Genomic DNA, 72,089 nt, shown 5'->3' with positions numbered 1-72,089 from the left:
AATAAAACTACAAGTAATTTTTAATTTATTTAGGATGATTATGTAAATACTAATCTAACATCATTTTTACATACTGAGGTAAGTCATCACTCATGTAAAACAAAAAAATGTACCTACAGGTAATGTATTTTTATCAATTGCAAATGTATGTTTGACCATAGAACTCTCTCATTATAAATCGGTTGAAAAATTACCTCTCACTGTAGACATTGTACCTACATCTAATGTATTTATTGTGGTTATTATAATCGCACGACATTGAAAAAACCTTAATAAATAATAACAATTTATTATTTCCTAACTTAAAAAAAAAGAAATGTTAATTTATATAATAGAAAGTCATTTACGCGCTCGATAGAAAAAAAAAGATTAATAAGAGAGAGATATTTCTTATTACTGTCTCAATGTCTCTCCTAAATATTTAACCAAGTATCACACTAAATAAAGTGGACTCAGTGTTTGGACCTATCCTTTCTATATATTCATATATATTTCTATAATACTAAACGAATTAAAAATGTAGTACAAAATTTCTTATAAATTGTTCTTACATAAATTAAAAAATATCAAAAATAAAATATAGTCATAATATATATTATAAGCATTTAAAGTTAAAATTTAGAATTTATAAATTAGAAATTTGTAAAACCTTAAAATTATATAAATAGTTATAGTTAAAAATTCATAACTTTTTTTATATGCAAGGTTTGAAGATTTCGTACAAAATTGATCGTAAGTAACTCATTTCAAAACATTTCAAACCAATAAATCTAAAAAAAAAATATAAGTATAATATTTTATTTTTTTAGACATTTTAAGTTCAAATTTTTAAGAAATTATAAATTTACTCAATATAAGAATACAGAAATATTTAAATACATTATGTTTTAATATTTTGATCGTATATTCACTATATTTTAATATAAATGATTATACGTTTCAATATTAAGAAATTTTTATTTTTATAAGTTATTACTTGAATATGATCAATTAATATATATACACGTTCAATTCCATAAGAAGGAAATTAAAATTTATGCTCTCTTTTATTCATATTCTCAATATTTTTTTTTTGTCTGTTTTTAATATGCATTTCTCTTCTTAAAGCTGTAGCATTCATTCGAACTCCTTCTCTGTGGGTTTTCTTTACAGATGGCCGTTGAGATGCTTTAATCTCCACTTTATCTTCGTTTACCAAATCGAGGATAATATTGTCTAAGGAGCTATAATTAAGAATAATAATATTAGATAAAATAGAAAGCAATTATTATTATTTTTTTTAATTATTTATATTTATTTGATTGTTGACTGCTAAGATTTTAGATAATGTAAATTTTAGGTGGGTGTAAAAAATATGTTTATTTATTAGACTTATATCCGTAAAGCAATGTTACTCATTGTATCTCTATTTCATATCTAATTTTAGTTGAAAATAGGTAAGGACATGTACAATTTATTATAAATGGAAATAAAAATAATAATTTTGTCAAACCTTATAACTATATCCTTTGTCGGTTTTACATCATTTAATATGTTTTTTTCTTTGTTATTTACATCTAAAGGTTGCATTAGGTTCAAAACTGATTCGAAATTGTCGGACACCAAATCCATTTCTTCACGTTGATTCTCAAGATCATGTGATTTTATAGATATTAAATCTTTGTTTTTAATATGCATTTCTCTTTTTAAAGCCGTAGTGTTCATTCGAACGCCTTCCCTAAGGGGTTTCTGTACCTCTGGCCGTTGAGAAGTTTTCAACTCTATTTTATCATCATTTTTTAAATCGAGTATAAGATTGTCAATAGAGCTATTTGTGTCAATAATAAAAATATATCAGATAAAATAGAAAAAATTTATTATAATTTTTAATTTTTTTATTTTAATAGATGATTTTGTAGTTGTTTGTTGAGAACCAATTTTAGTCTATTTAAAAGAAAATAAACCCTAACCAATACATCTCTATTTTAAAATAAAATTTTAATTGAATACGTTTTTAATAATTGAATATAAGTTTAGAGATAAGTAAATGTTACTATAAATATAATAATGATAAATCGTAATTGCTTACCAACCTCATAACTATATTCTTTGTTAGTTCCGGATCATTTAGTATATTTTTCTCTTTGTTATTTGAATAGAAAGGTTTCGTAAAGTTCAAAATGTGCTCAACATCTTTACTTTGATCCTCTAAATCAAGTGATTTTGTAGATTTTGTATCTTTTTTAGATTGAATTGCATTTGTCATTATCGGAGTCACTATTGGAGTGGTAGTAACTACCGAAATAATTACATCTTTTTTGACCGTATCACTATCAATGTTGCTTTTATTAGGTAACTGTTTCAGTTTTTTTGGCATTGCTTCCGCAGATGTACTTGTTTTAACCACAATAACTGGCATATCCATTTTTTCTGGTGTTGTTAATGCAATATTGTTCTTTTCTTCCACCAACTGAATTTTTTTTTGATCCACTGAATGTTGGGTCACGCGTAACACTTTATTTCCCCCGGATAATTTTGCCAATCGACAATTTGACAGTATACGCTTTTTATCAAATCCTTTTAGAGATCGCATACGAGATAACTATCAAAAATCAGTACAAATATAAATAATGTGAACAATACCAGTTGCATATTTTATAATAAATTCTATTTTGGTTATGCACTATTTTTTTTCTTTTGAAAAACAAAAAAGTTGTTTTCACCTTTGATTGTAGGTATTTCATATAATACACACTATAAATTTATTATGTACAATGGTACCAATGATTAATGTAGTTACATCATGAATTAAATTTAAAATAATATATTATTTAAACTAAATTTATTTTTAAATTATATGATAATTTTACTAATTTTTTTTTTTCACCGATCAAAAAATAATATACACATAATAATTTTAAAAAATATATATACATATATAATTTAAAACTGTTCTAAGTTACTCGCTAGGTTAAATTTTCATGTTACATATGATAGTCAGTTAATTACTTTTTATGTGCTTCTCCAGCGCTCAAAATATAGTCTTAAATAGATTTTTAATGCCCCTTTGCCCCCCTTTAATAGTTTAATGCTACTTTTTAATAATTTTAATGATGATATATATATTAATAAGTAATAACTCTTTTCAATATTTTGTTTCTTATTTAAATAATGTTTTTAGTTAATTATTGCTTTATTTATTTAAAATGTTAAACATTAAGTTATATAATTTTATTTATTTTATTGCTATATTATTTATGATACTTTTATTTAATGTTAAAATCATATAGCTAACTGTATAGTGTATACTATAACTACTTATCAAACTTATAATTCGGCATTACCCGTTTAAATATAACAAATATAAAATAATATAATAAAAATAATAATTGTATAATAAAAAAATATTGAGATTCTATGTGTTCATGACAACACTATTGTAGTTGGTTTATTATAAAAATAAAAATAAAATTTTAATATAATTTGTACGAACCTGTGCTTCATTAATTGAAATTTCTTTTGAAGAAATCATCCATAATACTGTATTTTCACGAATTTCTTCACATGCACTCCAATACATATGATAATTTTGTAAATCATTTTCAAACAAACTTGATAATGCAAACGAATCAATTTCAATTATTTCTCCTGGTTTAATAATTTTTTTTAAATTTGACGTCAAATTGTCCAACGTGGCATTTTCATAACGATCCAACTTAAAATGTATTATTATCAATGACACCAAATGTATTATACCATAGTATTTTCATACTTTACACATGTACGTCAATATTAATTTACCATCTTTGGCGTTAAAGGCTTCGGAAGTATTTGAGTAGCTGATATTATAAAACACCAAGTGTATTTCCATAGGAGAACTATGAATATTAATAGTCATAAGCAAAATCAAACGAATAACTGTATAATTGTATTATTTTGTTACCATTTTCCCATTATACGATGTTCACTACCATTGTCATATTTAGTGCCCCAATGAAAATGAAAACTTGAAAACTCGTATGGATACTGTAATATAGAACCATTCAACGAAGGTCTTGGTCCGGAATATTCGGCATCAACATTACCTTTGAATTTAAAATTAACAATATATTTTATGAATTTATGATATACAATACTCTGTTGATACTAAAATTAATATAAAATATAATTATGATTAATTTATTACTAATAAGTATTATTATTAACGTTATTACTTATTAGTTTAGTCGGTAATTCTTTTTTTTAGTACCTACATGTCATTCCTATATTTCGAATAGACATTTTTAAAGGTATCGTCTCTGATTCCAACCAAATTAGTGGTGGAAGAATAATTGGCGTTACATTATTCAAATCTATGTCCAGTGGAGAAGAGTCGTGTACCCAAGAATCCATAAATCTTGAAACCCTCGGTTCATTGATCATAGAAATCGAAGTCAATAACGTAGTACATTTAACTTTATCTATATATAAACAGTTTTAAAATTATAATTAAATCTGAAAAATGGCATATTAGTAATTTATATAGTATTAATAGTAATGTAATAGGCACTTGTATCTTTTTTTTTGACCATTTTAGTTTTTATGTGGAGTACTTACAGAGTTAAATAGTTATACAATTATTAATTTTAATAAATTATCAATAATGTATGTAAATACTTGTTAACTTATTGTTTTAAAAAACAAATTGTTTAAGTTGAATAGAAATTTATAAACAAAAATGTTGTCACAGTGATTTATACGTATTTATTTTCACTTAATAATTACCTACTATGTATAATAATTATGTACCTAATATTATTTTTAATCGTGTAACAAAGTACTTTTTATTACAATATATTTTGTTATAATATACAAAGAAAAGAAAAGTTCGTGTTACGTATTACCGACGAGAATTTAAAGTACCTAGTAACTTAGTAACAAAATTTAGGTACTTCAACTTAAAATGTACTTCATTATGCTTGAAATGTAAATTTAGAAAAAAATTAAATAGATACTGTTATTTCTAAGTATTGTACTTATATGCAGTGGCAATAGTAGCGCCGTATTTAATTTTTCAATTTTTCGCATGAAAATTATGAATAGTTAATTTTTAAACTACTGTCACCATTCACCTCCAATTTTTGTAGCACGGATCCCTCTTCCACTCTTGTTTCTTCCAAATTCCAATAGACAATAGCCTTAAAGAATACTCTCACCTAGTTCCATACAAAACTGTTTAAGGTTTAAGGATAATCAATTGTAATATATATGTTACGGTAAATGATGTTATATCAGAAATTAACGTTATTCGCCGGTTATTAACGTTATTTACCTACGAATGTGGGAATTATCGTTATTTTCTAGTGAATAACGTTAATAACCGTATGATTAGGGAAATTTTGATCTGATTATAAAATAAAAGAGGTTATTGCGAAAGATTTAAAAAAATAACCAAAGAACCAATCATCAAAGAAGACAAAATCGGAAATTAAATCATAGAAATCGTAGAAAAAAATTCGGAACTTGGTACTTAAATATTTTTTAATTATTTAACGATAAATTTCCGAATTTTAAATATAACAAAAATAAAACTAAAATATAAATATTTGAAAATTATTTTAAATATTTTTTTGATGATTGTCAAGAAAATATTTGTATTGCATGTAAAAATTCAAAAAAAAATTTAGAAAAACAAGGAGAGGAAATGATGAAATTTTCTAAAGAAAAGTTTCCTCAGCTTGAAATAGGCTTAACTGTATGTGTATTTATACCAAACGTTGATAGAGCTCGTGGTTCTATGCAAAATATACTATCAGTTGTCACTCAAGTTGAACATGATTTATACAAACTCTGTTAGTTAATTCTTAATGAAAAAATATACTATTAAAATTAAAATTTGTTTTATTATTTTATAAGTACGGAATATAGTTTTCTTAAATACTATTTCACATGCCAAAAATAGCTGTTTGCAAATAAAATCTATTAGACATAGACAATGTGATAAAATTAGCAGATGGTAGGCAGTTGACACTGAGCTAGTAATAATTCGGTTGCAAACCCTTAAAGGTACCAGCGTTGTCACTAGTTGTAATAATAATAAGCATTGTGCATACCTTGGGGCTGAAAAATTATGTTATATTAAATGTCATGGGAGTAAAACTTGTAAAAATAAATAAAAAATAATAATGCATTTATTCTATTTTTAAAAATATCTGGGTACTTACATAATTTTTCAAATTGTTGTATTTGAGATTCATGCGCTTATCTGATTTATAACATTAATTACCTGTGTATTTGGTCATTAACGTGATTATCCAGTTTATAACGATAATTACCTGTATATTTGGTAAATAACGTTAATAACCGGTGAATAACGTTAATTTCCATTTAACATCATTTACCGTAACATATATAAATTGATATTTAATCATTATCGATTTAAAATGTTAATGTATTTAGGTTTTAAGTATTGAAACTAATAATTCGATTAATATTATAATGTAGGTTAGTACCTAAACCAAGTATACTATAATGATCTCTAAAATAAACACACATTTTCATATCTATTCTCAAAAAAATTAACATAATATAATCATAAAATTTATTTTTAAGACAATTTTTTTTTTTTTATAACTAAACAACAATAACTTATAGCTATATTATATTCAACTTTATATTAGTATTTTTTTCTATAAAAAAAGATATATTTTTGCATAGTTTATATACAATATTTAAATATCATATTCTCACCAAATGTATACATTATTTATTTAAATTTAAATTTTTGTGTACAATCTACATTCTACCTATCTATTATATTTCCTATTAATAAATTTATGTTACAAACGAAGTGACGGAATAGTATATTGAATTATTGTAGTATGTCTAGTATGTCAATCACCCAACCACTAGCCCAATCATAATTTTGGCCTTGGTAATTTACGATGATAATAGCATATTAACATAAAAACATTAAAAGTTGGCAACCAAATAGGTTTTTGTTTACACTTATATCTATAGGGATACTGGCAACTGATATGTTGTAATAGACCTTGTTAAGTTTTGGTGCACTCAGAATTTTTTTTTGCTCTTGCTACTACTGCAATCAGTTCAATAAATCAGTACTTAAATTATCAGTTAAGCAAATTAGAGCTTATACTCGATTTTAAATTAGGTGTAGATACAAAATTATTTTAAAGTAACAATTAAGGAAGCTACATTAATTTTTACTAAATATCCACTAAAAACTGATTTTATTTATTTGATTAAAGCACAGCAACAATATTTTTTAGCTATCTTACTAAAAAAATAACTATTAACTTTAAGGATTAACTATAGAATTAAATTCAGTTTTCTGGCTAAAATAATTAATACTAAACTTACCTACCAATGATATCTTATTTAGTTATCACATTTAAATAATTTTATGTATATAATAATAAATGTCAACGACCGTACCATGTTGAATACACCAGTTCTCGTCCGATCACTGAAATTCAGCAACGTCCGGGCGTAGTTATTCGCTTGGAAACACCGCGTGCCGTTGTCATTATATTATCACGTATATTTTTTTTTTTAATTCACTATTAGTGCGAACAATTATTAATATCATTTAATTTATCTTTTGGTTAATGGATAATTTATTATTTTTCACTTTTAACTAATTTCAATTAATTTTTTTATATCCACTTATTTTTGCAATTAAGGTTAAATTATAATACGAGTATATGCATTTATATATTATTAAATATCTAACTCGATTTTTATTTTATAATGTATTTTATTTACACAGCCTGGTTAAAGATTATGTTCATATTTTATGTTCAATATTTTAGCGATTTAATAATTCATTAAGTTGTTTTATTATTTTAAAAATATGTAACTTTATAGTTTATATCTTATATTTAATACATTTTGTGAAAGTCTACTGAATTTTAAATAGCAATTATTATAATATGATGGACTTAAAACAAGCTTTTTAATAAATTGTATTAATAAGGAGAACCTATAAAGGTTATAGCGGTAACTAGAATATAATTATTTATAAATTATACCTAACTTCGTGTAAGTAATAATAGTTGTATAAATTTGATAAGTAATAAAACTTTAAATAGTTATTAATGTCAAATTAGTTTAAATAAAAAATATAATTAATTTAGTCAAAATTTTATTTTTATGTTTTTTACTATATATAATATTATATATTTATTATGAATGTATTATAAAGTGATGACTTCAAAAAAAAAAAAAAAAAAATAAAAATTACATATCATTGTAAAATCGATACATTCATTGCTCAGCACAGAATTTATAAATGGCTACTAATATTCGTAAAAATTAGTTGATATTTCATTTGTGGTGTGTAGGAACCTAATAAGGACTCAGATGTTCATAAATTTTAAAGTTCTGTAAGGTCGTTTACAACTCGTCTTGCTGGTCAACGTAAGTACAGAAAAGTGTGTCATGAAGTACTGATATTTAGTTTAAGGCTTTGACCCCATGGTTTTATGTAGTTAAGCAACCATCATTCACACAAGTGATCACGTGAGTTTTATTAAAAAATACGTTGGCTTAATTTTTGAAGTTAATATATTGGTCTAAATTTTGAGTATTCTATATTGTACTTACTTAGCATACCAACAATTGAATACATTTAATTTATAATCCGTGCTTATTTTGTCTGAGATAAATCAAAGTAAAATCGGCACCTGAACTATTTAATGATCGTTTGGATATCATAATAGCTACTTCAACTAAGCTAGTTAGTTTGATAAAGATTATCTAATAAGTAATTAAATATGCTATTCATATGACTGTGTAGGCGTGAATAAAACATAGGTACCAATACAATATTATCGCTATTTCTTACCGTAAAGGTTTGTTTTCTGAAAATTGTTTTTGTTTTGAACAATTTCACAACACCTAATAAAAAATATATCAATTATAAATTGTTTATATTATTTATTATGTAGATATTATCTATAATAAAGTTAAATTAGAAGTTCCTACCCACGTAACAATGGTCGTTACAAATACAAGATTTAAAAAAAAAGTTTTAATGATTTTACTTGCAAATTTTGACTAGTAAATTCTTCTTATATAAAATTAAATAAGAAGTTTGAATAGTTTAAAATTTTCTAATATCAATGATACATAATATTACATATACATACATATATTATGCTAATCAAATGAAAAATCTATAATAAATAAATAAAAGGTAAAACATATACTACAACCAGAATAATTAATTAAATTGTATAAGTTATAATTGACACAAATAATTTAAGAATACTTAAGTAATATTAAATAATTGATTAGGTTAGGTTTATTTATCAATATTTATGAAATTATGATCAATATTTATATTTTTTTAGGCTGAATCACAATCGGTCATTAAATATAATAGAACAGATCTTATTGGCTATAATCAATAATTCTTAGTTATTAACAAAAGTTACTGCCTAATAAATGCCATAAAGTTACTGCCTAAATGTCATATTCTGGATTAATACAGAGGCGTAGGGATCAGCTGAAACATCGAAGAATAGGACTGGACACTAGTGACACTATTCTAAGCAAACTCAATACTACATAAATAACTTCAAAACATTTTCCTGGGTATACTCAAAATATCTAAGTAATATTATAAAGCATTTTCTAATAGGTATGTTATTGGGTACAATAGTAAATGTTTTTAAAATTTTATTTTTTTTAAATAACACCAAAATATTTTCATATAAAATATTTATATTGACTCTACTAATAAATAATAAGTACAATTAATTAAAAAATAATTAATATTCAATTATATTAACTGTATAAGCCAAGTGATTAAACAAATATAAATTAGAAATTATTTTATACAAAGAGCAGTAATAATATATATAAAATTTAAATACATAAATGTTATCTTTTCTATTTGTGTTTCATTATTTTATAATAAGACAATTAGAACAGTTTAAAATTTAAATTATAGTATTTTACTGTCATATTGTTATTGGTATTTGGTACCTATTATTAATTATTTCTTGTTACAGCTACCATATATGTAAATAAATAAAAATAACTATTACAATATTCCTTATTGAATTCACTTAATATAATGTACAAACAAAAATTATGTAAAATTGAAAATATGCTTAGCCTTTTCAATATAAATCTATATTAATTATTATACATTTTTACAATAGTTTAAATTTCAAATGTATTTAAATTAATTAAAAAAAAAAAAACCACTCACCAATTTCAAACCCTTCAAATTACAATTTTATTAATTAATTAATTAATTTTTTTTTATTGATTAAAAGTTTTTCTAAAATGACACCAATTAGCTTTGGTTTACTATTTAAAATAACCAATATTATAAAAAAAAAGTCACTGACTGAACAGCAATAACAAAAAAAAAAAACATTAATAATTGTTAGAAAAGTAACACTAATAAATTTTTATATTTTAACAGATACAATATTGTAGTGTATACCTAGTACCATACATAATGCAGTATAATATATATTTATATTTATATTCAAATAACAATAATTTATGCACACATGATAATATGAATAAAAAAGCAAATTATTAGGTACCTACATACATTACTATAACCCATAATTATTCATAGTGTTTTATGCTTTCTAACCATGGTTAGTATCTAATTTCAATTTTGTTTGTAACTTAATAAAAAGCTATTATTTAAAAATTGTGTATATTGTGATTTAAAAGTAGCTATCTGTTTAAAAATAAATTTTAATTTCATATTATTATTATTTTTTAAGTAAAAAGTAAAGTATGTTGAAAATAATATTAATAATTGATTGAATTAAAATATAATTTTAAAAGTTTCCTTTTACTTAATTTAACATGACAATTTTATGCCTTGTTATATTTGAAAAAGGGTGACTTAATTAGACAATTAAATTCATACTATACTATAGATCTATAAGTGTCATATTTTATTACTAAAAAGGAAACTACTGACATTTTAAACAGAGTAAATACATTGGAAAAAAAAAACAGAGAAAGATGCTCTGCTATGTAGTAGGTATCAAATGTATGTTAAATTTTAATTCAATGATAGATCATTGACATTGATGAAAATAATCAAATAATTCTAAGACAGTCTGTTATTTTATGTAATGCTAAGGTCACTAAGGATATTTTATAAAACATTTATATTGCTATTGCCTATCAGTAGTTTATTTTTTCTAATAGTAATACAACACATTAAGCTAGTTTTGACTAAATACAAATCACAAATATACAATAATAATTATTATAATAGTGTCTTTATTTAGTTATTATCTAATGAGTCCAATACAAACATATTTCACACTGAAAATATGTGTGATTTAAAAAATTAAAAAAATTTAAATATTTTGAAAAATTCATTGTGTATAGCAAGTAATAATATATGTAATCATGAAAAGTTTTAAATCTCCACCATAAATATTTTTTAAATTACTATCTTATCTTTAAAATCATGAAAAAATTGTTATTCTTTTAAATAAAAATGTTTCTTTTTTGTCACAATTACACTTTAAGTATTTAATTGTACCTTAATATTTTTTGAGACTAAAATCCCTATGGGAATATTAAGTAACTTATGTAAGTAAATAACCAAGAACTATAATCAATACTTGTAATATGATAAGAAGTGAAAAACTATCCAAACTGTTTCTATACACACACTATAAAAACTAAAAATCCACATTAAGGATCTATCTTTGCTGCCCAATGTTAAATTGTTCATTTGAAAGATATTTTTCAGTATCAAAGAGAATTAAATCTTATTTAAGGTCAAGAGTAACTGTCAATTGTCCAAGTAAGTTATCATATCTCTCTATGAATCTATAATTATGATGATTTTATTAATATGATCACAAAACAAAATGCACAATTAAATATATTATTTATTTAATGTATTTGAAACGATTATTAATTTACTAAATATATACATTTGTAAAAGAAATATAATATAATCATTAACATTTCTTTAATAACTACTCAGTTCATAGTTCTCAGATAAGGGCAATGCAAATAAACAGTAGGACATCAAAAATATAAATACCCCTGTACCTAATTTAAGTTTTTTATACTTAAAAATAGGTAGGTGTATAAAAATATAGAATAAATCAAATTGGTTATTCTACAATGACTATATTCAGTAAGTAAGTACTTACTCACTTGAGTTTTCAATCATATAACATGGATAATGGCTAAATATTAAATATACAATACAATTTAAAATATAATGTAGACATACCTAGATAGGTAATAAACATTTGTTAAGTGAAGTCTATCGTTAATTTGTAGAGTATGGATGCCTAAACGCGGAATAATTATATTAATTACTAATTATTAACACAAAATTACAAAATACATAATATTATTAACTACAAGCCTGAAGCCACAAGGCTATAAGCCTATAAACGTTATATTAAAAACAGTAAACACTACGGCTGAGGTAAGATGTGATAATGGAATTGTGATACGATTATCAGCAAATTGATTTAATAAAAAAGTGTTTAGCATACAACTACTACACTGCCATTTTAAATCTGTGCGATTATATTATTTTTAATATATACTCCATTAACATATATTTTTTACTTGTATACGAAATATACTTAATTGCATAAAAAAAAGGAAGGGTCTTGAAACTACTAAATTATAAGGAGCCTTATATAGGCAACTTCTTATGCATTCAATCATATCGTTATGTTGACGTATTCACGCTATTCAAATGTATTACACGAAACAAGAACATAGTTATTTATATTTTTACGTTATGATTATATATATAGTGTTTATAGTTACACGATAAAAACGTCTAGTAACAAAATATATGCATCATTTTATTCAAAATACCTATGCAATAATATGCATTTTTTCCAAAATATGTAAACTTAAAAATAAAAACACTACAATTTACCTTATCATGAGGTGATTCATGGATATTACTGACAAATGCAATAAACAGAAGTTGCAAAAAAAATATATAATATATATTTATTATTATTTAACATTGATTTATTTATATTTTTAAATTTTAGTTGTAAATAAGATAGTAAAAAGTAAATTATGTAAATTGTAAAAATTTCATATTTTTTTTTATTCAAATAAATAGTGTTAAGTGTTACATTCTTTTATCATTATATAGATAATTTAATAATAATTTTTAGCAACACTATTTATAAAAGGAAACGACCGAGGTATACATTATTATTAAAAATATATAATTAATTAGTTCATTGTTGATTAAACATCTTAGCTTAAAATGTATTACAATTTAATTTAACTAGTACTCAGTACAAAAAAAGTTATACAAAATTGAAAATATTATCTCTTGGTATATTAAAAAAATTTAAAATCGGGTTTTAAATAATAAATGAACTATTGAAAAAGAAAAATGGGATGAGTATGCTTGGTGAGTCGCTCTGTATACAAGCCATAGGGCCTAATAATTATTATTATAGATGCACATCTGTACGATGAACTGTGCGCAATGTGCACACTATTAAATCGTAAAACTATAATACTAATAAGCTAATAATCAATTAATAATAATAAACAATAGTATCAGTGACAGTATTAACTTTTAAAGACGTGGGTGTTGATAATACAAATCATAATACAAACAAATAAACATAATATATAATATCATATAGAATGGTTCATATCGTAATAATTGAAACCTACGCATAATATACAATACACTAACATTGCACGAGTATTACAGTGTATTCTGTGTTTCTATGTGTAGATAATATACGCGTGTGCTCAATCAGCGCTATTCTATAAATTATGTATATTTTATTATATATACAATATACATAACTAGGCAACACGAAACACTGAACTCATCTGTTACGCAGTTCAACTCGAAGCAATTTATCACATATTAAATGTATTTAATACATTTAATTATTAATAACGGCCCCATCATCGGTGATACGTGTCGACCTCTAGTACGGCTCACATCATTCATATCAAACCCAAGCATATTATGTTTCGTATTATTATTATTATTATATTTATATAAATTAATCGAACAGCGATATTCCATTCTATAATCAATATAATAATACTATATACGCCTTCTGGTTGTCTGTTTTTTAAATTTAAATATTCCTACATAGGAATATTTCTATATTTCCTGTATAATAAAAGAAAAAACATAATTTTGTGGATACCTTAAGCTTAGAACCTATGGGCCCCACCTTAAGTAGAACACTGAATAATATACCTAATTGGCTATGAAAAATTAAAATACTTATGTTTACATCTTCGAATGTCAACAAAATTTTATAATTAGTTAGCAATATTTTAAAGTTGACTACTGACGAGTGACGACGTACCTAGGTCGGTAATTTAAATTAAAATTTTAATAGAAATTAAATTATTGATATTGCATAAATTTAAATTATAATTATTTTTATGTCTTAATCTAAAATATTAATCTTATAAGTACAAAATACCAATGAAAACCAGGATCAGAAAATATAATTTTATAAACACAACTAAACAATAAAAGTGTAAAATTATAATGTTTTTTTTTTTCGTTAAATGTCAGATGTATTCTATTATAATTAATAGTAAATAGTAAATATTGAAATTGGTAATTACCAATTTTTTATTTACCAACTATCACTCACTTAAGGTAAACAGAAAAAAATTTATTTTTATCATTTTGCTATTATTCCATAATTTATTGAACATTACGCCTAGTTCTAATAAGAATTTAGATTAATAAATATTATATTTATTTAAAGTTGCATTTAAATAATTATAAAACATAAATAAAAACTATCTTCTATCTATCTGTATGTTTTTTTTATTTTGTTATTCAGTCTATATTCATCTATCTAAATTTTGGGAAAGTTAAAATTCTAATTTATTAATGTGTGTGAATACTTAATCAGGCATTATAAATATGATGTGTAAAATATATTAACATCTAAAAATTATATATATACATACATATATACAACATCAAACTATTAAATAGTAGTGTGATATACACTATATTAACATAATATTAATATATTAATAATATTTTTTTTTGTAAAAATGTATTACATTTTATTCTCGGTAAACTTTGGACTATGGCAATTAATTAAAAACACAAAATATTAACAATAATCTAATGTAACTTTATAATAATAACCAATTAGTAATTATTAATAATATTTCATCTAATTTAGATATGAAATATAAAAATTTTTTAATCAGTATATCCTCAGTAACACATTATAAAATTATGTGAATGGATGGGTAGTTAGATTTTGTTACACTGCAACGAGTCATTATTTAATAAATAATTATTAATCAACCAAAGTAACTTAAAATTATTTTCAAAAAAAATATGCATACTTACGTTAGAATATCCATTGTTATAAAAATTTTAATCATTCATATAGAATGGTTATACTTAATACTATATTTTTTAATTTTATTAAAAAAAACTTGAAAGGAATGTAATATTAATTTTTAAACTTTTTTATTCGTTTTTACCAATTATTAAAAAGTATATTAGAATTTTTTTACTTTTGACCTCCCAAGTACTAACTAGATTTACCTTCCTATCAAAAAAGATATTATTACATTTTTTTTCTAATTTCTTTAAATTTATTTTTTAGTTAGGAATAAAAAATTATGAAGAATATTGTTTTAAAATATTGTTAGTTTGTAAATGATAAACTTGTATGAATTTTATATTCAAATTTCAATTTTTTAACCAATTAAAAAAAATGTACCGATAATAATTGAAAAAAAAACTAAAAACTGTTTAAAATTTCTTAATGATAATATAAATATTTGATGATAGTTTAAAGTATCTACAGTATTTTGTTATCGTTAAAAAATATCAAAAATTATTTCAGGACATATAATTTTACAAATAAGATATCTAATGTCGTAAAAATTTCAACTACTAACTACTATTCATAAGAAATCAATGTATTTTTTTCAAAACTGTTGTTTTGTAAGTAATGACTTTAAATTATTTTAAATATATATTTTCAAGAACGTTAGTGTTTTCTGAAATACCTAGAAGTGTCTTACGTTAAATCGAGCACCCCTTGTATATATATATATATTTATTTTTTATATAAATACCTGTGACAAGTATTTTTTCTTTTGTTATTTTTGTTGTGTTAGTATGTTAGTAGTGGTGCGTACATGTCAAATGTAATAAACTTAAAATTAAAAATATAAATTATGACGTAAACGGTGTACGCTTCGATATTATAGTGATTATAGTAATATTATGTATGTCCGTCCCTCTTTTGTATACATTTACGTCGTCGCCACCACTGCCTGCTTACCGCCACCACTACCTGCTTACCGCCTCAAAAGGTCGGATGGTTACGCCGGATACCATTACCGTGGTAAAAAAATAAATATTAAACGCATATCGTACGCGAGACATAGTGTGTCGAGTGACTTGCACAATGCACATAATATAACAATAATATTATGTATAATTGAATTTTACACCATCGAAGCCTAGCAAGTTTATATTATTATTATTATTATTATTATTATATGTAACATTTAATAGTTTACTGTTTATTATTTACGTTTTCTGATACAGTTTTAGTTTCAAGAAATCATTTATTATTTTAAATCTATCATATTATCAAAATTATATCGATCCGCGTATATCGATCTGCATACATCGATCCGCGTTTATAATTTATGGATTTTTCGTGATCGTGAATGGCAGTTTGGCAGTTACTATAACTAATAATATAAATTTGTAATAATATTATCACTGATCTAAAATATATAATTAAGAGTGATTTATCTTTTTCGCATACAACGCCGTCGATTAACATTAAGCAGTACACGTCGGTCGTCACGTCGTGATCGGTGAGTAACATATTTTATTTCAATACAATTAGTCGATTTAATTTTCAAAATTGCTTATGACTTTCACAGAGTATAGTGCACAGTCAAATAGGTTTTTAATTTGAAACATTTTCCGCATATTTCTTAAATAATAATGTTTTTAAGTATTTTACAAAACATCTATATAATACTAATAATAAGGTTACTTTTTTAGTCTCAACTCGTAGCATGTCGTTGTATGATTTTCACCTAATTATTATTTCAAACCGTTTCGTACTTATATATATATATATATATACATAATATAATAACTATATGCTAGTACATCAAATGACGTTTTTAACGTGTTTTAACATACTACTACAAAATATATAATACAAAAACTGTGTTCAAATAATTGACAGTTTACAAGACTACAGTTCATGACACGGTATGAATGGTACCTATCTATTACTTTCAGTTATATGCCTATATAGTTATATCTATAAGTACGCGATGAGTATACAGAGAAAGAGGGTGAGTGAAAGAGAAACTAGAAAACAACAGTAAGATAGAGAGAGAGAGAGAGAGAGAGATATTTTGTCATATACCGACGTCCGACATGTTTCTGTCACGGAAAATATTAAACTAATTATGGTAAAACATCATTAATGATATGAAAGAGAAGAATTCGATCCACGTTAATATATTTTGTCGGTGTTCGTCAATATTTCGATTTTAAGTGGTCACAATTTTATTATATATTAAGCCGACCCATTTTTAAAGTGGTTTTAAAATATATTTGAAAAATATAAAAATTAACAATCGTCTCGTTCGTCTTGACTACTATCTATCAATAATATATTTAAATGCATTCAAAAAGTAATTAATAGTCAAGAAGTGTTTTTATTTATTAATTACGCTTAATATTGTTTTATTTATTATTGCATAATTAAGTAGTCCATTTCCAAAACTGATTATATAGGTACCGAATTAAAATTAATAATAATTAAATTTTTTCTTGTAATACATTTCCAAAACTTATTAATTGTATTCTAAAAATATGTTTAATGAAACCTTTCTTCAATACGTTCGTTAGTCATTCATCAGAAACTGGTGTTTTGTAATATTCTATATCGCCTAAACAGCAATGTAAAATTAACAATGTCGAAATAATAAAAACTATATACGTGTGCCTGATGCTGCAGTAGATACTTTAAAATAATATATTATAATCTGTGACTATGTAACAAACTATAATATTTTATTTACGAAAAAAAAATATTTTGATTTTTGTATTGTTATTCATATATATTATACGCTGGTGCTTTACAGACTGCCTATATCTGGCCCTAAAATTGTGTATACTACGACACTTTGTGTAATACAAAAAATGAAATGTGTACTGCGAAATTCAAAAATGTGTAGCAAATAATAATGTTTTTTTTCTATATCATTACTATTCACTTTACATCACTTATTATAAACGTTTAATTAAAAGTGAATAGTATGAAAAATAGAAAATTTTAGGCCCTAGTCTATATTGATAATAATTAACGGTTTTATTATGAATTTAAGTCGTTAAATGCAATTCGAAATAATTTATATTATCAGATAAATTTTTATGACACTAAATTTGCTCACTAATGCACTAAACCTTAGTTAATTAGTAAACAGCCGCTATGTTAAAAAACATAACGAGATCATTTTTCCTATTTTTTTTTTTTTTTTTTTTTTTTTATTATCAGCATTTAATATTTTATCATTAAATGTTAGGATTTACGGTTGTCATTTTTAAGCTCACATTATACATTGTCGAGTGAAAACATTGAAAACAATCGACTTTGCCCTAGTTGTAGTTAAATGGCTTTATAAGTTGTCGTTAGATGGCGCCACTAACGATAACTTTTTTGTCCTCGCTTGCCGCTTTCGATCATAATTCTTATCCACTTATCTCTTATCTTCCTACCATAAATATTATTATATTAACAAATTATATAATACATATATTCATAGTATACAATACACACGCGTATATATATATTTACTATAATAAATAGTAAATACATCAATAATTAATGCTGATATCATTTTTGTTGATAAATAATTAATTTTATTCGCTACCTGTAACTTGGTGCTTGTTGTTCGATTAAGTTTAATCCTTTTTGTTTTTTTATTTTAATCAGTTATTTTTGTAGCCGATGAACCTACGTTATTAATTTTAATTGATTTGTTTGTTTTTTTTTTCATCTTGAAAAATAATTCACAGTCATTGCACTGTTCAGATACCAGAGTGTTCATATAACAGTCACATTTTGCTGACCTAAAAAGTTCACCCAAAATGAGGCTGTTCAACTATAGACTGGCCAAAAATCTGGAGAAAATGGTTGATTTCTACTCGCAGTTCAATCCATCATCATTATCCATCAAACAGTTCATTGACTTTGGTTAGTTATTTACAATATTAAGCCAATATTAGTATTTTCTTTCATTGCTTTCACAATTATTAATAATTATATTACACGCATGACTATTGATAACATAAAATTAGTAACATTTGTCACAATAATCTTCATTGTGGATACATCCATAATCTATTATTGTTGCACAAATTTTCATTTTTTAATGTTAATATTCTGTATAGGTAAGCCTATATAAAATTAATACAAATTTTATATAAATCATTACTTTCAAGGATTGTTTTATTATTATAGTTTGTACAAGGTATTCTACTTATAAATATATTGTAATTATAGTAATTTGAAGGTTTACTGTAATGCATTTCATGATTGACCTTGAAAGTTAATACTATTTTATTTATAGCATAATTGGATGTATGCTAAATACATAAGATTTTATGCACAGAGATGAAATAATTTCACTAAATTATGTGATTTACATTTTATTAAAAGTTTTTTTTTAATCGATTTTATAAATCATATAAATTTTAGATACAGATTATCTGTATAATACATAATTATTTTCATAAAATATGATTTAATAGTAGGTAAATAATTGTTATTACATTTATTTGAAATGTTTTTAAGCTCAAAATATATTAGTTTTCTAAGCAATTTTCAAATGCAAATTTACATAAGTTTGACTACAATTATTGTTGAGATTAAATACAACTATTTTTTTAAGTAATTTTGTTATTTTTAATTCTTTTATTATTATGACTAAAATTGTTGAACATTAATGCATGTTCATGCATGACATAATTATGTGTGTACATTTTATATATAAAAAAAAAAAATATTGGGCAATTAAAAACAAAAAAAATATTGTATTATACATTGAAGAAGTATTAATCAAAATTCAAATAGAGGTTTAAAATGTTGATAGATTGTATATTTTAATGACAGTAGTTCAATAGTGAGTCATTTGTAAATCGCACATTAAACCAGTGTCTTAAATATTACATTAAAATTATAAATATGTTATAAATGCTTAATGAAAGCAGTTTGTTCCAAAAGTTTTATTAATATCACCCTTAGTATCTTTATGACAAATCATTTTATTTTATATTATAAATATGGATTTTAACAATAAGTATAAAAACTTTGATTGAGTGGCATGTTTCAAAATTTTTTCTCAAAAATTCATAGATTTCAATAAGAAATTTATAGTTTAATTTTTTGTGAAGTAGTGTCAGTAAGACCCCTCTATTAAACCGATTAGTTTTATATTACCTATCATATAAAGTAATATTTATTACTAATTGTATATATATATATATATATATTATTTGTTCTATTGAAAAAAAAAGTAAAATGAAAGCTTAGTTTTTTATATTGATTTCTTAAAAATAATAATTTTGTGAGCAAAATACGAATCTTGTTTTAAAGGCATATTTTTATCATAAGTAGATTTTTCAATAAAAATTAATTTATCTACAGATAATTGGTACTGTGCCTGTTCTTAAAACAGTAAACGGCTTAATCACTTGTATGGAAATGTTCTAGTACTTTGCCATTTAATTAAAATTTTGGAACATAATCTATATTTATTGATTAATCACGGAGATACTCAGAATGATATAGAGCATACATATTCACATTCAAACTTAGTTTTAATTATAAAAATTGTACTTTTCGAATACAAGAACTACACTGGTATCTAAAATTTTTAAAAATAATATAATATGAAAGTTGTACTAAATGTATATTATTTTTTAATAAATAGTTAGAATTTTTTTTTTTTTTTTTTATTTATGTATAATTTCTAATTAAAACAAAATTAGAATTTTTACAATAATAATTATATCATTTAAATATACATTATTAATAATTTTAAATAAATGTTTATAATTAATTAATTATGTTATAAGTGCATGTTATTATGTTATATTTATCAAATGAATGTCAAAGGGCAACAAAAACAATAAGCCATATTAAAAAAAAACTTTTTATTCTAACAATTAGAATTATTATTACAAATATACTTTTTATATTTTCCCCATCAAAATATTAAAACAATTTTAAAAAAGAGGTTAATAATTGTTGATTGTTTTTTAATAACTATTATAGGTAGAGGTCGGAATAATATTCTCTTAAAATAGCTAAAATAAGATTGTAATATTCCCCTAAAAAATTGATAATATTCTTTTAATATTCTTTAAAAACTATAGTTAAATATACAAAAAATATGCATATAAATTCTCTTAAATTCAAAATATGCTTTTATATTTAAAAAAAATACAATCTAATTTATATATAAATGTCATTAATTATGATATAATTCTATATGTTAACTGAAATATTTTTTTTTATTTATTTAAACAAACAATTTAGGTAGATACCTTATAATTTTGCTTTAAAAAAAATGTTAACTTAACATTTTATTAACTCATTCCTTATTGTTATTCCATTTATAGTTATCTCAATAATAACAGACTAAAAACTTATTTAATATTATTAATAATTTTCGTTCCTACAACACAAAATATCCAAATTCTATAAAATTATTCGATATATTCTCTAATATTCTTTTTTATACGAAATATTCTTTTATCTTAAAATATTCTGAAATATGCAAGAAAAACTTTTGCCATTAAATTATATGATTCATAATTTTTATAGATTCCAAACCAAAATTTGACTGCATAGACTTAAAAAAAATATACAAAAGAATATTATTCCAACCTCTAATTATAAGTATTGATTTATTTAAGATTAAATCATTGCAATAGTAATTTAGTTATTGTTTTTTTGAATAATACCAACAAAAAATTATGCTAAAATTTAATCTTATTTTTGTTATTTATTAATTTAGGTTTAAAGGCAAATGAACAAAAATCATATCAATTTTTAAAAAAAGAACTTCCGGTTCGTTTGGCAAACATCATGAAAGAAATTCACTTGCTACCAGATAATCTATTGAAAATGCCATCTGTAAATTTAGTGAATAACTGGTACACACAATCTTTCAATGAAATGATTGAATTTGAAGTTGATGATGGATGTACAGCACAAACTTTAGATAAGTTAGTATAAATTTAACCCTAAAAAATACATTATTAAAATTTTATATAAATACACAGCATTTTCAGTAGTTATTATAAAACAATTAAAGCCAAATTAAACAAATATACTAGTTAATCAAATAAGTAATGCTTGTAACTTTTGTACACTTAATTCGTTTTTTTCTTCATTTTTTAGAACATAATTTTATTTTAAATATATAAGCATACTTTATTTATCAATGTATAATTTGGCTTTAACTTAACATTATATTTTGATCAATAAATGTATAAATTATTTTTTCAAAGAAATATCTTCTAAATTTAAAATATTAATTTATTTATTGATTTATAAATTTTAATAATTATAAAACTACATTTAAAAGAGAAAAAATGTTTTGTTTTTTATCTACTAGAAATTTAATTTAAAATATTTAGTATACTTAATACTTTAATGTTTATTGTTTATTATAAAATTAATAATTTTTTTTTTTTTTCATAATATTTTAGATTTTGTAAAATATTAGTAAAAATTCGTAATCGCCATTCAGATGTTGTCCAAACAATGGCACAAGGGGTCATGGAACTAAAAGATTCACATGAAATCGATTTGCATACTGAAAACAGTATTCAATATTTTCTTGACCGTTTTTATATGTCTCGAATTGGTATTCGTATGCTTATTAACCAGCATAGTAAGTTTAAAAAAAGATATTAAAAATCTTTTCTTTTTTTAAATATTTTTTTTATTTATTTTTGTTTTTAAGCATTACTATTTGGTGACCATATAAACAGCAATAACCACCATCAACATATTGGATGTATTGATCCATGTTGTGATGTGATAAGTGTTGTAAAAGATGCATATGAGAATGCTAGATTTTTGTGTGACCAATATTATTTGACCTCACCCGAATTAGAAATTTGTAAAAGTATTGGTAAATATAAACCTGTATAAAATTGATGCTACCAGATAATTTAATTGTATTTAATTTTATAGATGCTGATGATGAGCCAATAAAAATTGTTTATGTGCCATCACATTTGTATCATATTCTATTCGAATTATTCAAAAATTCAATGAGAGCTATTGTTGAGCATCATAAGACTGATATTTTGCCACCATTACAAGTAACAATCGTAAAAGGAAAAGAAGACGTCTGTGTTAAAGTAAGTTTAAAAATTATGTTATATCTACATTATTGTTACTATTGTAACTTTGAGTATTTTATTTTGGTATATCAATGGTTTATATTTATTGTTATTCATCATATTATGTTGATGTTGTCTAAAATAATACTGAACATTGTAATTAATATTATTTTTGTTTAATATTAATGGTAAACAGTTTCTCATTATTATATTTTTTTTATTCTACTCGTATATTATACTTAATAGTTTGTAATTATTAGCATAAGTATAGAAAATTAAATATTTGTATATTAAGTTAGCATTAAAAACTTACAATAATTACAATGTAAAAGTCATAAAACCTTGATAATAAAATAAGTATATATTAAAAATATGTACAAATGGATACTAAGAATATTTTATGTTCTTGGCAGGTGTCTGACCAAGGTGGTGGCATTCCAAGGAGTTTGAGCGAACGTATGTTTCACTACATGTATTCAACTGCACCACAACCTTCAAAATCAGATGCACATACAGTGCCATTAGCAGGAAAGTATTTTTAAACAAATGTTACTAGAATATAAAATAAGTGTGCAGATTTTTAATATGATTGTATTTAATATTTTAGGGTATGGTTATGGACTTCCTATATCTAGACTTTACGCTAGATATTTGCATGGAGATTTAGTTGTGTTATCTTGTGATGGATTTGGTACAGAAGCCATTATTTACTTGAAAGTAAGAGATAATTTATGATGATAAATTTCATTATTAAATTATATTAAATCATAGTTAAAGGTTTCTATTACAATATAGGATTCAAATAATTGTAGAATCTTATCGATTAAAACTATTCATATAAATATATGAATAAAAATATTTATATACATATACTTAAATACATTAAATTCAAAATGTTAATGGTACATAAATTAAATTCTTGGGTGAACTTATTTATTTTTAAAAATTACAGTAGTATGCATTTTTCAAGTAATTTATAAAAAGTTTGTATGTTATAAAATGGTACGTATAATCTATATAAAAATAGAAAAAAGGACAGTTTAATTAAAAAAAATGAATTAGCTATGACATTTGATGGGTCATGAGTACACTAATTTTTAATTATCTGTTGAAATAAACATTTTATAATAAAATAGGCTTACAAATCATATGCAACATTCTTTGGAAATACCTGAAGTTCAAACAAAATGAATAGTACCAAGTAGAAAACCTACATCTTACAATATTAACTAATTTTAAATGCTGTAAATATTTTTATAGACATAGGATTATCACTTATCATTTCTGTGTTATGTATGATTAAAGAATAAGCTTAGTATTTTATTTTTACTCAAGTTGAGGTATTATGGTTAGTTATTAAATTGTTATCTTCATTATTATTTGGAAATTAAATTAATTTAATTTGAATTGCTATAGTAATCCAACAGTATTTTGCTCAAAATTTATATTACCAGATCTTCTGTTCTACTACTGTTAATTTTATTTTTTTAGGCTTTATCAAATGAAGCTAATGAGTTATTGCCAATATATAATAAGATGTCAACTCGGTTCTATAAAACAACTGATCATGCTATAGACTGGAGAAGTACATGCCATCATACACCGATCAGTCAGCAGCAATTTACACAAACACAATAAATACGAACTGACTATTTGAAACTGTTTAGTCGCCATTTATTTTTAAAAGTAATACAATAATGGTTTTTTTTTTTTTTTTAATTTATTTTAGTTTTTAATTTTATAGATATTAGTTATTTTTTCATAGTTTGTAAAAAGGAATGTTTTTTAAACATAATTCCTTTACTCTCATACTTTTGTATTAGCTCATTTAGTAAATATATTATTGAGACTCAATCAAGGTTAATTTTCATAAATATGAAAAATTTAAATTAACTATATAAATGGAACTATTAGTTATATTATTTTTATTTATTTTAAAATGTATGGATACTTTTTGATTGTGTGCTTAAAATTATAAGGTGAAACCCATAATAATTTTATGATTGAAATAAAACTATTGTAAGAACGTTAAGCTCATTATTATTAGAAAGTAATTACAAAAACACAAAAAGTTATTTAATGTCCATTGATTTAATATACTAAAATATGTATTTTAGTTTTTTGTTTTTACTAGTACATATTTGTATCATTTTTTATTCAATAATAATCGAATTAACTGGTTTTTTATACGTTTTCGCTAACCATGTTTTAATTTTTTTTAAAGTTGTCTAATCTTTATCACATGATATTTTGATTTCTATGTCGTTGAATTTTTTCATCGTATACCTCAGGTTTTTTTTTACATTAACCAACCTTATATTTTTATTATTTGTTTGATCAACATTCAATTAATTTGACATAAAACTGAAGCAGTTCAATTTATAAATAGTTTCCTTTTAAAATTTGTTATTCAATCAAATATACTAGATATTCCATTTCTACAAACTAATGCTCTGATCAGGATTTTAATTTTTATTATTATTTATTTTTTTATTTTTTTTTATCAAAGTATACAATCAAATTATTAAGACTATTTAAGAAAATTGCCAAAGTTATTCTTATTCTAACTAGCTACTACGATTTTTTTCACTTAATAATAAAATCAAGAGTCTCACTAAATCACATTACACTTAATAATTAATTGTATTGTACTTTTCATGGGCGAAACTAATAATTTAATTAGATATTCAGTTTTATATGTAATAATAATATTAAATTGTGTAAAGCAGAATTTTTTTATATCAGTTATAATTGCTTAAAAAAGTATATTAAATATTTTTATTTAACTGAATTTAGTTGATATTAATTTGGTTTATAACTCAGATATATTTTTAAATAATTTGGTACCTACTGTATATGTCAAAAATAATTTTTTTAATGTATAATTAAATTTAGTAATTGATGATGATACCGTTTTGTAACAAAAATATAAAAAATAATATTGTATACTAAACAAACACAAGTGATGTGAATAAAACAATCATTTTAGTAAAAATTCCCACCGTTTGATTGTAAAATACTTGATAATTCTATATTATATTATAAAAATATCAACAAATCAAACTGCATTTTTTTTCATCGATATTTATGTTGCAAATCTCAGCTACAATTTAATTAAAACATACTAATTGTTTTTAAGATTAAATTTCAAAAACTTCATTGATCATAATACTAGGTTTTACTTCGTACTTATTAAAAAAATAATAATTATTTGATTAATAATAGAATTGTATTAATAGGGTATTTAACTTACCATAACAGTTTAATTCATTATTATATAAATATGAATCATAATATATTCAAGAGTATTTAATTATTTTATTATTCAGCCTTAATTGGCTTACTCAAATGTATGTTTAGGAAATATTATTTATTTTACATTTGGCATCTGCATTTCAATATTTTTGTATTTTATGTGGTAATTGTGTAGCTAAGAAATTCCTAGAAGATATTATCAATATTTACAGAGATTAAAAATCAATCATTTAAGCCAATTTGATTAAAATGTTTTTTTATTTTATCACTTTTTATGTGGCCAATAAGTTGTGATGGTTAACATTAGTTCAAATTCTACTTTGGAAAATTTTAGATATTAATTTTAAGTAAAACATAAAATTTTAATTTATTTGTATTTTCAAGTGTTATTGTGATTAAAATTGATATACTAAAACAAATAATAAAAATAAAATTTACTATAGAATTTTTAAATATGAATATTAATATCAATTCATCTGTGATAAGTGTATTTTTAATTTAATATTGTTAGTATATTATATAAAATGTACCAAATTTTTAAATGTAGTTAAGAGAAAGAGCTCTGGTAGGGCTTCATACTCTTTGGTTAGAATATTTAACTTTTTTTATGGCTACAGACACTAAATTTTAACGAAATCTAATAATATTTTTTATAAATTGTTATAAATAAAATAAAATTAAAACTATTATTTAGAAAATTAATTAATACATTAAAATATTTTTTTATAATAGGAATATAAAATAAATATTATGATAACTATTTTAATTAACTATTCTTAATTAATCATTTTAATTTTAGATATTGATATCTTACTTTTTGATTAGTAAATGATTTTTTAGCCTTACTATTTCAAACAAAACAGTTCATAATAGCAGCAATACCTTTAGGTTTGTCAAACTAAATTTTTACATGAATTCATTCCTAAATATTATACCCAATATGGTTGACATCCAGTATCTTGATTTTATTGGCTAAATAGATTATTGTCATACTTGTTTTTTTTTTTTTATTAAAAACTGTTTATTACAATGCACATAGGACTTGTGAATAATTTTTATGAATTTATTATAGTTAAATTATAATAAATTATTTTTTGTAGATATAAAATAAGAAATTTCTTATTTTTTATATGAATGATGTAGGCAGTTAATACAAAATTTTCCATTCCTAAATTTTGCTGTCTTAGGCAGCTGCCTGCTTTGCCGGTTAGGAAATCTGCCATTGTTCTCAATCCGTCTCAAATGCTCCTTTAGATAAATTTTTATTTATCCTTCCTTGTATAAATTATTGAAAGTAGGTAAATAATAATGGTTGATACTTAATTGATTAGCTTAAATATATGTATTATTGATGCTAGGACGTAGATTTAAATTAGATATTTAGCATGGGAAAGGTGGTTCGAATAGGACTATGGGAGATCTTTTTCATGCCATTTATTATTTAGTACATAAAACTTTTGATTTTTTTTAAATTCAATTATCAATATGGTACTTTCATGTTTCAATTTCCATTTCTAATTTATATTTACTTTGTTTCACATAGGTCACGGAGACAGGTGACATAATTATTAACTGTTTTTGTACTTTATATTGGTTACAGAATATAGGTCACTTACTAATTATACTATTTATCTCTATATTAACAATTGTAGATCTAAGCGAGCAGTAACCAGACACCGTAAGATAAAAGATAAATAATGTATTTCACCCACGATGACAAAATTCATAGTTTTTGATGATTAATATCAATTTAAACTTGTTATGATATGGTTAGAGTTTTGGCCAGTTAATCCTGTTTATGAACAAAATATTTTCTTATTAGGGTAAAAATTGCTTCTTTTCCAATTCCAACACAAAATAAAACTGGAAAATGGATAAACTTTATAGTTCATACTATAAGGTAGCCAATTAATTATTTGTTTGTTGTTATGGACAGTATGTATGAGTATGACATACATACATTGTATGTGTACCTTGGTAAGTGATAACAAAATGAGTAGAGATAATAGCTACTTAGTATTTACCCTCTGTTGGTTTACTTTTGATTTTAAATTATTTTTTGTATGGTAGTTACTAGTTAATTGTTTCTGTGATCTAGTATAATATAGTATTTTCAATTATTATTGTAGATTGATTTCTCTTTCAGATACTCACTACAAAAAGCTGAAGCTAAAGTAGAAACTAAACAAAATAATCAAACTAAAAAACTATATGTATTATACATGTTGTTTAGATAGTTTTCAAGATGATTGAACTCATGTTAGTATGAACATTATTTACATCATTTGACATACTGTATTATGAATGATATTTTAAAAAGCATCAACTCCACTTCTCATGTGTGAAGTATAAAAAAAAAGTCTACTCAGATCAGTTTAAGAGATATCAAAAACCATGTTCTATAAATTAATGAAACTTTTAATTTCAAGAAAAAATTTTAATTCCAGAAAAATCTTCAGTTAAAAAAAATAATCTAATTTAAAACTACAATCGAGTATTCTTGGAAATTGTCATAAATATAGATGTTTTAATTTTAACATATGAAATAAATTCTGATTTATACTCATATATATACATATTAAGATTTATATGAACTTGTTCATACTATGCATTATGTATGAGAGGAATAGTTTGACAAAAACCTTGACATCTTTAGTCATTAAAAATAAAAACCTGCACTATTGATTTGAAATGGTTTCAGGCTTCAAAAATATTGTCATTCAGTTTTTTAGTAAATTATACACATTTTAATTTTTATAATACAAATTTTACATTTTACTACCTACACAATTGTATTTAACTAATAAATTTTATAAATATCAACGATTAATAAATTATCTTATAAATAAAAAACATGCTTATCAAAACTGACTCATTTTAAGACTTGAATTATTAATCAAATAATTGCAAATGAATCTTCTTGAAACTGTCTTGTTACAATACTCAGAAGCTCGGTAAACAGATAGGTATTCAATCAGTTCAATAATTTGAATTAACCAAATAATTACTTAAGAACATGACAAGCTCTATATTACTCTGAATTACTAATGTAAAAATTGTGGAGATCCTGAGAGTAGATTTATACATTTTACTAAATAAAACTATTTAATAATTTTCTTAGGTCAGTGATTAGTGATTTTGTCGATGAAAATTTAAATGGAGTTTGATAGTGATGATAGCCTTTATACATTGTAAAATTTGACCTATAGTCAATAAATATGCATGTTTATTGACAAAATATGAGAATGACGATACTTCTAATAATATAAGAGATGTTTATCTAATAGTAACTTACTTACTTAACTTTAAAACTTAATATATATTATTTGTATATTTTTCAGTCATCTAATAGAGTAGTTCATACATCTAAGAAAAAAATAAAGTATTTTTATATTTTTTTTACCTTATTAAGATATAATACAAGCCATAATTATTTAATACAATTATCATTGTGTTAATATAATATTAAATAAATAGCATCTCATAAACTTGTGAGTTAATATTAAATTTTAATTGAATCAATGTAAATTAAAAATGCTTTTATCATATATGCTCCTATCATTTAATACATATAAATATAGTAATTGATAAAAACAAATTTTCATTGTTATTCTGTGATAAAATATTTTATTCAATTATTAATTCCATATAATATGTATAGTTGAATCATATTAATTTAATGTTTAGTTAGTAATCACATTTTGATAAATGTATACCAAAATATACACATAAACATATTTATATTCCATCTGTGCTATGAATTATTAGTTATTAGAAATTAGTATTTTAGTGAATAGTTGATGTAATATAATAGCACAAAAAAATTGTTTTTTGTTTTTGGTTCATACTTCACATTATTAAAACTTAATGAGTTATTAGTTTTTGGTCTAGAATGAAAAGAAAAGAAAAACAATTTTAAAAAAATGCTGCTGTTAACATAAGCAATACTTGGCAAAACAGCTATGTACTTTTGATATGTCAGAAATATTATTTAATGACACGTGTTAGGCTAAATATTAACATTTGGGAACCAAATTTAACAAAAATACATTTTGTATGGATAAAAAAGTGCACAAGGATAGCTAGTAAATATATCAATCTAATAATTTTTTATAACATTTTAATTTCAAATGTAGAAGAAAGGACTTATTTAAAGATAAATAACTACAATAATTATTTTGTTGTAATTTAAAAACATTATTATTGAGAACTAATAACTATTATGTATATTATTATTTATTTATATTATAAACTTATTTTAATATTTTACGGTATTAACAGAAAGATATTTTTAAATTTTGAATTACTTAAGTTGATATAGATGGCTTTATTGATGCTCGTGAGATTCTTTCCCAGATTAATTTTAAAGTTCCTACATTTAATGCCTACCATACATACTCTATTTTTGTGCCTAGGTGTACCACAAACTATGCGGATAATCAACCTATTCTTAGAATGATGGATAATGCTAATAAGAACCCATCACACTTATTGTATTTTTATAGTTTTTGTGTGTATTATGTATTAATTAAAAAAAAAAAACTATATTTGTATTTATTTCATGCAATCTGACTATTTTTGTATTCAATGTTTAATATAAATAGGGCTCTCCAGTCCATTCTGTATAAAATAAATAAATAAATATGGTATAAATATATATTTTTATAATAATTAATACATATTAATATTTATATGATATAATTAATGCAATATTTTAGGAAAAAGTATTTTCGTCCTACTGTTATACTAAAAGTAAAATAAATAAATAATAGCTGTATCAAAAAACATATTACAACGTTTTTATTAATGATATAGGTCAACAGATAGGTTCTGCTTAGAATTGTTTCTCATGTAATATAATGATATATCATTTAATTTAAAATTAACATGCTCGTAATAGTGACCCACTTGACACCTAATGTAAAGCAGAGTGGTACTTACTTGCCTACCTTTATTTTTAAGTATTTTAAAGGATGTTAAATATATTAATTGTAATCTTCAATTTATTTAAACGTCCATTGTAAAATATTTTAAAATGCTTATAAAATAAATTAATAATTTTTATATTTTATAAAAGTAAATTAGAATTTTATAATTATTTAAAATTCAAGAATTGAAAAAAAAGTGTTTTCATCCTACTGTAATAATAAAATTAAAATAAATAACTAATAGTTGTATCAAAAAACATATCACAAAATCAAACCTTTAAAAAAAACGTAATATTACTTAATTTGTTTATTAAGCATATAATTAATCTTTTTACTCTTAATTATACTAAAGGACATAATTCTTTAATAGTGAAAATAAATATTTGTACTAAGCTAAATATTATCATTTTTAAAAAATATATTATTAATTAGTTTATTATTCTAATGTAAAATATTAATTTATTAATTATGCAATTACTTTCTAAAAATTATTAAACATACATTCTGTGTACTAAATTATTTTTCTGATTAATACTTACACAGTTATACATCTTATTTTAATAATATTATTCTCAACTGAACAACTTCAATTTTAATTTAATGTTAAGGTAGAACTTAACATTGTATTTACAAAGTAATGCTTATAGGGGATGTGCAATTAAATGTATACTTTATAAGTTAAAATTGTTTGTTTTTTAATTGATTACAATAATATAAATAAATATACTAGTATTACATATTGAGTTATTTAGTTTGATGACTAATAATTAAATTAATTAGTTGTTCTTTCTAATAGAGAACATAAGTTTAGGAAAATTTAGATGGATTTCTATTAAATAAATTATTATATTTTTTTTTTTTTTGAGGGGGGGGGAGGATAATAAAACTAATAGTATGTGAAAATTTTAAGCACTTAATTATAAAAAATGAATAATTAAATTAAAATAATATAATTGATGCAAATTTGAAGTGTTAATGAAAATTAAAATTATGTATACACGATAAATTAAAGATTTTAGCCATCAAACACAAATTTAAAAAAACCGATTAATAGCGCTTAAAATTTTAATTCTAGAAATTAAAAATATTTTCCAAATTTAAAAAAATATGTTATTTTTATACTTAAAATTTGTCAATCTCAATAATCACCATTTGAATCAAACCAGTATAAATTATTACTTACGTATATTTTTATAAGAAAACAAAACACCAAAATCTGTAAACACTGAACACAACACCAACAATTGTAGATACCCGACACAGCATTTACTAAACTTCCATGTTAAATGCTATTTATACAATTTTTTTAAAAAAAGTAATTGTATAATTATTTTAACTAGAAAAAACATTATTACTATATCATACATGATTTATATGTAATGAATTAAGATCATTTTTAAAAATAACAACAGTTAAATCGCGAATTGCACTTTATTATAATACTAATATGACGCACATGATTAGTTACAAGTTAGTAAATAATAAAATTAATTATTTTTTCTTAAATAGTTACAACACTTCAAAAAAGATTACTGAACAACCCAAGTTAACTTGATTGCTTGATAGTTTACACTGTATTTTCAAAAATATAAGTGAAACAGTTTAATTAAAATGTAAGAACGGTATACATATTAACACTTATAAATAATAGAATAATGCATTATTTTAAATGTAAAAATATTGAATCACTTTAGTACACATTAATAAACTTAGAATAGTGTTCTATGAACTAGACATTGCAGCACAATCTGTATAAATTATATTATGCACTCCACATGTTTTATATGTAATTAAACTGTGTGTGTGTAACTTGAATTAATAAACAAATACATTAAACTGAAATTTTTAATTAAATTTTAAGCACATATAAAAACTTTTACACAATTGAAATAAACCACAATAACTTGTTTTGTTATGGACTTTTGCGCTCAAATTTAAAACTTAAATATTGTAGCATCAAAAATCAATTTGGATTCAATAAAAAATATTTAATCTAAAATGTATTTTAGTATTATCATAACTTATAATTACTAATATTATCTAATTATTAAATGACATGGATATAAAAAAAATATGTATACAACCAGTAAATATTAAGTGGATACTACCATGCGGTCTCTGCTTTACTAACGCACAATAGCAAATTTTTATAAATTAACAATCCATTTAACTCTGATGTGTTTTACATTTAAGTTGAATTGTGATTTATAAAATTTGAAATAAAGAATACTATTTAATGAATCTCATAGGCTTTAACTTAAATTGAGTTATGAGCATTTTAAAAGTGGATTCACAAAGATAATATTTTTACTTTAAAATTTGTTAATAGGTCAATTCATTTTAATATTAAACATAAGAGTTAAATTGATTATTCAGAATGTACAACTTGTTATGTTATACATTTTTAAGACAGAAATAATGCATACATGTTTCTCCCTTATATAGGGTTAATGTACCTACTTTAAAATCAAATTTAAAAAAAATAATATTTTCTTATGAAACGCCCCCACTAACTACTACCACAACTAAATGATCATCTTTTAATGTTTCATTGCTTAAATTTTTTGCACTTTGTTTCAATAATTTGGCGGAATAGTCACAAGGAGGAAATGCATACAATACACCAGCTGGTTCAGGATCTTTACTAATTAATGATATAACCCCAGCAGCCTCTTTTTGTTTTAAATAGGATACTAAATTACGTAATGGTCTAATTTGTACCAATGCGTCATCGTTGGAAATGGAGTTAGTAGAGCAAGGCATGGCCAAAAATATAGCATGCATATCAGCAGTTATTATGCGTTTAGACACATCTTCCAACTTTGGTTCATCTAAACGCAATCGTTGAGTTATACGTAATGTTGATTTACCATCTTCATCTCTCATCATCATATCAATAATATTTGTATCACCAGAAATTAAATGGCATTTAGCTGGGAATTGTGAGCTTTTTAATACAAGACTGCCTTGCCATATATCAGTGCATTTACGAGCCAAATCCCCCAGTGTACGAACAGATGCCAAAGGACCTGCAGATTGTATTGTTCCTTCTTCAGATTCTAAATCACTGTCAATCGATTGGTGAAGTGGTGATCGAGGAGAACCAATATCAGAAACAGAATGCTGCTTAAATGATCGACCATTCTCATAATTTCCAAATTCTTTGCTTTCTTCACCATATTCTGCACGACTTTTACGATAACTTCTGGAACTGTAAGGATACTCACCATCTGGCCAACCATAAGGATATTCATCTTGTCTTGTTAATTCTCGCAAATCTCCTGCAGATGCTGCAACATCATCATGAGATGACTTAGACTTTGATGAATAAGTTAATGTAGGGCTGACACAGACACCTCCATCAGCAAAATCTGTTCTTAATTTGTGTTCAGAGCCTCCTAAAGCCACTCCTCTCATTTCTTTGACAGCTGCAGTTGCAGCATCAATGCTTTCAAACTGTATATAGGCACAAATATCACCTTTAACATAATCAATTTTTTTAATAACACCAAATCTATCAAATTCTTGTTCTAGCTGAGCCAATGATGTCCAAGGACCCAAACCACCAACCCATATACGTTGTGTTGGTGTAGATTTTCCATAGCCAATTTTACATTGAAATTTTCCTAAATATTGGCCAGATAATTCAACTTTTGCTCTATGAGCCATATCTAAATTTTGATAACGAACAAATGCATATGCATTGCCTGTACCCGGTAATGGTCTTTTAACATCAATGTCTTCAACAACTCCATATCTACCAAATATACGACGAAGTTCTTCATCCGAAATAGAAACTTCTAAATTACCAGCAAACAGTGTACGTGTGGCTAACGGGTCGTCTTCTGGAGGAATGTGGTGCAAATAGTTTGGAAATTTATCTTTTTTGTCATGCATCAAATGTGGATGAGGATGTGGTCTAAATGGTGGTATAAAATGTCTCGGTGGTCCATACAAAGGATGAATTGGGCCTAAATGAGGATGAATAGGAGCGACATGGTGTAATAACGGTCCTCTAGGTATCATAAGTTCATGAGGATGTAATGGTGGCAAACCTATTTCTCGGAAGTCTCGTGGTGGCAGCAAGGGGGGAAGAGCACCATATGGTAACCTTTCATAAAACCTATCAGCTGGATGTATCCTATGAAGTTCTGGAGGCATAGGAGACCTATGATAGTATCGTTCAAACTCTGGGGAAAAATTTCGGGATCGAGAGCGTCTAGCTCTTGATTCATAGTGATCTCTAGAACTACGACTTTCATAAACAGGTGCAACTAAAGCTATTTTATCAAACAAACTTATCCTAGGCTTACTGTGTTTGGCATCTCTAGCATCTTCTGAGCTTCTAAAACACACATATGCCACTCTCTCATCTAGTTCATGTGATATCTTAATAGAAAATTCACCAAATTTGCGGTATTCTCGATACAATATTTCTTTAACTTGTTCATCACTTGCTTTGGGATGTAAAGCACTCACTGACAACACTTTATATGTGGGATGTGAGCGTTCCAAATCCCTGGAACGGCTGAATTCATCCCGTTCCAAATACCTAGATACTCTAGGACTAGGCGGTGATCGAACTCTACGGCGAACACGTTCGGGCGATCCTCGCTCGTCAGAACTACCATCATACCTGTTAATACTGCTATGACGTTTTTTACGTGACATAGGAGGAGAATCACCATAACTTCTGCGTTTCATATTATCAATCTTAACAGTGATTTTTTTGGCTTTAAATTCTCTATGCAATCCAATCATTCACACTGTTGCACAATAAAACCATTAAATTATCTGAAAATATAAACGGTTTAATCAAAGCATACATTATTAAATGAATGATAACAGTAAGCAATCGTATGTTTTTATTTAATTTCATCAAAACTAAACACCAGTTAGGTATGTAGTAGTATAGCGTACTTACGTGTAAAATTTCAAAAGAAGCACAACAGAACGACGTCACGGTACTGAGGATCATCAATACAGAATGACTAATAAACAATTCAGATTCTGAGAAAACGGCGAAAACTTCACGATTTAAGCAATAAAACAGTTGAAAATTTAAAGTAAAAGAAATAGTATCAGGGTACTACTTGTATACACAACAGTCGGTAAAAAAAAGTGTTATTAAATGGCGGAAACGCAAAATACGTAGTGCTGTTGGACGCGGTGTACGTTACGCTCACAGACTCACTTAAGTCGAACGATCGAATGTAATGTGTATTAGTGAGTCGTGACCGCGACCGATGCTAGCGAGTAGCGACTGTATATAAAAGTTACAAAATGAAGGTAGATGCGCCGTTGCTACTCGCGGTTGTAGTAGCATACACAATACACTGTACAGTATATGCAGCATATGCGTAATACATTATAATACATTCGTTCCTTATATCACGGACGTAGTCAAAATAATAATAATAATAATAATATTGTTTGGATACCACAAACAGCAGCTGATAGTCACAGAACCCACAACTTGGTAACTGAATAAAGATAAACATAATATTATTATCAGTCGTACAAAGAATCTTTATCATCTATCGATGCATTATTTTTTTTTATTATTTTTTTTTGTATTTTGGTTCATTAGGTGATGTCTGATATGATGTTGTAGAACAAGGAATGATTTTGGTTTAGTTAATAATAAAAAGTGTTTCTCTAAGTTTTACTCGGTTGATATCTTCTGATGATGATTTACAATAAATAATGCTTATATTACCGTTTCGCGATATCCGACGATTCTATCGTGTTGTTTTAATTTTCCTCTACTGTCTTTATTCAACGTTAAACCTTAATAAATAATTTAAAATGTCAGCGAGTACACCGTCAGTGTGGGATATATTTAAACATTTTGAATAAATCTACTCAGTTCTAGAATACATCATGATCATGATATCGTTTCTAGCTGTCTGAACATTATGATTATAATTTTAAAATAGGACAATGGTCTCATATTTTATCTGTTAATTCATGGATTTGACATTTCTTTTATCTTATTATTTTTTCTTTTCTAGGTTGAATGAAAGCACATTTGTAATTTTACTTGATGCAATATAACTTAAAACAATCAATAGATGTTAGAAATGGCACTAGAAATTCAACTGTTATTTGCATTGCAATCCTATGCAATTAGAGTACCTATGTCAAGTTAATTATTCTGGTACATTCTTATTCAAAGGTAAACTATAGGTTCTATAGGTGAAAAATTGTATAATGATATAATTTTCAAGTCAGCTGTTTCTCTGGTATATACAATAGCAGTATATTCAATAACAATTTATTGTGATTTGTCTCAAAAATAATTAATATGAATGTTGTGATTTTTTTTTTAGGAGGTAAAGGTTAACGAGCAATAGTAATTTAATGACATCATTATTAAATCCTACTATAATTTCTGAAATAAAAATTGGGTAAATTTATTTATATATATATATTTATTTATATATAATAAATTGAGTATTTTGAACTAAAAAGTAATATTAACTAATAGTTAAAATGATTTAAATAATGTTTTTCATAGAAATTTTGAATTAAAACTATGATGATTTTATGTTTTGACTGTAACTGTATACACACTTGGTCAAAAACAGCATTTTTAATAGGAACCACTATCAATGCAACCTTTCAATTTGTAGACTAGGTATTCTGTTTTCTATTATTATTTCTCAAATGATCATAGTGAAGCTTTGGTGTTAATTAGGTAAACTGAATAAAATATTAAAGATGATTATAGTAACACTCATTTAGATATTTGTTCTTGTGTTTTTGAAACAAATTCTTGAGCAATTATTTTAATTTAATTTATGCCATCAGATGTATGGAAAAGTAAAATCATTTAAATAAGTTATTCTTTTTTCAGTATTATAGACCTTAAATAGTATTTTAGGCTTCTTAATACAATATAGTTAGACTCTGTAATTGCTGATTGTTAATTTTAATGTTAATTTTACAAGTTTTGATATATTTTTCATTTAATTACTATAACTTTCTTAAATTATCAATAGTATATAAAATATTTGTACTGTATATATAGATGCTATAGGGTTACATAGTAAGCTGTGTATAAAGTTTTTTATATCAAAATCTATGTTATTTAAACAGTAAATTCTTGAAAGTATTTTTATTTTGATCTAAAACCATGATGTCTAATTTAACCAGATTTTTAAATCTTGTTGATTAAAACATTTATTAAAATTATACATCCAAAATCCAAATTTACATTATACTTATATCCATTAACTTCTGGAAACTAATGTTTAAGTATAAGTTTTCATTTTAAGTGAGTATTAGATAATCAAAATTATACATTTTTACAGCAAGTACCACTGCAGAGTGCCGACAATCATAATCACTGCATAACTGTACAATTCTTTGAAATTTTAAATAGCAAAATCAACAAACATTTAAATTTAAAAAATTATCCTACCTAAATCTTAATTACACTGGATTTTCTAAACTAGTTTGATATTTTAAAAATTTATCTCAGCTATTATCTGTCAAGAGGTTTTTGTAATATGAAAAACTGTAATCAACCTTATAATTTACAAAGTTAACATACGGTATGAATCGTCAATGCAAAAAATTTATTTGGTAATAAGAGGGCAAATAATATTATAAATTAAACTCTTCTTTAAGAAAATATTCTGTGTGTATTACTGAGTATGGAACACTTGAATAATAATAAAAATTAAATTTATTGCAACAAATAAAATACCTATACTATAGCAATATAAAATAAATACATTTAATAATATATTATTTCTATATTTTTAAGTACATTTTTTTTTTTATAAACAATTATTATGTTTTTAATTAGGTTTTTTAATCACATATTAAAAATTTCTTGACTTTGAGAGCACTTTCAGGTGAGACACTTTGTCACCGACTACTTGTGCTTAAAATGAATCTTGCGATAAAGATAACATTGTTATAACTTAAAAATATACAAGTACACACGAGACACAGACATGGAGTGTGTGTCGCGCAACCGAATTTGCGTGTCCCATCCCCTCGAGTTGCTTGAAAGTATCGTCTGAAAGCACTCTCAAAGCCAAGAAATTTTTAATATATGATTGAAATTTATTATTATTATTATTTATTTCCTAATTTTACTAGATTGAATAACTTGATGAGTTTAAAAATTGTGTTGTAAAGTATTGTAGAAGGTACCATATTATTAATGCTCGGTTTAATATTATGTGAATGACGTTAGTTAAATATATATTTATAATTTATATACATTGAACATATGATATATGAATAAAAAATATTGTTTTATTATCGTTAAAGATATACACTTTTAAGCAAAAACCGAAGTCAAGTTCTAATTTTGATAAAAATCATGTTAAATATAGCGAAATTTAGTTGAAGGAGTAAAGAGAAAAAATACTGAAATTAATAAACATTTTTATTTTACATGAATTATGTGTATGTTTATTTATTTTAGACTAGTTTTATAAGTATTTATCAATTTTTTGATATTAAAGTTACTATTATCTGTATAAGTTTGCCATAGATTACTTGTAGAACATACAATATTCATTGGATCATCTTTAAACCAAAGAAAAAAGATTAAGCTTGTTTTACTTACAAATGAAAACTTTACGTAAAGTGCAATATGTTTATTTCATGGTTTTTTAAATAAAAAAAAAAAAAGATTGATCATATTTGAAAAACTATTCTCATAATAAGTTACTAAATTAAAATTTGAATTACAAAGTCAATATTCATTGGATCATCTTGAAATTAAAACCAAAAGATTGAGATTTACTAAATTGAAATTTGAATATCTAACTCAATATTATGTATTATGTTTTAATAATTAATAATAAATCGATTAATATTAAATAAATAATAATAATAATAGTATAATGAAATTCCTGAAAGTTATTTCAATTTTAATTATGTAAACGGATCAATTAAATATAATTTACTATGCTACATACGTTTTAATTTGAATATGGTTGGGAAGGAGGGTAAAATTATACTTTTGCCCACCTTGGATTATTACCTAGGGGTCATTGTCTGATCTGCCACTCTCTTCTCTAGCACCATTGGATCTTATGCTTAATATGCTGTCATTGACCGTCCGTACAAGGTCTAAAAGCTGCAGTTAAACAACCTAGCTACCTAAATTCGATGGATTGATTCAAGCTGACCTTCGTAATAATCGTACTTCGAAACTATCCTATCGGAGATCACTCTTACATCGTCCATGTAAAAACAAGCAGTTCTGTTGGAACAGTGGAGATTAAGAGTAATGTGATTGTTTACTGTCACATACTTCATTCCTGGTAGCGCTGGCCCTGTTAAGTGTCTGTGACGTCCTTTCCAGTCTATACCGCCACGGCCCGAGTCACACACAGTTGAAACTTTCCAAAAAAACATTTTCGTCCTGTTTGCTTTCATTTTCACCCGTCTCATCGGTACCTATCGTTCTTTCACCTCCGTATAAAATAAAAACCCTGTGACTAACGCTCCGCCCTGGCATTCCACTATTTTCATAATTCATTATATTAAAGGCATTTTGATTATTACATCGACGTGTGTGAATTATATATTATTCTTGTGCATCAATAAAAATCCTGCCGTACAACATGTTGTTTTCTACGCTTCTTTTAACTCGCTAAAATAACGTTAGAAATGCACGGAGGAAACTAAGGTCTAAGCCCTAAGGTACCTCGCTCGGGTATATTTTCATAAGATGAATGTTCATAAAATTGAAAATATAAGATGATTTACTTGGAAATAAAATGAATTGGTCTTATATTTTTTTATGAGATTAATGCAAATGTAAACCTTAAATTATATACTATACTAGCTACTAGCTGAATTATTCGGCCTCGGGATGTACTTAACTATTTTTTTTAAAAAAATTGAGGTTTAAAAACTACCATTAACCTCATTATATGTCTTTAATTTATGTAATATCCTGTTAACATTTTATTATTTATTGTAAACAATATTTTTGTTCAAATAAAAGAAACAAAGAAACGTTACAAAAAAAAAAAAAAAACTGAAATAAAACGTAATGAATATGGACTAAGTAATATTGCACTACTCTGTCGAAAACTCTGCTATAAATGTGAATAAGAAGGGTTTAGAATGTGTTTATTGGTTTACTATATCGGCATGTATTAAAAAAAAAAACGATTAAATAAGTAGTTTAGGAGCCAACTTGTTACAAAGATTTCATTTACAATTTTATATGTATAGAAGATATGATATTATCATATTATGATGCGTGTTTGATTTAAGATGTAAACATTCATCTCTAAGGTAAAAGAATTTCAGCCATTGTGTCGACTTCAAAATGATTCCAAGTTAGCTGTCAAGTGCTTTTAAATACTGTGGATAACGTTATCCAATAAATAGTTAATTCATATTTTATATTTTATTTTTAGGTGACAAAACTGGTCTTTAGTAAAAACAGCAGTCAACGTCGTAAAGAATTTTTGTAAGACTATAGTCTTTAACTATATAGTATGCATTATTTCATGTATTTTATTTTTTTAATGAGGGCGTTCTGTGCAATCAGATACCAAGTAAAACCAATATGGTTATCGGTTGAAACCGTTATCAGCTCATACGATTTGTAAACTACACGACGTGTCGATAAAAACATATGATATATGATATTATGACGTAGGGCGAGGATAAATTAAAATTAGGTGTCATTTTTTATTCTTTTCTTTCGTAGTTACTAGCTGTATAGCTGTGTTACCTAGCGTTACTTTGACGTTTATTGCGCGTCGTTTTTGTTTTGATTGATTCACGGCCATCGTTTTTTAGGTGTTTTATTTAATTGCTCTGTAGTGTAGAGTAAATTTGTATTTGTTCAATCGATATCTATTATGAATTCCAATCAACCAAATAAAGGATCTTCTGGTACTATAAAAAAATATAATTTTTTAAAGTATGTCTTAATTTAATATAATTTTTCTTAACAGGTGTTCCAGGAACAAAAAAACAGCAAAAAGGTAAAAAAAAAAAAATATTTAGTTAAAAAAGTAAGTAGGTAGGTACCCAATTAAACTAGAGTATAAACGTTAGTGATTAATAGATTCATTAATTAGTCTATAAAGCTGGTCACATAAACTTGTGCATTCGGAAAGTATCATAATCTAGTATGCTTATTTATATTATGATTATGTTGTTACTACACAACTATTGTATTCCAGTTAATTCCTTCTATTTCTTTTTTAATCAACTTATAGCAAACAACGAGTGACTGCGTAACAATGATCAGTATGTCTTACGATTACCTAAATACTTTCCGTACGGCTATCATGTGTAAAGTACATTTATTGATGAGTATTGGTCAGGGCGTATATCGATTCCGCCGACTACTGTTTATAATATCTTTTTATTGTCTCCGCCGACTACTGTTTATAATATTTGGATATTGATTCCACCGGCTACTTTTTATAATATTACTTATTAGGATATTGATTCCGCCGGCTACTGTTTATCGGTGAACGAAAATTTGCTATGTCGTGCGTGTGTAAGACAGAAACAACACATGCGGGTAAGATTAAGATATCCTCTTAATAAAATGTATAAAATTATAATAGTTTTATAATTCAAAACTAAAATGTATAGTCAAATTCAGTGGTTCTCAACCTTTTTTGTGTGACAACACTAATGTAGATTCATAAAAATGGCGATACACTCAGACCCAGACTGGGAGGATACCAGCCTACTAGGTAACTCAAATAGATAAACTAAAAAAAGTTTAGGAACCACTGCTATATATTTTAAAATACATATACAAGGGGGGGGGGATAAACAGTGTCGGGCAGAATCGATGTGTGGATATTATAAACAATTTAAACAGTAGCCGACGGAATTAATAACCAGCGGAATCGATACAAATCTTTTTCCTAAACTGGTAGTTTCGGCGAAATCAATAATTCCCCTTGGTCAAGTACTGTCTTGTTAATTATGCACTATAATATGCATACATTTGTTTAGTGAGAAGTTATACATTTTGCATTTATAATGATAAACAAAATAAATGTAATAAATATATTATTAGTTATTACTTTGATATCATGACAAAATTCTATTATAATGTAACAAACATACAAATATATAATATTAATATTATAGTTTATTATAAACTTAAAGTCTATTGTAAGCATTTAATATGTATTTTGTATTACTTTACTCCAGGAATTTTTCAATTTCCTGGTTTCTTAATAATCTTGTCTTGTTTTTTCTTTTAGGTAGAAACTATGTCATATAGTTGAAAATTTTTATTAACTTTTTAGTTAATTACTATTATAAATTAATTAATTCTATCTAAACTAGATTCCAAAGATACAAGATATTATTATAGTCTATAGATCACCACTAAATTGAATACATTTGTTAAATTTTATCTTTATGAATTTATGACACTAATTGTAGTAAAAAATTAATTCACTTTATTACTATTATCAAAAAAATTTTGACACAAAAAAAAATTATACATACAAACTTATCTTATGAGCTCAATTCACCCTCCATCCCCAAAATTAACACTCCTTGATAAATAATAATTATTTCGAAAGTATGTCTTTAAAATTTATCAAACTAAAAAGTAAATTATTATTTAGTATAACATAAATAATAGATATCAATATTTTTTTTTATTAATTTACAAATCAATAGTATGAATATTATTTTAAATAATATTAATACTATATTATTATTACTATTAAAAATTCTAAGCTTAATCAAACCGAAAATTAAAGAATTTACTTATCATAACTATTATACTGAGTAGGTACATATTACTCTCATGAACTATAACTTCTACCATTTTATTACATATTCATTAGTCATTTCTAGGACTCGAGTTTTAAAGCATATGCTTTTTTTTCATGTGTGAGATAGAAATCTAATTTTTATACATAAATTTGTTTCATGTTATTCTGATTCCAAATAAACCAATTTATTTTAGCTTTTTTCAGTTATTTCAGCTGTTGATTTTTTATTTTTATTATTCTATAGTAATAAAATATTTTTTAATTTAATTAACAAGAAATATAAGAACTCAGAATATGAATTAAATTGTTAAATTGATTATTGTTTTCTTTATTGGCTACAAATAGCCTGTAATACCTACGGTCAGTATGACTATAATATCGATATCAAACATTCCAAAATTGTATGGAACCATTATTTTATATTGTGTTGCATTACATCAAATGAAATATATTATCATGAGTTTGATTTAAATGAAACTTCTTGTATGAAGTATTCATTGATCATTTAAGTAGATGTTTAGCATTCATTCTCTATGTATAAAACATTCTGTTAGACAGTAATCAGTTTCACTACTGCAAATCTAGTAAAATACATGGTAGTTAATTCTCTTTTTAATTTAAATTAATTTTTCATTTTTTTTATTCAATTTTATAACTAATTTATGTTAATTTTTAGTCATGATATTTTTGCTTTTTTGAAACAATTTTGTGCTATTTTTGTTATTTATTATGCTTTAAAATCTGAGTCCTAGTCATTTCACAATAAATTACATATTTTGTGATCTGATAAATTTGTTACTACAATTTGTTTAGTTACTTTACTTTGGGGCTTTCTTTTTGTAATAAATTGGCATTGTTGTATTTTGTTTTTTTTCTAATATCTAACATATTTAAAACTACATTTTGATCATAATGATATTGGTATTCACCAAAATTATTCAAATTTTAATGCTAAGAAAAATCAAGGATCATTAAATTCAGGTAATTTATCAAATTATTGTAATTTATAACAAGATGTATATAAAATATTTTAAAGGGATGTGATTTATATTTATACTTTTTTCATTTGTCTAGTACAAAATATAACAAATTTTCTTTATACCAAATTATAATTATATACAAGAGTTGTTAATACAAAAGTTTAAATCCTATAACCAAATTTCAAAATATGTAATATCAAATCATTTTCGTAAAACTATTTAACTTCTTTGTTAAATAATATTTTATTAAAAGTATATCATGTAATAGGTGTTAAGGTTTTAATATTAATCTATAAATCATAATTTTGATCTTTAATAATATGATACTATTAATGAATGACTTAATCTATTTTGTGTGTATCACAGTTATGAACTATGATATACCTATCTATTTTATCATGATAATATCAATGAATATTATGTTATGTATTGTTTTCTTTTAATATAATTTATTACAATTTTTGTGTTAGGTTTTAATGATCTGGCTGCTATTCCACAATCAGCTCCAACTAAAGGTTAGGTTATCACTTAGTAGTAAATCACGCTTAAGTATAATATTGTTTTACTACTTATATAGTTATGTTTAATTTAGAAAATCAACAATTCGAACAACAAATTTCAATACTCAAAAGTAAATTACTTGTTCCTAAAAGAAGAAATCCTAAAACTGGAGGTACTATAGGACGTGCAACTGAGATTGATGTGAATCATCTTCCTCTTAAACTTGACAAATTGTTCAAAAAAACTGTCTGCCACATAGATGTACAATTCAAACCAGAACTACCAAAAAAACTTCTTAGGTAATTTATTTAATAATAAACAAGTATCAATATGTTTAATTTTCAATTTTAATAATCTTTTATTCAAAAATTATTGTCTATTATGTTTTATTTACCAGAATTATAAATGAATACTTAAAACAAAAGTAAAATACTCAGATTGATACTTAGTAGTTAGATATATTTATATTTTATTTCCAATTTATTAAATTATATATGTGTGTATAATTATTTTTGTATTTTATAGACAAAAAAAAACTTACACAAAACAATAAATGATCAAATATTGTTTGTACATATACTATATATATATATATGTTGTGGGTAAAGTGGCAAAATAGCCTGATGGGCAATGTAGGCAAAATTATTACTTTGGCCAGGCTGTTTAGAATTGCCCAGTTTAGGTTGGGCAATGTAAACCAATATGCTTGAATTATTAAATTTACAACTGACTCTGTTCTTATAACAGTTATTTTAATTATTCTATTATAAATTTTTCTTTTAGTCAATGTTTCATTAACTTCTCAATGATTTCCAGTATTTATAAATGTTATAGCCGCTTCTAAATCTTCTTCAGTTTATAATTTATTAATTATTGATATTCTCATGCCAATTATTTTATAAAATATAAATATTAAAGTGCGTATATAACTCCAAAAAATATAATATGTATAAATTATTTATACTAAATTGACTGTAACATAGTACCTATCCTTCTCACTTTATCTACTCTATCTTAACTGTTAAACACATAAAAAAAAAAAAAAAAATGTATTCAAATGGAAAGTTTTGTTTATAGATTGAGTTACAATGCCCAGTTTACTACGGGCAAAGTAACTTGGACCAGTCAAAATGCAATCCTGCAAGGCAAAACTAATATTTTTAATATATTGCTTAAAAACACCAGGCAAAGCATACATTGACTGAGCAATGTAAAACATTTCTTGATAATCTACTTGCCCGTAACATATATATGTATATTTCACTATAGGAGTAGTGTTTTGGGTATTAGTTTATTTATGACATATTTTGTCTTTATAGAAATGCTTTGGAAGAATTTATTATCAAACATTACCCAAAACTTAATTTTGCATTTGATGGACGGAGGAATATGTTTACTACTACAGAAATAAAAGGGGTGAGTTCATTATTTTAATATTAAAAATATATTTTTAGTATATTATTAACTAATATTTCTAAATGATTGATTTATATTTTTGTAAGTCGAAAGTTTTTTGCATGTATTTTTAAGAAATCACCCACGTATGTGTTTTTGTCATTTTACAATTGCATAGATGCAAATTTCTGTTAAGCAGATTACATTCAGTTTTGTTAATTTCGAGAGTATAGTAATTTTTTAACATTATTGTTTGATTTCTTTCTGATAGTATATGAGAAAGTTTATGCAGTATATGAGCATTTTAAATTATAATATCTTTCATGTACATTACTTACTTTAAAATTTAGATATAATAAGAAACTAATACAGGTAATGCTCTTAACTTAAAGTTTGATAACAAGTCAATTTACTTTAATATTAAAGCTCAATATAACATTGGTATAACTGAACTCAACTTTGCCATCTTGCACATGGTAAAAGATAGTAAACAAATAATGTGCTGGTTATTCTCTCAAAAGTGTCGACATTTTTTTGTTATTTTTTTATGTTAATTTTAAAGCAAATTAAAATACATTTAAAATATTATGTTATAATGATGCTCATAACTTGTAAAATCTTAAATACAGAAAAATACAGATAATGTTTGTTATCTTTAGGTTTTATAGATTAAAATAAACAAAGCTAATATTTATTTTTGAGTGAAAATTTGTTATTTTACTAACTTCTTGATAGATCTAGGTAAAATGTCTTTTTAATAAATTATTATTGGACTTACTTAAAAAATTACAATATTTCTTAATCAATGATTTTCAATAATTAAATAACTACTTAAGAACATTAAGTATAATTGATGTTATATAATCATATTGTTTGTAAATATTGATTTAGGTTTATATTTAGTGTATATTATCTTATACACCGATCAAATCAACGTACACAATAAATGAACAATCAAAAATATATTAAAATAAATATTTATTAACACTTAGCGTATAGTGGTAACCAAGTCACATGATCACCAACACTAACCTCTTTTTTGATCATCCAGTTCTCTTTATATAATAAGTATATTGTTTAGCTTACACTATGTTTAATGTTATTGTTGTCTAATATGCTTAAAACTATAAAATGTCACAAAATTGTTATCTTAACCTACTAACATGTTTATATGCTATTATTTAACTTATTGATTACCTATTGTTTAGAAGTTCCACTTATTATCTGTGATTGTTTTACTATTCTAATTTTTAAATACTAACATCTTATTGCTTAATACAGCAGTCCCCAAAATTACAAAAATATGACCTCATATTTTAATCATCAGTGTCGTAAGGTGCTTTTGCAAAATTTCACCTTTCGTTTGTATTTTATTAGGTATATATATATTTTCATGAAAAAAAATTGTACCTAATATTTGAAATATGTTGGTGTTGGTTCTGCGTTGTTTGCAAATACCTTGTTTTTGAGCCGATGTTCTCATTTCTTCTTTTATTTTCTCATTATTATATTTCTTGTTTGATATTCTTCTTCAGTATTTATTTAGGTTTTGTTTGCTTCATTTTTTGTTCCGAATTTTATTATATTATATGTTGTTATTGAATATGTTTTTTATGGTATGTTGTAGTTTGTAATTATTATTTTTTTTATTATGTATATATAAACATTAAACTTTCGAAAATGGGTGTTTGGTCGGCATTAGGCCACCTCCATATGATATTATAGTGGCCTTTTGAAGTTAGAAATTAGTGACATTAGTTTTATGGATGTGAGTGATGACGATGAGCTGTATGACTACCGGAAGGATTTTCTTGGTTCGTGGTAAAGCATAGGGATACCTATTTCATCAGTATGTTTTGTGAATGTGTCCTTTTTTTGTTATATTTGTACATTATATATCTATTTTAATAACAATATTAGTTCTACTTAATTTTAGGATAGTTATTTACAACAAAGAAATAAAAATTTGTTTTGAATATTAAATCGTGAGTTTTTATTAAATTTAGCATTCTCCCATTTTTTTCGTGATGCCCTATGTTCGCTGAGTATTAAAGTTTGTTAGTCTTGTTAATTTTAAATTAAAATAATTACCATTATCGTCGCTGTACGACGTAATGTTTAACACTTTCTTAATATTTAATTTTAATCTGTCTAGTAATACTTTATCGGTGGTCCCATTCCAGAAAACTATTTTTGGTATACTATTATCTGTGTGGAAATATTGGTTGAGATAAATTGTCGACAGAGTTGTTTCTCCCTCGAACTTCAGACTTGCTTCTAGCTGCCCCAATAAAGATATTAACAATTCCGGCTTGTTCCTAAATATCCTACCAACACTATGCATTACCTGCCTTACTTGGCGTTGCTATAACATCTTTAATTTGTTATTTATGGTTAAGACAATAGGTTTTCCTTGTAATTTTACCGGCTTATGTTTTCCTAAACTGTTTGATACGGCCCCAGATACAAGTAGTAAGTCCTTTTTATTTATCATTGTAAATTCAAAATCCACTATAATAAATTTGATTTTTTCACTGTAATATATAATCATAATATTACTATACATTTCTTGTGTATGCATTATAAATTACAATTTTTATAAATATTTTTAATATTTTATTTATTTAATAGTTAATTTTATAGTCTTGGTGTTGGTTCTTTTATTAGCATTAATTTTTTTTCTTTCATATTATTGTTCGTTTATTATAGTTGAGTAGCGGCTTTGGATGGTAATTTATTTTACAGTTACTGTGTCATATTTTTTCTTCAATATATATATATATATATTTACACAATTATTATACATATGAATTTACACGTTTTCTTTAAAATATTTTAGTATGTTAAGTTTGATTTGTAAATCCGCGTTACTATAAGTTGATTCGAATGCATCGTTTAATACAAGGCTTGCAAACGTTGTAATAATGTTATGATTATAATAATTATAAATCATAATGTTATATTTAACAAATAACATTTGAAATTTGTAAACGTACTTATAACAGAAAACGATAAATATAGTATATTATTAAATTAAATAATTAATTTTCAATTAAATATTTAATAGTTATAAATTATTATTTTATTTATTTATTTGTTATATTTTTTTTGTTTAATAATTAGGTATTGATAGGATATTTTTATTGCCAATAACTAATAGATAATAATAATAAATAGTGATTGTATTGTACTGTACTACGAACAAAATTTAGACTATTCAGTTATTGTGTTCAGTTTGTTCAGAATTGTTTAGATGTCGGCGTTTGTCAAATCGTGGTCAAGTGTTTATAATTTATACTGATATAGTTAATAGGTAGATACGTTTACTTTATATTATTTTATTACTAATTTAATTTTGGTTATAAATACCTACTCTTAAATCTATATAGGTATTCATGTTAACAATTAAAAATTATTATTTGTAGAACGATTTTTTACCTAGTACAGAAAATGTATTTTATATTTTATATTAGTACGAATAAATATGTTTGCCAAGTTTTAATTTTGAATAGCAATAAAGGTAAAAGTTGAATAAAGTTTTTAAATTCAGAATAGTGATAAACTTAAAATTTGTAAAACGTTTTAAATTTTAAATTACGTTTTAAAAAAAATAACAATCATTGTTTTATATGCATCTATAAACGGATACATTTTGGTTTAATCTAAGTATTCATATGTAATGCGCCAATGACTTTTAATGTTGATACTTTAGATATACCTTAGCTGGTATATACTCACTATGAATAATATTTTTATAACTTTTTAATCCTATTTTACATATATTTATAGTAAGACTTTTTCCAAATTTGTCTAAATTTATTATCCGTAAATTTTTATTTAATAAAATACCTATTGACTTATTAGTTATTACTAATATTTTATTTATCTCCTTTTATCTTCTTCAATTAATTAATTAATTTCTGCATCATTATAACGGAACCTGTGTTCATTAATTCAAATGTTAATTATTCTCCAAAAAAAAAAAAAAAAAAATAATTAAATAAAAAATCTCAATATTATCTTTATTTAATATAACTTTTATTTATTTTAAATTAACTCCCCACAAAAAACTTTCCTAACAACGATGTACCAATAGACCAAAAGAGACAGTTATTTAATCTATACTTATAATATCGCTGTATTCATTCCGCTGCTTGATCTTCTCGCCGTTGTTGAAAGCTGTAATAATGAGATTGATTTCCACGGAGTTGTTGAAAAAAAAAACCATCTCAATCCAACGACGATTCACGTAGATCAGCGGTTCCCAAACTTTTTTTCCGCAGTGCCCTTTTAAAGGCACCAAGTTAGCCACGGCGCCCTGCTGTATATAACATGAAAGATAGAACAAAAAAAGTACTCATTGAGAACCAATGAAACGTAGACCGCGGTGCTCCCAGAAAGTGCAGACTTCAGTAAATGAAGACAGTGAAGTTGCCTCACTGTAGAGTACAAAATATGAACCTCGTATACTCGACACACACACAAATAATTGGTTGAAAAACTAATTCGTGTATATAACACATACACACACACACACAGTGGCGTGGTAAACTGAAAATTTTCCAAAGGCAAAGAAAAATATACCAAGGATCCTACCACCATTATAGACGCCAAAATGGTGGTTAACTAACATAAATTATAAATTATGTTTCAGATCTGTATTGATTACCTATTGAGTATCATATTAAATTAACGATTTGAGGACCCACCAACTAGATACCACCCACCCATTTCCTATATGAAAAAAATTCAGAGGCAAGTGCCTCTGACATTAACGTTTACCACGTCATTGAACACACACACAGGCACAACTGTAGAATCCAATAAAATCGCGTATGAAAAACACAAACACACACACACAAATCGTAGAGTAACGAGCCACTAGTTACTAGTTAGGCGCTACTTTGTCGTATAATGATCAAATCAACATACACAATAAATGAACGATCAAAAATATATTAAAATACTTTATTAACACTCGGCGTATGATGTTAACCGAGTCACACGATCACCACCACTGACTTCTTTCTTGGTCATCCAGTCCTCTTTTTATAATAAGTAAATTGTTTAGCTTACCCTATGTTTAATGTTATTGTTGTCTTACTCTAGTTACAATATGCTTAAAACTATTGTATGTTACAATATTGTTATCTTAACTTACTAAAATGTTTATATGTTATTATTTAACTTATTGACTTATTGATTATTGTTTAGAAATTCCACTAATTATCTATGATTATTTATAAAACATATCTTATTGCTTAATACAACGATATAGTTAAAAAAAAAAAAAAAACTATGTATACAATTATTTATTTATGTTTAGAGAAGTGATTTAATTACGGTTTTAAATGAAGAAAGTGATGGAACCGTGGAATTTACTATTTCGACCTCAGTTGTTAATAGGATTCCAATGATTAAAATTCAGGATTATTTAAAATCTGGATCATCCTATCAACCCCCAGGAGAAGCATTTCAAGCACTGGATATCATACTAAAAAATCGACCATTTTCGTTAAGGTTAGTTAAGTAGTGTGAACATTTAATATTAATTTTTATTAAATTCTTACTTTAAAGTACTAGTTTTTTAAGAGTATTTATTATATCTATTTCATTACTTTTACTATATTTTTTTTTTTTTAATAAATCTATAATATGAGGTATAAGAAATATTATGTTCTTGTAAGGGAAAATATTTTTTCCTAAAAACAAACTGAAATAATGCCCCTTATAGTTTTATTTTCAAACATTGTTTATTCAGTTCTCTATACATTCTTAAACATTAAATTGCAATTAATTATTAATTATAATCGTGTGTTACAGATTCATTAATGTTGGAAGATCATTTTATCCACTACCGCGTAATATACCAGTTGACTTAGGTGATGGACTGGAATTATGGAAAGGATTTTTTCAAAGTCCTTCTATGGGCTGGAAACCTTATCTTAATGTAGATGGTAAATACTAAATAACTCATAACCCAAATGCTTCAATCTTAATTTTTAAAGGTAGCTTTGGCATTTACAAATTATATAAAGTTTGCATTTAAGAAGAGGAAAGCAAAATTAAAAATTCTCAGAACTTTTCTAAATAATTAGGCACAAAAAATATTGTTTTTTACAGTTTAAGTTTTTAACTTTTGTGATTCGAAAATAATCAATTATAGGCATTTGAAATGTCCAACAAATAATATCATTTGATGGGAATGTAGTAGGTATTTAAAAATATCTTTTACTTTTTAAGAAATTTATTGATTGAGATTTTCAAAAATTTTTAGCTTTTTGATAAATATTATTTAAAGTATGAGTATACTTATATGCTGTTTTAGTCTTAAAAACATTCAAAGTGATTAGTTTTATGTTCACAATAACATTTTTAAAATTATAATGATCTGACTTATTAGAATCAATAGTACCTTTTGTTAATATTTTAATTTTGAAGCAATTTAAGACTTTTAAAATATCAATAAAAACCAACAAATTATTCTAAATCTTACCTCTAAATTTTATAATAGATTAACTCACTTCAATTTTAAATTTAACAGAGTAAAATAGTTAAATTTAATTATAAAATATGCTATGATGTACATTTGTAAAATGAAAACAATAGATTCAGGTGTGATGTGATGGTCTTAAAACAACATTTGTTTTCTAAAAACTTGAAATTGTAATTCAAATTGTCAAATCACGTTCCTTCTTTAGAATTATTTTTCCATCTTTTTTAATTTATGTCGCATGGTTTTGATTTTTGAAGAATTGTAATTATTAATTTTAATTTAATTTAGAATACTAAAATAGGCTTTCAATTATTTCCAAACTTTTTTTTGATTTATTTAAATTGTGGATTAGTTTATAAAAATTTGTATAAGTATTTTAATACATTAATTGTCTAGTATTCAGGTAAGCTAAGCAGTTTGTACTTTTAATATCTATACAATCTCTGTTTCTACTTTCCTATTCTTAAAATATATTTATTTATTTTATTAATATAATTTTAGTGGCAAACAAAGGATTTCCTAAACACCAACCATTAATAACTTACATTACAAATGAAATGCATTGTAATCTAAATTCAGAAATGAATCCTAAGGATATCAGCACATTATTAGATTATGTTAAAGGAATAAGTGTTGAGTTTATGGTTCCAATGCAACCTAATACAAAACGTGTCCATAATGTAATCGGTCTTCTTGATAGTGCCTCTAAACATACGTAAGTAAAAATTATTAACAACATACAATACATATTACCATACAGTATATATTTAAAATATATTACATGGAATAGTGAAAAACCTTGTACATAAAAGAAATTACTTAATATCCTTATTAGTTTTTGTTTAATAACCTAGAATATGGAAACTATACTTGGTTTCCTGAAAACATAATAATGCACACAATTAAATGGCCTCATATTACACTATGACTACTAACTTAAATTTAAATAATATACTATCAAATTCAAATTTGGAACTACATTTTGCATATTTTTGATATTTTTGTCAATTTTTATGCATTTATGTTAGACCAAAACCAAAATTTATATAGTCTTATTTTATTTTAAAATTAACAATATTTAAATATCCATTTTAGTAGTTTTAATTTTTTTTAAACTAAATAATAGTAATATAATTTGTTTATTATTAGAATTATTTTGCTATCAAAAGTGATTAATTTTAATTAAACTGTAATTCAATTGTTTGAAATTATTTAAATTTTTCACTTTTACTATAGTAGCAAATAATTAAGAATTATGTAGATAAAACAGTAATAATGACATAATATTTATAGTTTTGAAATCAAAGATTCTGTCAAAGGCAACCAAACAATAAACGTAATACAATATTACAAGATTGTACGAAACTATGATATTAAATATTCAAATTTACCTTGTTTACATGTTGGAAAAATTAATAAAAAAACTGCTATTCCAATTGAAGTAAATAATTATCATAATATATTATTACTTAATAGTTGTATATTTTTGATAGTATAAGATTCATAATGAGATACATAAAATTATTTAAAAAAAATTTCAAGTAATATTGTTAAATGCATTTTTTTAGCTATGCATCGTTCAAAGGGGACAAGTTAATTTGAAAAAATTAACTGAAAAGCAAAATAATTCTATGGCGAAGAATACAGTTCGGCCTCCCGTAGAACGGCGACAAGCTATTGAAAGCGCCTTCAGAAACATTAGATTTGATGAAGATCCTGTATTAAAAGAGTTTGGTATTAGTATTAAAGAACAGTTTGCTTCAGTACCAGCTAGAGTTTTGGATCAACCTTTCTTGGCATATGCTGAAAATAGGGTAAATTTTAATCTTTTTCAGTTAAACGGGTATTAACTTTGTTGATAGTTGATCAATAAAATTGTAGCAAGCTGTGATAACTAATAACTTGTATACATATGTATATATATGTGATTTTAACTATATTTTTATAGAGAAATCATTTACTAAAAATACTACAAATAATAACATTAAAAAGACTGTTGGCCTTTTTAGCCATCCTACAAATAGGTGTGGATGATAATTATATTTTCAACATTAGTAATGATAGGCGTTTTCTGTTAGGAGAGCAGGTCCTCAAACTGACAGGTTTTTATCATACTCAGAATCATAGAGCTTGTAATAATACTTTTTCTGGCTACAAGAATACTGTCATTTAATAGCAATTTTGGACATGTTTATTTTTTCAATCAATAAAACACTTAGAAATATTTCATTAACAATCATAAAACTTTGTTGAAATTACTTATCACTCCATTTATTAATCTGTACAAATAGATGTACGCAACAAGCTAGTTAATAAATTGTCAATTGATCTGTATAATGCATATTTTAATTTCAATTTAATGTTATTTAATTGTTGAGTTCATTCTCAGTGATGTTTTTGTTGTCATCATTTGTTTACAATATGTTTTGATGATTAGTAATTCTGAGTCACTAATACTAATCCCTATTGAATATTTTAAAACTATTTATTTTACTTTTAGAATATCCAATATTTTAAGAATTTGAATATTTAAGTATTGTAATTATTAATAATATTGGTATATTTTTAATTTCATTTTAAATATTAGGAGAAGTAGAAAGACATTTATTTATAAAATTGGTTGATATTTTATTCATATATCTTAATAAGATTTTTTCAGGGATCTCAAGATTTCATCATTATAATGTCTATTATTATTAACACAGTAAAACTAATTTTCTAATTTTATTTTTAATCTTATGATAAAATTCATGGCATTTTAGTTCAAACTAAAACTTTATTGAAAGAAAAATATTTTAATTTTTGAGTAGTAGAATATTATGTTTTGTGTTCAGACTTCTTCTGTTAATTATTTATGTTTCATAGTATAGTATGAATCATAATTATTAAATAGTTTCCAAAATTATCAAAATTGTTTGAATACGGTTATAATCACTTTATATATAAAATAGAATGGCAACAACAACAAAAATTAGTAACTTAAACACTTATTATATTTATTATTTTATCATTTCTATCTGAATTATACATTCAGGATAACAACTAATAGAAATAACAATAATACATAAAAAATTAGTATTGCCAAATAAGTAATACAAATAAAAGAACGATTGCATTACAAAAATATTTTTTTATTTTTCAGGAAATTAAACCAAAAGCAGGTATTTGGAAAGTAGATAAATTTTCTAAAGCTGTATTTATTCAAAAATGGGTTGTGTTGAATCTAGACCAACGAATTAGTATTACACACATCAAGTACAGTTGTTATGATTTTATTTCTTAATATAAACTTAATTAATTCTTTAATTTTTATTTTATTTAAGAAACTTTGAAGAGAATTTGATAAAGAGTGGTAAAGATTTGAATGTTGCTATAAACCCAATGGATCCTGTGATAAACAATTTTTCATCAAAGAATTTTGAAGAAGATGAATTGAAGTCTACAATTGAGAAAATCTTTAAGAAACTAAAAGCTTGTAACACAGAGATAGTTTTTGTTGTCATTCCAGATTTTCAAGTAGGAGTTTATGGTAAATAACATTATTTATTAATATCAATTTTTAATAATGATTTTATGAAAGAAAAAACTAATGTATTCTTTTAACTCAAACCAAGCATATATTAGATGTATACTATATTTACAATTTTTTTTTACTAATATTAAATGTATTATTAAATTATTTTAACAAGAACTTAACTTGATTTTGTTTTAGCTATTATTAAGCAAAAATCAGAATTGGAAATTGGTATTCTTACTCAATGCTTGAAATCTAAGACTATGTCTAATATGAATTTATCTTCGGCTTCCAATCTTCTTCTAAAAATAAATTCAAAATTGAATGGAATCAATCACACTGTTGCTAATAAAAGCAGGTAATAATAAACTAGATGACAATAAAGCTGTTCAAAATAGTAAAGTACATTTGAACTATTTTCCTAATTCTTTAACCATTGATCTATATTTTAAATTAAAATATGTTTTACTTGAGTTGGCCAATTTTAATTTAAAATGGAATTATTAGTTTTAAAGAATTAAAATCAAAATTATAAACTCTGTGATATTTTTTATACCTTGTATCTTCATGTATAAAATAAAAATTGAACCTTTTCAGGATTACTAATTGATTATTATAACATTAAATTGAGCCCCACAAATACTTTTGGGTTATCGGAATTGAGTCCAACCAATATTCTTAGGTTATTCGAATGGAGTCCCTATTTTAATTGTAATGATAAGTATAAAGAGTTAATTAATTAAAAAATATTAAAAATAATAGGTAATAAATAGTTATTAGAAAATAATTTTTTATCGACAATTATAGAAAAATACTTAAAAAAATTAAAAATTTGTCATATCTATAAATATTTCAAAAAGAGTTTGAATTTGTTAAAAATTTTATCATAATATAGGTATTGAAAATAATAATTTGGAAATTTCAAGTATGTACTTACATTATATTATTTATATTATTTTTAGGAATATAATAAAATATTAAATAAAATTTGAGGAGAAATAATTATTTTACGGATGAATATCTAAACATTCACTCCATTTTTTACTTGTGGTAATTTAATCATTAAGTAAGTATTAGCTAATTGTGTGTCATCGGCTATATAGGTAGTTATGACATTTTATCTATACGGACTCAATTCAAAGATATTAAGATAATAAGCTGGATTCAATTATATCACTAGATTATTAACTAGTAATAATTTAGTATAGACATTTTGTGTTCAATTAGTGTTAAAAAATATTCTTTTTACCTTGATAATATAAATATAATTTAAATTATGCTGGTTCTTATTTTCTCTTTAGTGTTTCTAACAAATTAATTTAATATATTTTTAAGTAGTCAAAATTGAATCTAATAAAAGTTTTTCTTCTAAAAAAAAAAAATATTTTAAATTATGTTTTGTAAACAAAAATTTATGATTTAGTCCACCTTGCATGGTTGGTGCAATTATTTTTGGAGGTGATGTGACACATCCATCTACTGACACTACGACTTCTAATCCATCAGTTGCTGCTGTATGTATAATTCAATTTTATACTATTCCAGTAAATTTAAATAACTTTTTAAGTTATAATAGTAGTTTAATTTGAGAATTGATAAAAATAATTAGATGTTTTTAACAATTTATTTAACTATAAATTATCTATCTAACAAATTTTAAGACAAGAATTTTTAAAAGCATTGTATTTACTAAGTTTAACATGTAATATGAGCGTTTACTAAAGAAAACTTAATAAAGCTTAATTTACTCATCACAATTATATCTATTATTATTTAAGTATTAATTACTTAACAAATTGTTTTTATTTAAAACATCTAAACTTTCAATATCTTTTACATTCTAAGTTAGAAAATAAAAATAAAAATAAAATTAAATAATTAATTTAATTTTCCATGATTTATTTTTTATGATTATGTTAACTTTTTTTTTTTATTTAATAATAATATTTACAATCTATGCTACAAGGTATAATAAGCAAATTTGAACATAAATAAATACACAACATGAAACTCATGAGGAGGGAGATTATTCAGTGATAGAACCCAATGCTATATATTTTTTTTTTTTATTTAATTAAATTAAATTATAATGGTTTGTTAACCATCAGTCATTTAGTAAATCACGATACCATTTTTTCTTAAGACGGCGTGGGGAGTTACTAGGAAGCGAATTAGATACAAGTTCAGCTATTAAAGGATTAAAATGAAATTGAAATTTTGAGTGATATTGTTTTTTGGTTATTTGATTTATTGTTTCTATTTTAAATTCATTTTGAAGTGTGGAATTTGATACGTACCATGGTGTAGTAGAGATAATACGAAAAATGATGAATTGGAATGCTTGGAGGGTACGTATTTGGGATGGTTTTGGCATCCCCAGATTTGGATTGCATAAGCCCAAATAGGCCTTGATATGAATTTATAGATGGTAATTTTTTTGTGGAAAACTAGTTTTGATTTCAGAATTGATCGAAGTAAGTGAAGTTGACCATTAAGAACTTTTTGATTTTATGTGTTGATTTCAATCTTTTGTTAAATATGATTTCGAGATATTTTGCTTCTGAGAATATTGGAATCGAAATTCCTTGAAATTAGAAAAAAAGAGGTATAGATTTTTTAGCGTGAATGGTATATAAATTGATCTATTAGGATTCATCTTAATTTTCCAATTGGATTACCACTCGACTAATAAATCTAAATTTCCTGGTGAAAAAATATCAGTGTCATTTGCATAGGTGATCTTAGTAGTATTTGGAGTTTTAAGAATGTTAGCCTAAATATAAAATAGATCGTGAGAAAAGTTACTTAAGAAACTCCAACTTTTGATAGAATAGTATGACGATAAGGAATTACTATACCGGATTATGTAAGTACTGTTTTATAAATGAGAACGAATTATCAAGTAGTATGGTGCGGTAAGACAATTTAAGTTTAAATAATAGACCCTTATGCCATACCCGGTCAAACGCCTGGGCCACATCTAAAAAAACACTAGGCCAGTATTGTTTTTTTTTATATTAAGATGAAATTTTGTCAGTTAGTTTGTGAATTTTATGTACAGTGGAATGATTAGTTCTGAAGCCATATTGGGAATGTGGAATTATGTTGTAGGTTTGAAGTATTGGTCTTATGATTGTTCTTATGATTTTCTCTAATAATTTGACGAGAGTTGATAGTAAGTTTATAGGTCTGTAAAAAGTGACTTCATTTTTTAGTTTGTTGGGCTTGGGAATAACAGTTATTGTTGATAGTTTTCATATTAATGGAACATAGAAGCTATAAAAACAACTGTTTTTTTTGGTAGATGCTTTAGAATTTTATTAGTATTACGGTCATATCCTGGTGATTTTTTTTCTTTTAATTTACTTATTAAGTACTTACTTTGCTTGACGATATATGTTTTTCAGGAAGTGATATTGGAAGAGGACTATTAATAAATAAGTTAATTGTTTTTGGGTGTTCAGTGTTGGGGTGTGTATCAGTATGTGGTTTGAAAATGTTATCTTTTTTTGCTTTTTCTTTATCAGAAATAGCCGAAATTCCGTAAGGGCCAGTTATCGAAGGAAGTTGCTGTTTTATATTAAGTAATTTTTTGTTGTTGTTTTCCAAAATAAGCTGTTTTTTGTGTTTAGGGATTGGTATTTTTTTTTTTCAAAATATTCAGTTTTATATTTAGATATTAATTTTGATGGTTTTTGTCAAGTAATTAAATGTTTGTCATCTAGAGCGAGTACGGCGTTTATTGGAAATTAATGTATTCATATAAAAAGGCAAGGTTTAAATATTTGTTTGATTTATACTTTTTGAGGTATATGGGTATAAGAAATTGTAAATAGCTCATTGTATCGAGGTTATGAGGTCTTGGACTGTGTTTTCTATATCAGATTTCGATTTAAGAGAGATTTTTATGTTGGTGGTATTTGCATAATTTCAGAGAACTCACTCCATTTTATTGAACCAAAAAATGATGCATAGGATTTAGTTCTGGAGCTTCGTTGAATTTAAGCATTGCAGGAGTGTAATCAGAGCTAAGGTTATTTAAATTGGTAACATAGAATTGCAAATATCTAGGTAATGTTGAGATAAAGAAATCTTAAATGTCTGGGTGTCTATTTTAATGTAAGGGCTAGTAGATGGAGCCCTATTTTTCCTCTTGTATTATCAGATATGCAGGCCTATTGAGAGTGTTTGACATCGAAGTCACCACTAACAAAAACTTTTAGCCAAGAGATTTAAAAAATTCTTCAAGTTGTTTTGAGTTAATAGCAGGATAGAGAAGAAGAAACGAAAGATATTTTAATTGGTGTGTAGTTTTATGTTATTTGGATATTAGATGCCTGTATAATAGGCGTCTGATTAGCCGGGAGTAACTGGTGCTGGATTTTAAATGATATTATTATAATTTATAGCTGATCCTGCATAAGCAGTTTTATTAGGATGATCTGTTATATTATAAACCTTAAAACTCGGGAAAAATACGTAATTAAGTGCATGATTTAAATTGAGTTTCCGAGATAACTGCTAAATCAATTTGTTTTTCTAGTAATAAATTTAAAAATTCTGATTAATTTTGTTTTATACCATAGTACTTTGTTTAATACGTTAGAATTTAACTGACTACTGATCATCATTTTACGAGTTTATTCATATCTGTTGTGAGGAGGGATATAAGAAGATTAATTATCGGTTTAAATTCAGAAATAAATGAGGATAATTGGACTGCTTTACTACCATGTGAATTCTCAGTGTTATTCTAAAAAGTATTATTTTGAGATTTATATCGAGGAGGTTATTGACTTAAGTGAGGTAGTGACGAAGAGTCTGTTAAATCCGGTAGAGACTCATGGATGTTAGCATTTTTATCGCGTTCCCACTTAACAGTATTACTATAGTTAACATTACTTTTTTTTTGTTTGGAATCGATTTGCTGCAGTAGAATTTTTACAGAGTTTTATGAATTTGATATCCACGATAGTTTGCATTGTGATTTTCTCCACAGAAAATACAGACAGGAGGTTGATCGTTGGTCTTGGTACAAGCTGAGGTTGGATGGTTGAAGTCACAGCGAACACATCTCGAAAAATAGGTATAATAAGTTTTACTCTTGGCAATTTAAACACTGGATAATATCACGTCTTTTATACGGTTCTTCTATTTTTATTTTTGTGTTAAATATTGAATTTAGATGAAAGATATCATTGCTGATTTCAGCTAGTTCTAAGTCAACGAAGGAAATCGGAAGATAAATTTTTGTGATTTTATGTAAGACGTTTGTAACATTACGAACTGTGCATCCAATTCCTCGAATTACAATTTATATATCAACTGTTGAGTTAGATGATGCAAATTCCGAATAACTATGCGAAGGATTTATCTTCATAGGCTTAAAATGTGTGATATTAGATTCTTATAAGTATCTTATGATTGATCTATATATGTCGGAATTGATGGATTATATCATTAGGTCTTTGGAAGTTAAATTGATGAAAAAGTTTTCGATTCCAACTAGATCGATTAAAATAGTACGAAATGCGCAAAGTCTAATAATCCATGGACAAAAATGGGTGGAGGTTGGTTTGTTTTGATTTGATCCGTATTCATGTTTACATTATATTTGATTTTGTATCAGATTTAGTTTGATTTGTTTCAATATTATTTATTTTATCCTGTTTCCCTGTCGAGAACGACGAATCTATTTGTTGATGCAAAAATTGGTTTAATGTTATTTGTTTTTGTAATCGACGGTGATTCATCGATGGAGAGATTACATTTAGATTTTGATTTGGCAATTTTAAAGCTGACATTATTTTTGGTTCTTTTGAGAGTATTCGAGAATACATCGTCACTTAAAACTCTCTGTAAACGGATTGTATTAGAGTTTGATAAGTAATTTTTGCAATTTAGATAAGCATTTCCATAATTGGATATTGTTTGTTATCGGTTTACGTAAGAAAAAGATTACAGTAACCGTTGACTGTGGCAGTCAGTGAGACCGTGCTATGTACCTACCTATGGTAAATTAATTATGATTACCAATTTATTGTAAATTTCTAAGTAAGAATTAATTAATGTCACACAAGAAGGACTCTGATTGAATCAGATTTCATTCTTACATCTAGCTGTTGCCAAAAACAATTTTTACGGTAAATACACAAATTTGAGAAAAACGATTTATGTACAAAAGATTTAACACATATGTACACTTAATGTTAAATAATTATTTATTCATTTTTTTTTACGGAATAATAAAAATTATATATTTATCATGTATATTAAATTTTTCTTAAATTTCCAATTAAAACCAGTATTAATCGAAAAATTTACTAATTATGGAAAAAAAATATAAATAACATTAAATTAAACAAATCATACCAATAAAATGATAAAAATCATCATTAAAATACGTATATTGTTTTAATACCCAGTTACCAAAATTAGTAATAATAAATTAAATTATTTTTCTTTAAAAATTATCTCAATAAACATTTTTTATTTTTCGATTTAAAAGATATTTATGAAAGTACTTATTATACTAAATTAATAAGGTCACAGACAAATAACGTATAAAACAAACTCAATAAATCAAAATTATAATAAATAATTTTAAGAATACTTTTAGATAACCATATTAGTTCATTAATTGATAATGCATTATGTTCTTAATTAATGTTTTTATAAATATTTTTACAAAATTGTATAATAAGGTTTTACTGTCTTAGGTAGCAGCTAGTCATGATATTAATGGAAGTCAATATAATATGGAATGGCGCTTACAACCTCCTAGAGTAGAAATTATTCAAGATCTCGAAGACATTGTTCATATACAGTTGCTTAAATTCAAAGAAAGGACAAAAACCGTGCCAAGGAAAATATTTTATTTTAGAGATGGTGTTTGCGAAGGTCAATTTATGCAGTTGTTGGAACATGAATTGGTTGCTATTCGTAGAGCTTGCCTTAGACTCCATATAAACTACAAACCTTCAGTGACAATTTTGGTTGTTCAGAAACGTCATCATACAAGGATGTTTCCCAAGTTCAACTGTGATATGGACGGAAAGAATGGTAATATTATTCCTGGCACAATTGTGGACACTCAAATTACACATCCAACAGAACTTGAATTTTATTTATGTAGCCACGCTAGTATTCAAGTTAGTTATAATTATTATATTTTATCTTATAACTTTAAAGTTGATACATAATCTTTTTAAATATCTAATTTTTATTTATTAAGGGCACATCCAGACCAACCAAGTATCATCTTATATGGGATGAAAATAATTTGACCGAAGATCAGTTGGAACATCTGACATTTTACCTTTGTTTCATGTTTGTCCGTTGTACTCGTTCTGTTGCATATCCAGCGCCTACATATTATGCCCATTTAGCTGCATTTAGAGCACGAAGTTATATTGAAAAGTTAGTAATTTATTTCAGTATAATAATTTTTAAACAAAAATTTATTTTATTTTTTCAGTAAAATCATCGACGTCAATCGTTTAGATGAGGAGCAATCCAAAAATAAACTGAACCATTCATTTACAGTTAATACACCGATGTTTTTTATTTAAATATTTTTATTTTTTTTAATCTTAATTTTTTTTTGTAATGATAAATTACTCTTTTCAAATATTTCTATATTATTGCTTATAAATACAGTATAACTTGCTTAAGGCGCTTTGCAAGGTACCAATCTTTTAGAGTTTCTTATGCAGAAATTGAAAAAAAAATAAATAAATACTTAAGACATCAAGTTTATTTATTTTATATTTATTCTAATAAAAGTATCTAAATTTGTTAACATAATTCAAAATTTATTATTTCTAATTTTTATTATTATAAAATTTCAGTAATTTATTTTCTGGACAAAATGTTCTAATTTGATTAAATAAAGAAAAATCAAACGTTTTCAGCAAATTTTACTGTACCTAGATTTAATGACCTACATACAATATTCATGTATAAGGCTTTTTTTTTTTACTATATTTTTTGCTTGTATTCAATTTTACTTTCTTAATAAAGTTATATTCCTGCTTAATATATAAATATGTTAATCAATTTAGTTTATTGAGACTTAATTAGGGTTGATAACCAACTTGTGTCAATTGTCACCAGCGTAGATATATTAACACAAACTTAGTCCTCTAGTGGCACTTTGTTTGATCCTTGGGAATCATGAAATCATACTAAACCAGTGTTTCTCAACCAATGTTCTGCAGTCTCAATTAGTTCTAATTACTAGATAATTGATGCTCTACAGTCTACAACATATAGTTACAAAAAATGTATTTACATAATATAATTTAATTTATTATTTTGTTTAAATAACCTCTATTGGATTTTAATATTTAATATAAACTTATGCAGTGAAAACACAGTAACAGAAATTATAAATATCAGTTTATTATAAAAATAAAACAACAAAATATTTTATACAAACAAGTATTAATACAACAAAAATATTTTGAAATACAACATATGTAAAATCTTTAGTACAATTTAAAAGTTTTAATACCAATAAAAAAGTTACTTGAAAACTGACTTTATATTTCATAAAAAAAAATTAATTGATACAAATTATATTATTTTAAAATATAAAATATTCTGGTCTCAAATGTTTAAATTATCAATAATAAATAGATAAACAAATAATGCAATTACAAATTATCATCCTCCTACATTAATAAAAATAGGATGTTTTTTCTGATAAAATTAATAATATATAATTTATAATAAATGTATTTAATATTAATTTAGGCAAATATTGTGAAAATATTATACCAATATGTACCAACTGATAATAACAGTATCTTAAAATAAACTTGAATACAATTAAAATGAGATTATGTATTAATAATTATTATTAATTCTATACTTAAATTAAGATACCAATCTTACTATTATAATGTAAAAAGCTTTGGTAAGAGTAAAATAATAACAATTTAAATAAATATTTCTTTCACAAATTGATCATTTGCATACTTAAGCCACCTTGATAATGCTTTGTTTTCAAAAAAAATGTTGGGATTTTTATTGTTCTTGAGCATCTATAATAATATGGATAATAAAATATTTTTGATAAAAATTTTTTTTTAACAATTCAACCATAGTTTTATTTTCAATCTTATTTACTTTTCCACAGCTTTTAAACATTTAGTTAAATATTTCTAATCCAGCAATTAAGTCATCTTCATTTGGTCCATAGAATTTGCACATTTCTTGAATAGGAGATTAACTATGGCTTTTTTTATTAGTCAGCGTTTCCATAAGTAAGTTTAAAATAGATAGATCATTTTGATTAAATCTATCTTTGATTCTTTTCATGACAACATCCTAAACTGAAAAATAAATGGAGATCTGGTAATAAGACTTTTTATCATGAAATTCTGGAAAAATATCACTACTCTTATTACCTGCAGAAGACTTAATTGGAATTGTTAAACAATTTTCTATATTTTTATCAGATTCTCATAAGAGAATGTCAATTTGGTTCTCAATTATTGGAAATAAAAATCAAGCTCATAATAAACTTCATAAATTACAAAAACTTAGTGCTACACGATGGTGGAGTAAAGACAAAACGTTTACATAAATTATTATTAACATATTATTAGTAGATCTTTTTAAAGTTAAAAATAGTAAATTTATTACATTTATTGATTTTCTTTTAGCAATTTGCAAAGAAAATTCTAATGCAAAAACAAAATATATAGCAAGATCTCTTATTAATAACTGGTCAAAGTTTGAATTGATTTGTGTGGCAACTTGATTGATATTTATACAATCACTAGCTCCGTTTCAAAATATTTACAATCCAAATCCATTAATTATTATTTACAAACTTGGATAATGATAGACACCATGAAAAAAGAAATATTAAGCAAAAGAAATAATAATTATTTATTGTTTTTGTTGAAAAAATGCAAACATGTTGCAGATACAGTTAATAATCACTACCTTAATGAAAACTTAGTTGAATTTAAGACGATTTTCCTCAAAAGAGGATTTCTGAAAAAAAAAGATTACCGTGTGAAAATTGTTAAAACGAATCCAGAAGGGTTAGTTCATTTGAAAAATTCAAACTAAATTCTTCTAACGTTTTGGATACCATATTTAATAGTATTGAAAAAACATTTGTTACAAATAAAAATATACTCACAGGCTGTAACTGATTAGACTCAAAATCATTTTCCAGCATCGAGTTAATAAAACATAGTGATGCATTAAAAACTATCTATGAATTTTCAAGATTGGATGTTCAAGTAATATGCTCGAAGCTAAAACAATTTAAATATCAATTTAAAAATTCCCTAACAAATTTATCTTTTAGTGATATTAAATTCTCTCAGGGGTAAACTAAGTAATTAGTATTACGGGTTTGGCGAACCTGGGATCTCGAGCTACTAATGGGGAAAGTACCAAGTATATATACGATTCCAGTAGTGTTAAAGACACCCTATTGTCTTGAGGTTGACTTTAACTTTAACGGTTGATGAACCAAACACTATGTTCGAAAGTGTTAAGGTAAGGAAGGTAACGGTAAATCACCTGATTATTTGTCCCTAGTACCTCATAATGGCAAATGTGAATGTAAGTGATGTAAGTAATCATGATCTACGGAAACCAAGATTCAGCAAGGAAAGTAATAACAACAACAAAGCTTCCCTGGTTGTCAACATACAAAATCTTTGTAAGAAGATGAAGATTAATGATAACTAAAACATTAAGGTGTCGAAGAAACCAATAAAATTATGCACTTGAAACGTAAGAACAATTTTCCAAGCAGGAAAAATTAATAATGTAATAACTGAAAAGAATACACTTGAAATAGATATAATGGAAATCAGTAAGACGAGATGGCCAGGTAACGGACAATGTAATAAAGAAAAACATAAAGTATTTTATTTCGGAAATGAGGAAAATCAACATATTCATGGAGTAAGATTTATAGTATCATGTGAAATACAAAAATATGTTACAACTTTGTACCAATATCAGAAAGAATAACTATTATTCAGTTGAGCGGGAATCCAGTAAACATAAACCTAGTACAAGTATATGTTCCTACTTGAGACGCAGATGATGTTGAAATAAAACAATTTTATTGTACAATATCTGATACTCTAATAACATTTAAGAAACATGAAATGAAAATTATTATAGGAAATATGAATGCTAAAATTAGACAAGGAAAAAGTAGCGATCTAATTGGTGATTATGGTCTAGGTATTAGAAACGAACGTGGAGAAAAAATGAAAATATTTGTCAAAAATGAAAATTTAGTTGTGTTGAACACCTTTTTTAAAATGCTGTCAAGACACTTTACACATGGAGCTCATCACGTGATCAACCTGGTAACATGATTCAAAATCAGATTGATTACATGTTTATTAAAAAACGTTTTAGGAATAACTGCAGTTTACTTGTTAAAACATATCATGTTGCCAATATTGAATCAGATCATAATCCTTTAGTTGGAAGTTTCAGAGTTCGATTAAAAAAAAATGTATTAAAAAACAATACAAGAAAAAAATTGGATATGAGAAGATTGAAAGAAAACGAAACATGTGAAAATATTTTTAAAAATATCGGGAACGTTTGCATAGTCTTAGAAAGGGAAAACAACAATTCATAGGAAACTTTTCAGAAATTGACAAATAAGTTAGAGAGCATTAGTAAAGACAATTTAGAAATGAACAATGGATGGTAGAAAAAATATTGTAAATTATGAAAGAAAAAAGAACATTGAAGAATGACCCACACAAATATAAAGATAGCCAAAAATGTAGAAAAAAAGAAATATGTAAAGTAAAATAAATGTGGATGAAAAATCAGTGTGTAGAAATTGAAATTTTGGAAAGAAAACGTAATTACAATTTACATAAAAATGTAAAGGAAGAAGCAGGAATGTAAGTCATACACAGTGGGGATATTAAATTATGAAAATGACAAAATTATTATAGATGAAGAAGTCAAAATAAATACTGCACTAGACACGGTATTTTGGAAACAATTGCAAATTCTTTAAACTTAAAACTTAAAACCTTGAAGTCTGTATCAACAACACGGTGGGCCTGCCGTGCAGAAGCAGTTAGTGCTATTAAAGAAAACTATACAGCATTGTTGGTTGCTATAAAAGAAATTTCGGATAGAACAAAGCAGGCTGATGTAAGAGCAAAAGCATTAGGAATATTAAATCAAATGAAAACTTTTGAATTTATATTTGCAATGCTTATGTTAAATCCTATTTTATCCTTAGTTTTAAAAGTAAGTGTGTATCTGCAATCTTCGAACATAAATTTATTAACTGCTGTTGAACTTGTTACATCACTGAAACAATCTTTAATATCATTAAGAAACAATGAAAGAGAATTCCAAGACATTTTTAAAAAAACTGTTAAAATGTGCAACGATAATGATATTTTGATACCCGATTTGAAAAGAAGAAGAGTTTCATCTAAAATTGATGAATCCCATAAAACTCAACATATAATGAAGAATAAAGAAGAATAAATGAAAATATCAGTGTTTTTTCCTATGTTAGATAGAATGATAAGTGATATAGAAATTAAATTTAATCAAGAGACTATTAATATGATAAAGTGTGTTGCGCGTTTGATAAAGCAAGAAGTTACTAATGATGATCTTATAAATTTGTCCAATATATTTGGAGTTGATTTTAATGATTTAGATGCTGAGATTCGATTACTTAAATCAAATTGCTCAATCAGTAAAGACAACATAAATACATGTGATGATTTAATAAAATGGTTGGCTGATTATGGAACTGGAAGAGATATTATATTTCAAAATATATTTAAAATTTTAAAAGAATTTGTGACTATTCCAGTTATAAGCTGTTCCTGTGAAAGAACATTCTCAAAGTTAAGTTATATTAAAACTAAACTTAGGAGCACAATGCAGCAAGACCGGTTGGATGCGTTATTAACAATAAGTATTGAACAGGAGTCTGCCTACAATATAAATATTGATGATGTCATTGAATATTTTAATATACTAAAACCCGTTAATAGGCGAATGGAATTGTAAATTTATTGGATTTTATTAGTTGTAATTTTTTTTTATAAATTGTTTAACCAAACTAATAAATAACTGTTTTATGTGTACTGTTTATTGTGTAATAACTGTAATATGATGTATAGAGAAAGTTGATGTACCTATAGTTGATAAATTTTAATAAAAAAAAAACTAAGTAGTATATTATTATTTTATAGGTTATATTTATTAATTCATATTTCTAATAGTATATAAGAAACCAATTTGAAGATCAAGAAAATCTTTAATTTGGCGGGGTAAAAAAATTCCACGTGCTATATAATTTTCATACAATAAAAATAAGTCACAAATACAGATATATATATATTATAGATCGCTGTAGTATGTAAAAAATTTAAATTTTATAACTGGCCTCTTCAGCCATGGAGGTCTGGACACGCCTATGGAACATATTATATACATGTTCTATTGATTATTAAAAGCCGTTTTATAATGTAAAATATAACAAACTTATAGAAATACTGGATAAAGTTGGAATTGATAAAGAAGATTTGAGAATTGTAAGTAATTTATATTGGAATTCAAAATTATCAATTATCAAATACGCGTCGATGGAGAGCTCTTGGAAGATGTAATAATTAAGCGTAGAATGAAGCAGGGTTATGTTTTGTCACAACTTTTATTTAATATACATTCGAAATTTATTTTCCGTAATGCTCTAAAGAGAATTGAAAATAACATTAAGGTTAACAGGGAATGTTTAAATAACATTAGATACGTTGGCGATACGGTAATTTTTACAAATAACATTGTGGAGTTAAAATATTAAATGGAAAGAGTAGTAGGAAATCAGTGTAAGACATAGGTTGTTTCTAAATACAAATAAAAAAAGTTTATAATAATATTAAAAAATCATAACTTAGGAGGAAATTTAACAATTAAAAATAAACGTATAGAACAGGTACAACGATTTAAGTACTCTTGGAACAACAATGAATGAAGATTGAAATCATTCATTAGAATTAAATGTAGAATTGAACAAGCTAGGGAAGCATCTCGAAAAATGACGAAAGAATTCAAGTTTCATGATCTGTCTTTTGCTACAAAAATTAGACTGTTAAAGTGTTATGTGTTCTTTGTATTATTATATGGATTTGAAACCAGGGCACTAAAAGAATTAACATGCAAAAAAATTGATGCCTTTGAAATGTGGTTGTATAGCCGTATGTTAAAAATGTCATGGGCAGATCGAATTACTAACTAAAGGAAGGTACTGGAAAGAATGGATGAACCGAATAAACTATTAACTATAATGAAACCTCAGAAGCTTGAATACATTGAACACACCATAAGAAATAATCAACATTATAATAAACTACAGCTTATACAACTAGGAATAATAGATGTTTTCCTTCTAAAATGTCGGAAAAGACGAATATCTTAGCTAAAGAATTTTCCGCGATTTGGTACAATACGAAAAACAACAATTTATTTATTGGGGCATCACTTTACTGGAACAACGTTCCCAGTATGATATGCAACATCCGGAACAGATAGGAAATAATAGAAGAAAAAGATATTAAATACAAAAATGATACAAATCATCCAACTGAATCATCTAATGATACTGAAAGTGAAAATAAAGTAACAAATAAATCTGATTGTAATAAATGCAAAAATTGTATTTATTATGTCTTTGTAATAATTTGGAAATTATCATTTCAATCACATTTGATGACAGTTTACAAATTTATATTAATTTTACCAACTACACAATACTCATGCAAGAAAACTTTTTCAAAATTAAAGATTTTAAAAACAAAATTACGATCAACATATTAATAATA

General features: G+C 24.7%; 3 protein-coding genes and 1 pseudogene across 3 annotated transcripts; 2 read left to right on the top strand and 2 right to left on the bottom strand.

Moving 5' to 3' along the window:
• Positions 1–1,027: 1,027 nt before the first annotated feature.
• On the bottom strand, positions 1,028–3,849 carry LOC112599479. The gene is made up of 5 exons (XM_025346397.1): positions 3,781–3,849; positions 3,473–3,694; positions 2,073–2,581; positions 1,493–1,807; positions 1,028–1,223 (listed from the first exon to the last, which is right to left on the bottom strand). The coding sequence occupies exons 1-5, from the start codon at positions 3,781–3,783 to the stop codon at positions 1,028–1,030; spliced, it is 1,245 nt and encodes a 414-aa protein (XP_025202182.1). The 5' UTR covers positions 3,784–3,849.
• A 12,678-nt stretch (positions 3,850–16,527) lies between these two features.
• Positions 16,528–25,297, top strand: LOC112599464 (pyruvate dehydrogenase (acetyl-transferring) kinase, mitochondrial). Its single transcript, XM_025346380.1, has 9 exons — positions 16,528–16,833; positions 19,061–19,238; positions 22,066–22,276; positions 22,763–22,947; positions 23,020–23,190; positions 23,253–23,422; positions 23,818–23,932; positions 24,012–24,121; positions 24,896–25,297. Exons 2-9 carry the CDS (start codon positions 19,133–19,135, stop codon positions 25,040–25,042), a joined length of 1,215 nt encoding a protein of 404 aa, XP_025202165.1. The 5' UTR covers positions 16,528–16,833; positions 19,061–19,132; the 3' UTR covers positions 25,043–25,297.
• An 8,624-nt stretch (positions 25,298–33,921) lies between these two features.
• Positions 33,922–36,953, bottom strand: LOC112599476 (annotated as a pseudogene).
• A 5,299-nt stretch (positions 36,954–42,252) lies between these two features.
• On the top strand, positions 42,253–64,909 carry LOC112599495 (protein argonaute-2-like). The gene is made up of 17 exons (XM_025346417.1): positions 42,253–42,474; positions 42,537–42,566; positions 45,790–45,834; positions 45,912–46,119; positions 47,140–47,236; positions 52,542–52,735; positions 53,039–53,172; positions 54,213–54,426; positions 55,005–55,152; positions 55,280–55,525; positions 56,854–56,966; positions 57,035–57,240; positions 57,424–57,583; positions 58,649–58,739; positions 63,945–64,376; positions 64,460–64,644; positions 64,703–64,909. Exons 1-17 carry the CDS (start codon positions 42,441–42,443, stop codon positions 64,794–64,796), a joined length of 2,631 nt encoding a protein of 876 aa, XP_025202202.1. The 5' UTR covers positions 42,253–42,440; the 3' UTR covers positions 64,797–64,909.
• Positions 64,910–72,089: the final 7,180 nt, after the last annotated feature.

This window comes from Melanaphis sacchari, unplaced genomic scaffold (genome assembly GCF_002803265.2).
Source record: "Melanaphis sacchari strain LSU unplaced genomic scaffold, SCAv2.0 Contig51_pilon_pilon, whole genome shotgun sequence".
Lineage (NCBI taxonomy): Eukaryota > Metazoa > Arthropoda > Insecta > Hemiptera > Aphididae > Melanaphis > Melanaphis sacchari.
Note: the sequence above shows the minus strand (reverse complement) of the source record. Positions and strands in the feature narration are given on the sequence as shown.

Coding starts and splice junctions, on each gene's coding strand:
- LOC112599479 (XM_025346397.1), bottom strand. Junction 2,582..3,472: donor TTTCAATTAATGAAGCACAG/GTTCGTACAAAT, acceptor GATTTTTGATAG/TTATCTCGTATGCGATCTCT. Junction 1,224..1,492: donor ACAAAGGATATAGTTATAAG/GTTTGACAAAAT, acceptor TCTTAATTATAG/CTCCTTAGACAATATTATCC.
- LOC112599464 (XM_025346380.1), top strand. CDS start 19,133: ATGAGGCTGTTCAACTATAGACTGGCCAAAAATCTGGAGAAAATGGTT. Junction 22,277..22,762: donor ACAGCACAAACTTTAGATAA/GTTAGTATAAAT, acceptor ATAATATTTTAG/ATTTTGTAAAATATTAGTAA. Junction 22,948..23,019: donor TATGCTTATTAACCAGCATA/GTAAGTTTAAAA, acceptor TTTGTTTTTAAG/CATTACTATTTGGTGACCAT.
- LOC112599495 (XM_025346417.1), top strand. CDS start 42,441: ATGAATTCCAATCAACCAAATAAAGGATCTTCTG. Junction 47,237..52,541: donor CTACTACAGAAATAAAAGGG/GTGAGTTCATTA, acceptor ATTTATGTTTAG/AGAAGTGATTTAATTACGGT. Junction 64,645..64,702: donor GCACGAAGTTATATTGAAAA/GTTAGTAATTTA, acceptor TTATTTTTTCAG/TAAAATCATCGACGTCAATC.